Source organism: Dipodomys merriami, unplaced genomic scaffold, assembly GCF_024711535.1.
Source record: "Dipodomys merriami isolate MVZ:Mamm:240054 unplaced genomic scaffold, mDipMer1.0.p SCAF_45, whole genome shotgun sequence".
Lineage (NCBI taxonomy): Eukaryota > Metazoa > Chordata > Mammalia > Rodentia > Heteromyidae > Dipodomys > Dipodomys merriami.
The window spans coordinates 7,428,433-7,487,396 of NW_027206013.1; the positions used below are offsets into that span (position 1 = coordinate 7,428,433).

A 58,964-nucleotide genomic window follows, 5' to 3' on the forward strand; every position below is an offset into this window, starting at 1 on the left:
AGTATACTAATAGTGAATAGCCAAATAATAGGTAGGTAGTCACCAAAAAGCAGTTGACAGAGTCCAAATCATGCCAACAGTATGACTTGCTCAGATAAGGCAGGAAGTGCAGTGGAGGCAAGAACAAATTCCAGGCCAGCCTGGGCATTTTTAGCAAGATCCCATCTCAAAAGCAAAATTAAAGCTGGGTGCTGATGGCTCATGCCTGTAATCCTAGCTACTCAGGAGACCAAGGTTTGAGGATCACAGTTTGGAGCCAGCCTGGGCAGAAAAGTCCATGAGACTCTTACCTCCAATTAACTGCCAGAAAGCTGGAAGCAGAAGTATGACTCAATCACTGACGTACCAGCCTTAAGCAGAAAAGGCTCAGGGACGGTGCCTAGGTACTAAGTTCAAAATGCAGTACGTGTGCACACATGCATGCACGCGAGCGCATGCGTGCACACACACACACACACACACACACACACACACACACACACACACACACACACACACACACACACTCTATTTTGTTTCCTGAATAACATACCGCCACCTTGTGGTGATAACATAAACATATTTTCTAATTCTTTGCATGCCAACAGATTTGAAATGGTAAATTGACTCAATGCTTTAGAATTCCTTTCGGTATTTGCATTATTCTATCATTTATACAGGTAGTGGAACTTTGTTAATGTTTTTATGTGACAGTATGTCAAAGCCACATAATTCTTATCTGTATATAATGCCTGGAAAGGCTGAGTCTTAGTCTTGAGGCTCAGGTCCCAGTGGAGACATAAAAGCTTTCTTTCTTCTCCCTAACTTTCCAGTCTGGGGTCCCCTAGGAGCTGGAGAACATAGTTCTCAGAGAGCAGTTAGGCCTGGTCATAAAAGCCCATCAATAAAGAGCAGGTGACACTGCCACAGCTGGGTCATTTGTCTCTTTGCTTTTCTGCAGCCTATTCGGCGATGATCTATTTGTCCTGGGGAATGGATGATGGCAGGTTTGTCCATATTTTACACTTATGAACCTGCCTGTACCTCTGTACCCGGCAAGGCTCATCTGTCTCTGTCCCTGGCTCCTTTGATTCCATTTCACGAGTGGACAGTAGGCCTTGGCAAAGAGTTATGAAGGTGGCTGCTGGGAGGGCAATTTGGGAAAGGAGGGAGTTTGGAGAAGAGGCTGTCTGGGTCCATTCCTGGCAGAGAGGAAAGGATGGATAGATGAGGAGCCAGCTCAGGAGAAAGAGATGTTACCAATTCAGTGCTGGGCAGGAAAGCACCCCAGAGAGGGAAGAGATGAGGAACGGGAGGCTGAGGGAGAGGTCTTCAGACAGAGGGAAATGAGGCCTGCTTGTAGAAGACAGCTGGTAGGGGAGGGGCTGGAGATGTGCAGAGAGAGGCAGAATGCTTTTCTAGCCCTGGGTTTTAAGCACTGCAGTATTCAGGATTCCAGGTGTGAGCACTGCACACATGCAGCTTGAAGCGCTGAGTCCAATCCCAATGCATAAGATGGGCCCAGTGTAAGACCTAATCATAGGCTAGTGTTGGAGTAATTTAGACTTTGCCAGAAAACCATGCAGGGTAATTTAGACTTTGCCAGAAAACCATGCAGACATCCAGGTACAGAGAACAAAGAAAGGTTTATAGCTGGGAAAGAGGCCGGCAAGACCCCTTCTCACAAGGGAGAAGTGAGAAGAAGTGCTGGGTATTGTCTGAGGTGATCTATATAACCTAAGATGTCTAGGAGGGGCTAGAAGGGGGTAGGAGGCGGAGACCCTGGTGTGGACGTGAGGGCCAGGGGCTCTTCTATGGTGGTCTAGGATTTATGGCTGCTGCCCAAGTTAGTAGATAAGGGGCCCTGTAACTGCCCAGACCTGAAGGTCACTCTAAGGGGCTCTGGTTGCCTTATATGGTAATAGCTGCCCTGAAAAGTGCCATCCCAAGGTAAAGGGGATTGGAGGATGATTATTTACTGCCTTTACTACACGGACCTAGTGTTGGCTAGGAAGGGAGCATGCTAAGCTGTGGAGAGGGGAAGGAGCATGTTGAGCTATGGGAAGGGAGCTCATTGGGCTAACAGCTAGGGAGAAAAAGGAGTGATAAAGCGCTTGCCTAGCAGGCTTGAGGGCCAGGATTCAATTCTCATCATGACATACACAAGAACAGCAACTATATCAACAACAACAACAACAAGAACCACAACAAAATACCTTAATTCCAGTAACCAGCTTCCTAAATGTCCCAGGCATTCTCAAATGCTAATCCTTGGTCTTGTGTAACCACACCCACACCACGCAGGCCTAATGGAGGTAACCCGAGGGCTGTGCAGAATGGTAGGATATAGGGCTGGAGATGCAGTTCAGTGGGACAGCATCTGCTTAGCATATGCAAAGCCCTGGGTTTGATTACCAGCATGGGGGGGGGGGGAAGAAAAGACAGAAGGAAAGAAAGGAAGAAAGAAAGAAAGAGAGAGAGAGAGAGAAAGGAAGGAAGGAAGAAAGAAAGAGAGAGAAAGGAGAGAGAGGGAGGGAGGGAAGAAGGAAGGAAGGAAGGAAGGAAGGAAGGAAGGAAGGAAGGAAGGAAGGAAGGAAGGAAGGAAAAAGGGTAGCCAGTGCTGGTGGGTCACACCTGGAATCCTAACTACTCAGGAGGCTGAGATCTGAGAATCACAGCTCCAAGCCAGCCCAGGCGAAAAGTCTGTGAGACCCTTATCTTCCATTAAACAGCAAAAAGCTAGAAGTGGAGCTGTGGCTCAAGTGGTCAAGTGCTAGCCTTGAGCAAAAAAGCTCAGAGGCGGAGCCTAGGCCCTAGTTCCAGCCTCAGAACCACACAAAAGAGAGAGAAGACAGAGAGAGAGAGAGAGAGAGACAGAGACAGAGACAGAGAGACAGAGAGAGACAGAGACAGAGAGACAGAGACAGAGTGGGGGTGACTTTCTAGCCCAGGTCATGAAAGTCCTCGAAGGCATCACCTTACTCTGGCTAGGACTTTCTGCACTGGAGGAAGCCAGCCTGCATGGTGAGGATACTCAGGTAGTTACTGGAGGAGCCCACGTGACAAGAACAAAGACCTCCAGCCACCAACCAACATGAATTTGCCAGGTGTGTACCTGACTCCTTGGATGGAAGGGTACTCTTCAGCCCTAACCAGATGTTTAGATGATTATAGCCTGGGCCAACTACTTGCTGCTGGTGCTGCTCCTCTGCCTTCTCCTTCTCCCCCCCATCCCCCTCCCCCCTTCCTCCTCCTTCTCCTCCTCTCCCCCCCCACTTCTCCTCCTCCTCCTGTTCCTCCTCCTCAGGCTTCTCTCCCCTCTCCCCCCCATCCCTTCCCTCTTCTCCCGCTCCCTCTCCCTTTCCTCCCCATACTCCTCCTACCTCCTTCCTCCTCTTTCCTCCTCCTTTACCCTCCTCCTCCTCCTATTTCTTGTCAGTGAGCTTTTTTGGTTAAGGCTCTAGCACACTCCACCACTTTAAGCCACAACGTCACTTCTGGGGTTCTGGTGGTTCAATGGATATAAGTCTCACAGACTTTACTGCCTGCCCAGGCTAGCTTTGAACCTGGATCCTCAGATCTCAGCCTCCTAAGTAGCTAGGGTTACAGGCATAAGCCACTGATGCTCAGCTTGGGACAATAACAACAGCTTCTCCTCCTCCTCCTCCTCCTCCTCCTCCTCCTCCTCCTCCTCCTCCTCCTCCTCCTCCTCCTCCTCTTCCTCCTCCTCCTCCTCCTCCTCCTTCTCTTCCTTCTGTACTTCCTCTTCCTCCTCCTCCTCCTCCTCCTTCTTCTTTTCTTTTCTTTTCTTTTTTTTGGGTCCGGTCGTGGGGCCTGAACTCTGGGCCTGGGCACTGTCCCTCAGCTCTTCAGCTCAAGGCTAGTGCTCTACCACTTGAGCCACAACACCACTTCTGGCTTTTTTTCTTTTTGCTTATGTGGTGCTGAGGAATCGAACTCAGGGCCTCATGCATGCAAGGCAAGCGCTCTACCACTGAGCCACCTTCCCAGCCCCCTTCTTCTTTTTTTTTTTTTTTTTTTTGTCGGTCGTGGGGCTTGAACTCTGGGCCTGGGCGCTGTCCCTCAGCTCTTCAGCTCAAGGTGAGCACTCTACCACTTGAGCTACAGCGCCACTTCTGGTTTTCTGGTGGTTTATTGGAGATAGGAGTCTCACGGTTTTTCCTGCCCGGGCTGGCTTTGAACCGCGATCCTCAGATCTCAGCCTCCTGAGTAGCTAGGATTACAGGCGTGAGCCACCAGCGCCCGGCTCCTTCTTCTTCTTTTTTTTTTTGATCAGTCATGGGGCTTGAACTCTGGGCCTGGGCGCTGTCCCTCAGCTCTTCAGCTCAAGGCTAGCACTCTACCACTGAGCCACCTTCCCAGCCCTGGGCCAACTTCTTCACTATGTCCTTGTCAGCATCTTTGAGACAGAACCAGCCCAGCTAACTACCTGCTCCTGAATTCTTTGCTCACCGGAACTCATGGTGCTGAGATTCCAAATTCACTGGAAATAATGAATTTCTGAGAGTTTTGGGCCACTGATTTTCTGCCTAGAATGTGAAGTCAATGGGGAAGTGATACCAGCTACTCAGGAGGCTGAGATCTGAGGATCATGGTTCAAAGTCAGCCCAGGCAGGAAAGTCTATGAGACTCTGATCCCCAATTAACCAGCAAAAAGACAGAACTGGAGGTGTGGCTCAAGTGGTAGAGTACTAGTCTTGAGTGGAAAAAGTTAAAGGACATTGTCCATGCCCTGAGTTCAAACTCTAGTACTGGCAAGCATGCGTGTACACACACACACCAGAGTGGAGCTCTGGTTTAAGTGGTAGAGCACCAGCCTTGAGCACTAAAGGAGAGCATGAAGCCTTGAGTTCAAGCTCCAGTCCTGGAATATCCACACAGAAAGATTCTGTAATGAAGTGGTATGTGTCCTAGGAGAAGAACAAAGCCACAATTAAGATGGTCAAGCCTTTTATTTCCCATAATTGGGATAATTGATCCCTCCATTTTCCTGACACTAAGGACTTTCAGTGCTCAAAGAAAGAAAAATCCAAGATAAACGGGGATGAACTGGAGTGAGGGTGTGTAGACTTTGAAGCTGCCCTTCCAGCTATATGCCACCCTGTGGTTCACATGGCAACAGAGTCTATTTTTAGTTGCTATCTCAGGATACCTGAGGACAGGGTAATTGGAAAAGAAAAGGTATTTATTTTGGAAAAGACCATTTTGAAGACTGGGAGGTCCAGGGTGGAGGGGCTACATCCAGTGAGGTACTTCTTACCTGTGGAAATTCTACACAATTCTGAGGTAGCACCGTGCATCACACAGTGAGAAAGCACATGAAAGAAAGCCAAGAGAGCCAATGAGCTTTTTATTTGGGGGGGGGGCGGTAGAGAGGGATGCTAGGTTTTGATCCCTCCCTCCCTCCTTTATTTTGTGGGGAACTTGAGCATCACCACACCTACTAAGCAAGTGCTCTACCACCTAAGCCACATCCTCATTCTCTGTATGGAATTTCTTGCTTTGCCAGCTTTTGGTGTGTGTGTGTGTGTTTGTTTTTTGTTATGGGTCTTGAACTCTGGCCCTGAGTACTGCAGCTCTTCAGCTCAAAGCAGGTGCTCTACCACTTGAGCCACAGCACCACTTCCAGTTTTCTAGTGGTTTACTGGAGATAAGAGTTTCATGGCTTTTCCTGCCTGACCTGGCTCTGAACCACAATCCTCAGATCTCAGCCTCCTGAGTAGCTAGGATTATAGGCGTGAGCCACTGGTGCCTGCCCATAGCTTTTGGTGTTTGAAGAGCTTAGCACTGATGCACTGATGCAATTGCTGAAAGAGTCTACCCTCCACAGCCCCAAGCATACAAGGTCATTTGGGGGTTATGACACTGTCCTTGGATCCCTACCATGAAGGCTCTCCAGGCTGTCTGTCATATATACCTGTGAATGATCTTGGGACTGGGCGTAGAGATGGAATGAATTTGGAGGACAGGTAAAAGAAGTGGGCATGGGAGGAAGGCAACCTGAACATGGACAACAGAGTCAGTATTGGAAAGGCAGGAGGTGGTGGAAAGAAAGCCATTCTAGTAGTCAGGAACCTTTTCCACCCAGCTGGAATCTTTAAGAAAGGTGTTTTCTGGTTTTTTGTTTGTTTGTTTTTGTTTTTGCCAGTCCTGGGGCTTGAACTCAGGGCCTGGACATTGTCCTGGTGCCTCTTTCTGCTCAAGGCACTACCACTTGAGCCACAGCACTACTTCCAGCCTTTTCTGAGTAATTTATTGGATGTAAGAGTCTCACTGGGAAGGTGGCTCAGTGATAGAGTGCTTACCTTGCATGCATGAGGCCCTAGATTCAATTCCTCAGCACCACATAAACAGAAAAAGCCGGAAGTAGCGCTGTGGCTAAAGTGGTAGAGCGCTAGCCTTGAGCTGAAGAGCTGAGGGACAGTGCTCAGGCCCAGAGTTCAGGCCCCACAACAACAACAAAAAAAAGAGTCTCATAGGCCTGGTGCTGGTGGCTCAGGCCTATAATCCTAGCTACTCAGGCAGCTGAGACCTGAGGATTATGGTCCAAAGCCAGCCTGGACAGGAAAGTCCATGAGACTCATCTCTAATTAACCACCAGAAAACCTGAAGTGAACCTCTGACTCAAGGAGTAGCCTGCTGGCCTTGAGCAAAAAAATTCAGGGACAGTGCTCAGACTGAGTTCAAGCCCCACATCTGACCAAAAAAAAAAAGGCTCACGAACTTCATTCCCTGGGCTGGCTTCTAACTGAGAACCTGAGATCTCAGCCTCCTAAGTAGCTAGGATTACAGGCTTGACACTTGGCTTTTTATTTTCCTTTTCTTTTCTTCTCTCTCTCTCTCTCTCTCTCTCTCTCTCTCTCTCTCTCTCTCTCTCTCTCTCTCTGTGTATGTGTGTTGGTTCTGGCACTTGAACTCAGGGCATGGGTGCTGACCCTGAGCTCTTCTGCTCAAGGCTAGAGCTCTACCACTTTGACCACAGCTCCACTTCCTGCTTTCTGGTGGGTTAATTGGAAATAAGAGTCTCAGGGACGTTCCTACCTGGACTGGCTTTGAACTGGGGTCCTCGGATCTCAGCCTCCTGAGTAGTTAGGATTACAGCCATAAGCCAGTAATGCCCAGCAGAAAGTTTGTTCTTTTTATAGCGTGGTAATTACTGCCTGTGGAGGCCCTGTACCACAAAAACACACAGTCAGGGGAGCAGGGGTGGGACAGGGTGCAGCTTAGTAGTATGAGAGGCTCTGGGTTGGATCCCCAGCACCAAATAAGGGGCTGAAAACCCACAGGGGCGCACAGAATTTGTATGCGGTTTCAGGGGTTCACACGCCCAAGGCTGGGGCTCAGTCTCAGAATCCCAGGCAATAATTGTTGGCCATCCTCATTTTTTAGCCACGTGAACTGTGAGGCTCAGAATGGGGGGGACGGAGGGGCTCAAAGTAACAGCGCTGCAGGAGCTTGAGGTCTGGCCCAGGTTCCCGCCAATCTTGGTGTGTGTAGGGTGGAGGGGTGGGGGGCGGAGGGAGGCACAGAGGCGCAAAGCCCACCTGGGAGCACGTAGAGAAGGGCGGGGCGAGCCAGGGGGCGTGGCCTGCCCCTGCCCCGCCCCTCCGCCGAGATCGGGGGCGGGGCCTCCCTCCAACCTGCGCCGCTCCAACATGGCTCCGCGGTTGTGCAGCATCTCCGTGAGCGCGCGGCGGCTGCTGCGGAGCCCTGGGCCCCGCACCGCGGACGGCGCGGCTGCAGCTGCGGCGCGGTGAGAGTCAGTCGGGTTGGGGTGACCACGCACGCTGGCGCAGGGATCGGGGCGCGGGGAGGGGTCCGGGGCCCAGGGCAGGGGGTGGGGAGGAGGGGGGGCGGGGAGGAGCGGAGACTCCTTGGCTTGCCATCTTAGGGGTAGAGGCGGAGTCAGGAGCCAGGCCTGGGAAAGAATGGGGGAGAGTTCGAAAGGCAGGGGTAGGGCCCTTTGTTGTTTTGAGATACCGTTTCGCAGTGTAGCCCTAGCTGGTCTTGAACTTGCAGTTCTGCCTCACCCTCTCAAGCGTTGGGGTTACAGGCGTGAACCACCATGCAGTGCTAGGCAGGGCTTTTATCCTATTGGGTATCTGGGTCTGGGTTGAGAAAGATGGGGTGAGTTGGAGAGCCAGGTGTTGGTTCCTGGAGAGTGGGAGGTGGCAGGGATATGATTAGCCAGCAACCCTTTCCTTGGGCCTTTCCCTAGCACTGTGATTATTTAGCACACACTGGAGGGGGGGGGAAGGGGTGGTGAGGGGACGACCTCTGGGCCTGGCAGCTCCTACCTGGAGAAGTTCTAGGGCGGAGAGAGATGGTGGCCAGAGGGTACAGTGGAGGACCCCCAAAGGTCTGTACATTTTCAGCTTCCCCATCCTGAATGGTACAGGTGGGTTAACAGAGACCTCTGAGGGGATGGGATTTGCCCAAGGTCACTGCCCCTGCTGTGTCCTGGCTGTACTGATTCCGGGCAGTGTCTCCAGATGCACCATGCACTTTGTACCACAACTTGGAGCCTCCTGAGAGGAGACTGCTAGGCCATGTGCTCAGCCCTGCCTGTTGTTTGGCCCTGCTCTGGTGCTCAGGCAGGGCTTGGCTTCTCCTGACTGGCCCTGGACGGCTCCTCCCTCCTCCTCCATGCCTATCACCCTGTGTGCCAACCTGTCTCTCTTACTAGGTCATTTGCTTATTTTTCTATATCCCCATTACCTCTCCCTCCCACAGTGCCCATAACAGGCCTCCCACTTGGGAGGAAGCAGGGTTCTTCCTACAGAATTGCCCCAGAGCCAAGCTGAAGAGCTCTGTTAGACCCTAGCATGAGTTGTTAGAGCAGTGGGAGCTGTGGCTATGTTGGGGGAAGGCAGCCAGCCCAGCCATGTGCCCTGGACTACCAAATAATGAAGGAGAAAGCATCATGAAATGAGCTCAGAGTTTGCCTGGCACTAGTAAATCTAACTCAGCTTTTTTTTTTTTTTTTTTTTTTTTGGTGAGGTGACCTTGGGTATGTCAGATTCCTCATCAGTGTGTAAAAAAGGAAATAATACATATCTCATAGGCTTGTTTGTGCTTTTTTTTTTTTAGTGTGTGTGTGTGGTTCTGGGGATTGAAACCAGGGTTTCACACTTGCCACTGAACTAGACTCCCAGTCCTCCTGGGATTGTTGAGGATTAAAGAGTTCTATGGTTAGTCATTTGCTGGTGGCTCACACCTGTAATCTCAAATTCTAAGGAAGCTCAGATCTAAGGATCAAACTTTGAAGCTAGTCAGAAAAAAGCCCAACACTTTATTTCCAATTAATCAGCACAAAATTTGGACTGGAGTCATGGTTCAAGTGGCAGAGTGTCAGCCATGCGTGAAAAAGCAGAGTGAGAGCACAAACCCCTGAGTTCAAACGCTGGTACTGGCACCCATACACACATGAACAGTCTGCGCTGGTTCATGCCTGTAATCCCAGCTGTCCAGGAGGTGGATTGCAGGAGGATCAAAGTTCAAATCCAGCCCTAGCAAAAATTTGGCAAGATCCCATTTCAACCAATAGCTGAGTGTGGTGGTACCTGCTTGTCACTCTTGCCCAGGTTGGCTTCAAACCATGTTTCTCAGATCTCTACTGCCTGAGTAGCTGCAATTACAGAAGTACATCACCATACTTGTCCTTTAACTTGTGTGTGTGTATGTGCATGTGCGTGCGTGTGCCAGTCATGGAGCTTGAACTCAGGGCCTGGGTGCTGAGTTTGGCTCAAGGCTGGTGCTCTACGACATGAACCACAGTGCCATTTCTGGCCTTTTCTGACTAGTTCATTGGAGAGAAGAGTCTCAGGGACTTTCCTGCCCAGGTTGGCTTTGAACCTCAGTCTTCAGATCTCAGACGTCTAAGTAGCTAGGATTATAGGCATGAGCCACCAGCACCCAGCTAACTTATTTTTTTTGGCAATTCTGGGTTTGAACTCAGAGTCTTGTGCTTGCTAGGTAGGCACTCTATCAATTGATCCATGTCCCCAACCTTGGCCTTTCATTTTTATTTTTTTTTGGGGGGGCAGTATTAGGGATGGCATCCAGGGTCTGTTGCATGCTAGACAAATGATCTACCACTAAGGTACAGACCCCCCCCCAAAAAAAATTTTTTTTTGAACTTGTGCAAATGTGTGCTTGAGGATGGTGGCTTGGAGTTCAGATCTACTCCAGCATCTTGCTTAGTCTCTGGGGGATTTTACCTGCAGAAATTTCCTTCTTGGGGTGGGGGAGTTGGGGGGAGGGAAAATAGGAGAAAAAGGAGGGAGAGGGTAACAGTGTTGGACAAGAAATGTCTTCATTATGTATGTAACTATCACCCCTCTGTACATCACCTTGACAATAAAATTACAAAAAGAAAAAATCTCCTTCAGATTAGGCTGCTCCACCTCATTCACTTAATAGATGGGAAAGCTGAAGCTCACAGGCAAGGAGCTTCTTTGCCTCTCCAGTGTCCTAGCCCCCCAGGCTCTCTTCCCCAGGGCTGGCCTCTGGCTATTTATTCTGGTCACTACCTATGTTAATAGATTACTAGAAGCCTACCTGGGGAGCAAAGGTCTTGGTCCACAAATTGTGGAGCCACCTCTCTAGCGGTGAGGCAGCCCCTCTATAGTGAGACCAAAAGTCCCACCCCAGGTGGGGGCTAGCCCTGCTCCCTGACTTGCTGTATGACCTTGGGAAGTTCCTTCAACTTTCCAAGCATAAACTATTTTATCTTGCCGAAAGTGGGAACAGGAAGAGTCACAACATTATAAAGATCGTGGCATTGATCCTGTGAGAAATTGAGTCAGCATAGATTCCTGATTCAGACCCACTATACTACCCAGCTCATTCTAAGTTTTGTTTTGTTTTGTTTTTTAATTTGGTAAAGCTAAAATATATTGGCTTAAGCCAGGACCTGGTGGCTCACACTTGTAATCCTTGCTACTCAGGAGGCTGAGATCTGAGGATCACAGTTCCAAGCAAGCCTGGGTAGAAAAGTTCTGAGACTCTTACCTCCAGTTAACCACCAGAAAACCGGAAGTGGTGCTGTGGCTTAAAGTGGTAGAGCACTAGTCTTGAGTAAAAGGAGCTCAGGAACAGTGCCCAGGCCTAGAGTTCAAGCCCTAGGACCAGCCAAAAAAAAAGACTAGACTGGAGTTGTGGCTCAAATGCTAGAGGACTAGCTGAAGCAAGCAAGCTGAGCAAGCAGGCAGCTCTACTTCCACCCTGGGTATCAGTAAAAAAAAAATAAAAAAACCAGCATATAAAGAATGAAGAAATTGGGCTGGGATTGTGGCTTAGTGGTAGAGTGCTTGCCTAGCATGCATGAAGCTCTGGGTTCGATCACTCAGTACCACATAAACAAAAAACAACAAAAAAAGCTGGAAGTAGCGCTGTGGCTCAAGTGGTAGAGTGCTAGCCTTGAGCAAAAGAAGTTCAGGGATAGTGCTGAGGCCCTGCGTTCAAGCCCCTGGACTGACAAAAAGAAAAAAAGAAAAATGTAACCACCTACCTCCCCTCTGTCTTAGCTAAACAGAATAGTAGCATCCTTTAACCCTGGTTTCATTTTCTTTTTTCTTTTTTTGTCAGTCATGGGGCTTGAACTCTGGGCCTGGGAGCTGTTCCTCAGCTCTTCAGTTCAAGGCTAGCACTCTACCACTTGAGCCACAGTGCCACTTGCGACTTTTTCTGTTTATGTGATGCTGAAGAATCGAACACAGGACCTTATGCATGCAAGGCAAGCACTCTACCACTTAGCCACCTTCCAACCTCTCAGTTTCATTTTCTATGACCCGAGTTGCCAGAGTTCAAATTCAGCCCTAGCTGGGGGTGAGCGTGGGGAATATAAACTGGGAACGTCCAAAAAATGAACCAGACCACATGGAAGATGAACTGGAAAATCCTAGAAAATAAACAAGACCATATTCACATATATTTTCTACATATTACAGTTCTAGTTTATTATGATAGTTCCTAACATAAATTAAACTTTATGATAAGTATGTACATATAGAACACATCTACAGTTGGACACTATCCTCAGTTTCTAATATCCACAGGGACTTAGAGCATATCCCTCATCCATAAGGGCAGACTTCTATTAACATTTCAGAACAAATCACTTTTCATCTTCCTCTGTGACCAAACAAATCTATCACCATTATAAGATGATTGCTTTGTCATTTTGGTAATGGGGATTGAACCAGCACATTCTATATCATTGAGGCTCACATACCACCACCCCCATCAGATAATTCATTCCCTCCCTCCCTCCCTCCCTCCCTCCCTCCCTCCTTCCCTCCCTCCCCCTCTCTTTCTCTTTCTCTCTTTCTTTGTGTGTATGCCAGTCCTGGGGCTTGAACTCAGGGCCTGGGCACTGACCCTGAATTTTAGTGCTCAAGGCTAGCACTCTGTCTCTGAGCCACAGCTTTACTTCCAGCTTTTGGTGGTTAATTAGAGATAAGGGTCTCACAGACTTTCCTACCTAGGCTGGCTTCAAACCTCCATCCTCAGGTCTGTCTCCCAAGTAGCTAGGATTACAGGTGTGAGCGACCACCATCAGACAGTCTCAGTTTTAAAGAAAGTAATATCTTTAATTGTCAGACATTTGTTCTATCCTTATAAAAGACTTGCAAGAAGAGAAGGCTTGCGCACACTGCCAGGAATTCTCTCTCAGCAGACTTACTTTTCAGACCTCTCCAAAAGCTTCATTGAAGGCTGTAGGGTAAAAAGATAGCCTAAAAGAAGCTGTGTACTGGGGCCTTGGATGTGGGGTGGAGGGGCCAGGACTCAATGCCAGCTTTCCCCGTTCATGGCACCACTGTCTGTAGAGGAAACCTTTGTTCTCACAGCACCCTGTCCAGGTGGACAGGACAAATGAGTGAATAAATGAATGCATGCATCATGCTTTGTGATACCTTTTACCCCTCTCGGCCCCAGTTCCCCTCCTCTCTGCCCCAGAGGCCTGAGGCAGAGTTGGGGCTCTGTTGACTGTGTCCAGTCATTCTTCCCAAGGGCTGGAACCTCCTCCGGACAAGGCTTGTCTTTGGCTGTTGGTGGGGTGTGGGAGGTGGGGCGCAGGCCAGGTGCAGGATGGGCTCTGGGGAGGGCTGAGTGTAGCTTTCTTAAAGCACAATACAAAAGAGCCTGTTGTGAGGCAGCAGGTCCGCCTCAAGTGGTATAGCACCTTGTTAGCAAGCACATGGCCCTGAGTTCCATCCCTAGTACTGTGAAATAAAGCAAACAAGGAAACCTTAAAAGGTGCACAGAAGTCAGTTACAGTGGCTGGTATCTCAACTCCTCAGGGCATGGAGGCAGAAACTAGGAGGACCCCCATCTGAGGCTGGACTGGGCAAAACCGTAAGACTATCAGAAAAAGAAAATAACTAGAGCAAAAATGGTTCGAGGCAGCTGGGAGCTGGTGGCCCATGCCTGTAATCCTAGATCCTCAGAGATCTGAGGATCGCTGTTTGAAGGCAGCTGGGCAGGAAAGTCTATGAGACTCTTCAATCCCAAAGATAAGTAGTGCTGTGATGCCAAGGGGTAAAATGCTAGTCTTGAACACAACATTTAGGGACAGTACTCAAGACCTGAGTTCAAGCCCAGAACTGACCAAAAAGAAAAGAAAATCCAGAAGTGGTGCTGTAGCTCAGTGGTAGAGTGCTATTCTTGAGCAAAATAATCTCAGAGACAGCACCCAGGCCCTGAGTTCAAGCCCCAGGACTGGCAAAAATGGCTAGAAGCATGGTTCAACTGATAAAACACCTGCCTAGCAAGGGTGAGGCCCTGAGTTCAGACCCCAAAACCATGTTTGCGTGTACACACACACACACACACACACACACACACACACACACACACACACACACACACACACACACACACACACACACACACACACACACACACACACACACACACACACACACAGAGCTTGGAGCGTTGAGGTTAGCGCACACCTGGGGAATGGGGTACCCTGGGAAGGCAGGGAGTATCAGGAGCAGAGACTGGTGAGATTGGTTGGGTTGGTCAGGCAGGTTTGGGGGTTGATCCATTTGACAGGAGGCTACCATCGTGGGAAGCAGATAATGTGGAGGCACCGAGGCTGGAATGAAGTGGTGAGAGGTGAAGCTCCCTCTTCTGGCTTCCTAGTCCCTGCAGAGTTTCAAGCCACAGACTGGGCAGCTGGGATCTCTGTAGAAGGGACTCCTTTGGCTCTATTGCCAGAATGTGGGTCACCAGCCTGGGATGCAGGATAGCTGGGCAGACGGAACTGTGTGTGTTCCTGTGGCCTACCCCCCCCCATAAGTCCCCCGACCTCTTCTGTGTCCTCCAGTTTCTACTCCAAGGACAATGAAAGCAGCTGGTTCCGCTCCCTCTTCGTCCACAAGGTGGACCCCCGGAAGGACGCCCACTCTACCCTGCTGTCCAAGAAGGAGACCAGCAACCTCTACAAGATCCAGTGTGAGTGGCTGCCAGCCCAGTCCTCTCAGGGCAGCGTGGAGACCATGTCCCGTGCCTGCCACCCTGACCCCACCCACCGCGCATGCCCGTGCCTGCTCTGCTTCACCCACCCCCCCTGACTGTCCTCTGTTGCAGTTCACAATGTGAAGCCTGAGTGTCTGGATGCCTACAACAGCCTCACGTGAGCATCCTCCTCCCTCAGCCTCCCATCCTGCCCGTACCCACCCATCCTCAGAACATTCCCCCCACCTCTTTCTCCTCCTTGCGGGAATCAAGGGAAGGGGATGAGCTCAGAATTGGAAGGTTTAAGGACATCTTGTCTGGTATTACGTTCATCCTGGGGCCTGGAGGGCCCAGCCCTTCACCATGCTCCTCCCACAGAGAGGCCGTGCTGCCCCAGCTGCACCTGGATGAGGACTACCCCTGCTCGCTCGTGGGCAACTGGAACACGTGGTATGGGGAGCAGGACCAGGCAGGTGAGATGCCTGCCTCCCTGGGAGCTCTTGGCACCCACTCCACTCCCTCCACAGCAGCTCCTGCAGTGGGCTGTGCTCTCGGGCAGCCCAGGAAGCCTTCCATACTCAGCCATGGCTAGTCCCATCCCGCTTAGGCCTCCCCAGTTCCATTCCCCAGAAGGAACATTTCCTGTTCAAGTTCCAGGCTGCCACTCACTGGTCTTTCCTCCACTGGGAGGATTCTCCCTTGGCTTGCTTTATTGGTTCACCTGTCTTTCATCTAGTTTTATTTAACACGGACATCACTTCCTGCTGGAACCCCTCCCTGAATTTTCTCCACTCAAGTTGGGCTAGGAGCCTCCCCTGGCTCTCCAGGCCCCAGTTCACGCCTCTTCATGTTCTCTTCTTATGCCTGTAGCTGTCTCTTCCTGTATGTTCTGAGTCCTGGAGGCCACGGTGAACCCCCAGTATGTAGCACATTAGCACAGCTTTGTAGGGTACCCTCAGACCCTATCTACAAATAGCTATCTTAGATTTAGTTAAAATTAAATGCTAAAAATCTATTTCCTCAGTCACTCACTATAGCCACGTCGAGTGCCTACGTGACCTGCAACTGCTACCTTGGACAGCTACAGAACAGTTTTATTATAGCATAAGGTCCTTTTTTGCTGATTGATTGGAGATAAGAGTCTCCTTGACTTTCTTGTCCAGGTTGGTTTCAAGCCACGGTCCTCAGGTCTCAGCCTCCTGAGTAGCTAGGATGACAGGCGTGAGCCACCGGCGCCTGATTGCCCTTGTCACACTTAACCCATGTTGGAACCACTCAGTGTCCTGGCAGCCCCCTGACCTGTGCCCTCCCCCAACAGTGCACCTGTGGCGATTCTCAGGCGGCTACCCAGCCCTCATGGACTGCATGAACAAGCTCAAAAACAACAAGGTATGTGTACGTCACATCCCTTCTGCCCCCAAAGGCTCTACCTCCCCACGGGACCCACTGCTGGTGGGGATCACTTCCTGATCAACATGCCCACATTGCCTGGTCCCCAGGAATACCTGGAATTCCGGAAGGAGCGGAGCCGGATGCTGCTGTCCAGGAGGAACCAGCTGCTTCTGGAGTTCAGCTTCTGGAACGAGCCTCAGCCCAGAGCCGGCGGGAACATCTATGAGCTGAGGACCTACAAGCTCAAGGTGTGACCCTCTCTAACCCCCCCCCCTCCCGGCAGCCATGCTGCTTGGCAGCTGGCCCCAGGCGGGCTGGCCCTGGACCCCAGCCTCTGGACTGGGCTCTTCCTCTGTCCCTTGGAGCACAGAACAGGTGTACTGACACGCATGTGCACACCTGGATCCCAGCCGAGAGGCCCTGGGGCGTTGGGGACAGCTGAGATGCTGGGAGTCAAAGGGGCTCATCGCTCTTCCTTCCGGTTCTTTTTCAGCCAGGAACCATGATCGAGTGGGGGAACAACTGGTGAGGAGCAGCCCCGGGGCTGAGGGTGTGGGGGAACCATGGGCCCCTGGGTAGCCACCTTGCCAAGGGCACATGGCAGAGACCCCAAAGGAGAAGCAGCCTAGAGATGCAGACCTAGAGGGGATGAGGCCAGTGGTGGCACCTACAAAGTCCCATGCCCCAAGCCGTCCATCCTGCCAGCCCCAGGCCCCAGACAGGCAAGGATTCAACCTGCATCCACCTCGCCCTGGCCTCTATCCCACACTCTGTGCCATTTCCAGGGCCCGGGCCATCAAATACCGGCAGGAGAACCAGGAGGCTGTGGGCGGCTTCTTCTCACAGATAGGGGAGCTGTACGTTGTGCATCACCTCTGGGGTAGGTTATGGGCTCCTGGGAGGCTTCTGCTGGTCCCCTCCCTCCCATTCCGTGTGCCTTTATGGAACTCACATTCTAGCAGAGGGACACTATGTCAGCCAAGAACTTGCCAAAAATGACTCATTTCAGATGACTGCCGAGACTGTAGAAAGAAGGCAGAAAGAAATGATAGAGGAAAACTTGAATAGGGAAAGAAATCCTTCCTGAAAGCTAAATGTAAATGCAGAGCCAGCTGTGATTTGCTGGAGGGAAACATGGCGAGTGGAGGCAACAGCATGTGCAAAGGTCCTGTGGTAGGGGGCCTCTGGAAGGGAGGTTGGTCTATAGGAGTGAGTGAGGAAGAGTGTATGGAGATGGAATAGGAAAGGAGGACAGATAGCCAGATCGTTATATGCCTCACCGGCTGTGGATGAGCCGGGATTCACCGGAAATAAACTGGGAGCTGTAGGAGTAGTAAACAATTCTGGTTGTTAAGTGCCTAGGGACAGTAGAGAAGAACTTAACATGAGTTCAAGCAGGTGAGGATGGGGCCTGGTCTCAGGTAGTAATACGGGTGCTGAGCCTAGAGACTGTGAACAAATGCTATCCGAGATTGAGTTATCGCTGGGGGGTGAGGAAGGAGGATGCCAGCAGAGTTCCCAGGCCCTGTCCTAAAATAGCTGTCATTTTGCCAAGACTGGAAGATCTTGGGGAGGAGCAGGGTGAAGGCCTAAGGAAGGTAATTTAAGATCCTGGCACATCCAAATACAGATGGCATGCAGACACAGCATATTGGAGAATCTTGAGGACAGTTTGGGGCTGAAAGTAGAAGTTTAAGAGTTGTCAAGCCGGGCAACAATGAGATGTACAAGATGCTATGTCGAAAAACGAACTTTACAATTTAGGTGTGGGGGGGGGTGTAGTTGTGGAGATGGGGGAAAGGAATGGTAAGGGAAAAACAAAGGAGGAGGCTACAACGCTTGATAAGAAATGTACTCATTACCTTGCTCATGTAATTGTAACCCCTCTGTACAGTACTTTCACAATAAAAAAAACTTCCTTAAAAAGTTGTCAAGCCGGTGCCAATGGCTCACACCTGTATGTAATCCTAGTTACTCAGGAGGCTGAGATCTGAGGATCATGGTTCAGGAACATCCGTGAGACTCATCTCCAGTTAACCACCAGAAAAGCAAAATGGTGCTGTGGCTCAAGTGGTAGAGTGCTTGCCTTGAGCCGAAGAGCTGAGGGATGGCACCAGGCCCAGAGTTCAAGCTCCACAACCACCACCACCACCAACCAAAAAAGAGTCATCAACACATGTACACTTCCTAAAATCCCAAAAGCAAAAAAAATAAAAATAAAAAATAAAATCCCAAAGGCCTTTTTCTACCTCAGGGCCTTTGCACATGCTGTACCTCTTTCTTGAAGCACTTTTCTCCAGCAGTTCACAGCTGGCTCCTTTTCATCCTTTAGCTCTGACGTTACATTTACTCCCTGGGAGTAACCTTTTTTGTCTTGTCACCTGAGTTTTCTCTTTCATGTCTTCTTGTCCTTTTTTCATAAATATTTTGTTTTTTTTGGACAAGTACCTGGGTGAGACTGACAAAGGCAATGTCTGCTGACAGTCTGAGGGAGGCAGCTGGGGAGGAAGAGGTAGCAGGCCAGACTTGGGGTGGTAGGAAGGGCCCTGTGCTCTGGGAGATCATCTGTGTGTGATGAATGAGCTTGTGCCTTTTCCACAGCCTATAAGGACCTGCAGTCTCGAGAAGAGACTCGAAACGCTGCCTGGAGGAAGCGGGGCTGGGATGAAAATGTTTACTATACAGGTAAGTGCTTCCTCAGGGTGGGTCAGTGGGGCCTTCAGAGGACATTTGAGGGGAGCCCCATGTGGGCATGAGTCTCCCTGCACAGACAGCCTCATTTGATCACCTCTAGTGATGAGGAGCTGTTTTGCAGTTCTACCACTTGAGCTACACCCCCATCCCTTTTTGCATTCGTTGTTTATTTTTTGTCAGTTGTGGGGTTTGAACTCAGGGCCTAGGCGCTGTCCCTGAGCTCTTTTGCTCAAGGCTAATGCTCTGCCACTTTGAGCCACAGCTCCACTTCTGGTTTTCTGGTGGTTCATTGGAGATGAGTCTCATGACTTTCTTACCTGGGCTGGCTTTGAATCTCCATCCTCAGGTTTCAGCCTCCTTGAGTAGCTAGGATTACAGACATGAGCCACCAATGTCTGGCTGCATTTGTTATTTTTATGGCCAGAGTCATCCTGAGCAGCCTCAGCCCATGATCTTTCTACAGATAGCCTCTTGTTTGAGGAGTATTGCTTTTGTCCCTCAGGCTGGCCTCACACAATGATACTCCCATATCTGTCTCCAGAGTGGTTGGGATTACAGGGATGAACTACCCTGCTGGGCCCTAATTTATGAGCAAGTTTTTTTTTCCCTTTTTTTTTTTTTTTGCTGGTCCTGGGGCTTGAACTCAGGGCCTAGGCACTGTCCTTGACCCTCTCTGTGCTCAAGGCAAGTGCTCTACCACTTGAGCCACAGCACCACTTACGGCTTTTTTTTCTATTTATGTGGTACTGAGGAATTGAACCCAGGGCTTCATGCATGTTAGGCAAGCGCTCTACCACTAAGCCACATTCCCAGCCCAATGAGCAAATTTTTGCTCAGTGTGTTACCAGTTTGCTAGAAGCCAAGAGAATCACCTGGAGTCAGTCAGTGGGACAGACCCCCATCATGGGGGCAGGACTCTGTGGTGACTGACTGGTTGTTGGCAAATAGGTAAATAAGAGCCTGTCTTGGTCCTTGACAAGGAGTCTACAGTGATGCTTCCTCACTTCCAGCTGGTGTGAGGAGATGTGTTGGCGACAGGTAGCCCAGGCTGGCCTCAATCCCTCAATCTTCCTGCCTCAGCCTGTCAGTTACAGGTGTGCACTACCACACTCAGTTAGAAACTGTACTTTTAACTAGAAGGTGATTTCTCTTAAATCACAGTCCAAAAAGTTCCAAGCAGGAAGCAGAAATTTCACCTTCAGGGTGACCTTCAGCTCCTAGCTGGGTTGCAGATTCCTCTGCAGATCTGAAAAAAAGGAGTTAGTTGGACCAAACAAATGTTTCTTTTGGCTAGTCCTGGGGTTTGAACTTAGGGCCTGGGCACTGTCCCTGAGCTTTTTCACTCAAAGTGAGCACTCTACCACTTAGAGCCACAGTGCCACATGTGATTATCTGGTGGTTAGTAAGAGTCTCATGGATTTTCCTGCCTGGGCTGGCTTTGAATTGTGATCAGGTGTGAGCCCCTAGCACCCAGCCAGCCCCTCACAGCTTTTCTGCCAGTAAATAACCACCAAGGTTATCTTGTTTTCCCCCATTTTGGTGCTTTGAACCCTGTACCTTGCATAAGCTAATAAACATGTACTCTGCTACTGAATTCCACTCCCAGCCTTATAAATACCTTCTTGATATTTTTTTTCCAACTATCCTACTTTATCCTTAACCTGTCTTTGTCCTTAACAGTATCTGTGAAATCATTATTTGTGTGTGTGCCAGTCCTATATTGCTTAAGGCTAGCTAGCACTCTACCATTTGAGCCATAGCTCTACTTCTGGCTTTTTTGGTGGTTACTTGGAGATAAGTTTCTCAGGGACTTTCCTGCACAGGCTGGTTTCAAACTGTGATCCTCAGATCTCAGCCTCCTGAACAGCTAGCATTATGGGCATGAGGCACTAGTGCCCAGCTACAAAATTAACTTTTACTTTTTTTTTTTTTGTCTGGTCGTGGGGCCTGAACTCTGGGTCTGGGAGCTGTCCCTTAGCTCTTCAGCTCAAGGCTAGCACTCTGCCACTTGAGCCACAGCGCCACTTCCAGCTTTTTTCTTTTTGCTTATGTGGTGCTGAGGAATCGAACCCAGGGCCTCGAGCATGCAAGGCAAGCACTCTACCACTGAGCCACCTTCCCAGCCCCAAAATTAACTTTTACTTAACCAGTTTGTTTCTGTGGTACTTTGGATGGAACCCAGACCGTCATTCAAGCTATTCAAGTGCTCTACCCCTCAGTTACATCCCCTCCCAAGCTATTTGGTTCACATACATAGGAAAACAAATGTAAAAAAATCTTTATCTCATCTCAACCAAAGTCCTCTTATAATGTATTCTCCATTGGCGCTTCTAGAAGGGCAACAGGACCTCCTTTCCTTTCACATGGGTGTGTGTGTGGCTGTGGCCTCAGTCCTCTTTGTGACCTCTTCTCTCTCCACAGTCCCCTTGGTGCGACACATGGAGTCTCGGATCATGATCCCTTTGAAGATTTCTCCTCTCCAGTGATCCTGCATCTGCCTCCTTCCCCTTCTCCCTCAGGGCAGCCTGGGACAGCAACACTCTTGGTCCTGATTTTTTCTCTCTGCTTTGGAAGGACTCTAAAGAGTAGTGCTTAACTCAAAGCTGACAATTGTTCTGAGCATGACAGCATTTTCCAGAAAACACCTTCTTCCACGCCCATCAATCTCCTTCCCCCTGCTGGAAGTAGTTTTTTATTTCCTTGAATGAAGCATTAACAACCTTTTAGGTTTTCTCCCATTTCCTCCTCCCCCCCAAGATTCTTTTTCTCAAGGCCACCAGACCTTAATTATCATGATGGATATGATTTAGTTGCACAAAAGATAGCATGACCCATAGTTGGAGGTGGAGTAGTGGGAGGCTAGAGGTTAGACTAGGCCTGATCCTTGGAATTCGCTGGTCACCACTGGACTGTCCACTTGGACAAGCAAGTTCCAGCCAAATCCTTTCTGAGAGGCAAAAGCCTGGAACTGCCATAAACCCTCCACTCAGCAAGAGCAGGAGATCCAGGAGACACACACGGAACACATATCCATGTGAGAACTTAGCGTTCAGAACGTGGGTTTGAATTACAGAATTTGGAATACAGGATTGTTAAGAAAGAGTTGATATAAGCCCTGTGGTGGGGGAGGAGAGGGTTTCATCCTAATATTAGATGGAGAGAAGCTTGTCTGCTTCTTCCTGCTAGTTGTAACCTCTTGCCCTCCTTCTGACAGGCAAAGATAGGGACCAGGACCTGTATCTTCCTCACCTTTCATTCCCTCTCCCATACTTGGGACATTTTGTTAAAGAGACTTAATAGAGCCCAGCAGGTCTAAGGAGTGGAGCCGATGGCTGGGGGAGGGAGTCATGTCTGCTCAGTGATCCTCATGCCTCTACTCAAGCTTGATTGTGCCTCCTGTCTGGACAAACGTGTGGAGTTGCTGACGGAACCAATTAAAAGATTTCTATAAATATTGACGTCTCCTTCTTCAGGGAACCTCAGCAGATGGCCAAGGCAGGGCGCAGAGCACTGCTCCCGGGGTAAGGTAGTGAAGTCCTGAGCTATTCCCTGGAGGGTTCCTTCACCCTCATCGCAGGGCAAGAGAAAGGCACCGTCTGCACACGTGCAGAGTCAGAACGCGGGTGTTTCTAGCTCCCGATGAGTTTCCTGCCGGAAATGCTGGCGCGAGGGGTAGGAAACGCCTGGGAGTTTCCAACTACACTACAGTTGTGGCTTCTGTCCTTGGCGTGGAGAAGCGGGTGTGCAATGGGGAAGTTATGCCCTTCCCGATCTGCGCCCTCCCGGGTGGCGGGGCGCGGACGGAAGCGCAGGCAAGCCCGCCGTGCCCAGGTTCCGCGCTGCGGCCTGAGCTGCGGGCAACCGAGCCGCTCCAACCTCGGTCCGGACGGCGGAGGCCACGCCCGCTCGCTGCTGGCACGCTTCACGCGACGGGGCGGGCACGAGGCACGCGAGTCCGCACAGCCTCAGTTTCCCGGTTTTAGAGCAGCGGATCACGAAGTGGAAGCGCGGCTCAGCTGGGACGCACGGCGCTTCCGACTCGGCCAGCCGCTCTCCCGGCCCGCCGCGCTTCACTTTCGGGCCGCACTTCCGGACTCCGAGCCGCACTTCCGGCGCGCCGCTCCTTCCTTCAGCTTCTCTCTATGGTTGGCGGAAGTGAGTCGCCCCGCTGCCGGAAGTCGCGCGCGCGCGCGCGCCGGGAAATCGGATTCTGTGGTGAGGAGCGGGTCGGTGTGGCGGGGTGGTGCCGGGAATTTCGGGCCCGAAAAGTGCCTCTGGTCTGAGGCCCTGTCCAGCTCCTCCGCCCTCACTCGCATGTCCCATCGCTGGGCTTGGGGCCGTTTCCATATCTCCCCTAGCCCACGATGTGGCCCGGTGGTGGTGGTGGTGGTGGTGATGATGGTGGTGATGATGGTGATGATGATGGTGGTCGTGGTGTTAACCATTCCGTTAATTGTGCCTTGTTGTGTGCCGGGGACTTAGGTGTGACGCCAGAAGTTGGGGTTTCCTACACTGAAGCCTTTCGGGTTCCACCTTGGTGGGTTGTGCCAGATCAGTTTGTCTCAGAACAACTTTTTGCAAAGGATTTTTAATCCAGTGTCTTTTTTTTGGCGGGGGGGGAGGTTGGAGTGCGAGTGTTGGGGGTCAGCCAGTGGCTTCGCGCCTACAGGACAAGCGCTCTCTCACGGAGTTCAAGTCCCTTTTTAAACTTAAATTCAGTCCCTTTTTAGGTTAAATTTACTTTGTGAGAAAGGTTCTGATCTCTTCACTATATATAGAAAACGGCCATCGCTTATGCAGAAGATACTGATAGAAAATTAATATTTCTGGCAGATGGAGGTGACTCAAAATCTGTAATCTTAGCTACCCTGGAGGCTGAGTTCGCTGTTGGACAAACATTTGGCGGGGGTGGGGACACAACCTTCTTAGCTAGTAAAAAAGCTGGGCTGTGGCTGGCGCTTGTCATCTCAGCTAGGAAGCCTAAATAGGAACAGGATAAGTCCAGGCTCAGATCCAGACATAAATGCTAGCTCATGTTCCCAAAACTAAAGCAAAGTGGATTGAAGGTATATATTTCAAGGGCTAGAGTTCCTGCCTTACAGAACTCTAAATTCAATCTTCAGTTGGCATAGTAATGTAATAAAAACAGACCATTGCTAACTTTTGCTTATTGTCAGAGAGGTAGTCTTTTTGTTACAAAGTGACACTGGTATTTGTTGAAGTTCAGGAGAAACTAGGCAACCAGACTCTGGTGTCTCAAACCTATAATCCTAGTTACTTAGAAGGCTGAGCTCTGAGGATCAAGATTCAAAGCCAGCCTCCAGCAGAAAAAGTCAGACTCTAATCTCCAGTTAACTGGCAAAAAGCCACAAGTGGAAGTGTGGCTCAAGTGGCCTTGAGTGAAAATCTAAGCAAGAGTGTTAAACCCTGAGTTCAAGCCCCAGTACTCACACAAAGCAACTAGGCAATTAAATCCTACACTGTACCCTCCTCCAATTAGGGACTGAACTTCAGGGCTTCATATTTGCTAGGTAAGAACTTCAGCTATGTCCTCAGCAATCAGAAGTTTCAAAAAAAAAAAAAAAGAAAATGGATGAGTGGACATAGTAGTTCTTGTAATCCTAGAACTCAGGAGACTGAGGCAAGAAGGTCTCAAGTTTGAAGCCAACTTGGGCAGTTCAGTCAGACCCTGTATCAAAAAGGGAGGAGGTGGGGATTACTGTCTCCATGGGTGCTTAGCACTACCTAACATCACTCATGTACTTTCTACAGCCCCATTCCTCATTGTGTTCATCTTTCCCAGCACAGTTCCTTGTTGTTAATTTATTTTGAAATGACACTATTGCTAGGTGGATCTCCTTCCAATTCAGCCCTTCCCTCCACCCTAACCCCCTTTTTTTTGGCTTTGGGGCTTGAACTCTGGGCCTTGGCCCTGTCCATAAGCTCTTCAGCTCAAGGCCTGCACTCTACCACTTGAGTCATAACACCATTTCCACAGTGCTTTGTATTAATGGCTCCTAACAGCCCCCTAGTTAGAGAATGTTATTCTTATTTGATTTGAAGAAGCAAATCTAAAGGAGCCAACACAGAATGCCATAATATTGGTGCATGGAGATTCCAATCCAGGAACCTCCAAATGCATCACAACTTATTTGGTGCTCTCCAGAAGTATTGGTGAGATTGATTGGGCATATACCTGGAGGTGATGACAGAGGGGTGGCCAGGGAGGATGTTTTGTGGTCATAGAGCTCCATGAAATGCATTCTTTTTTAATTTCATGGTTAAGCACCAATGAGTGGCCTTGACATAGGGATGCGGCTGGAGTAGGTAGTACAGTACAAGGACACTAGTGGACATCACGTGTACTTATGCTTTAGCACGCTAGTTTGAACCACTAATGCATCCACATTTCCAGGCCTCAGTGAAATGGTAGTGGTTCTTGCCTGAAAAGTTTGTTATAAGACTCAAATGAGGACATACCCATAAAGTGCTTACAAGACTCAACACACAGGACCAACCAGTAGTACTGGGACCAACCTTGTTCACCACACAGGAATTTGGGGGTAAATTTATGGAGCTCCGAGGGAAGAATCTAGGCAGGAAGACAAGCACAGATAAATTTCCTAATAGTTTACGCAAAGTACCCAAAAGAGTTCATTAGTGAGACCTCAGAGGCTTCCCAGAGCAGAGCAGCTTTGCTTAGTCTAGAAGTGGAGAGGATGAAGAGAATTTCAAGGCAGGGAAAGCCTGTGTGCTATTGTGGGAGCTGTGAGTGCTGTGAGTAGTTGCAGCTAGGGGTAGAGGTCAGAGGCAAGGGAGGATTAATAGGAATGGGAGAAGTGTGGTTGGGAAGGTGGGTTGGGGAAAAACAAGGAAGGGACTGTATGTAGGGCCAGGAAATATAAAGATTTCGTTCTATACATTATGAAGAGGCAGCAAAGATTTTGAAACAGGCTGGTGTTATTTTTTTGTGCCGATCCTGAGGCTTGAACTCAGGGCACTGTCCCTTAGCTTTTTTGCTCAAGGCTAGTGCTCTACCACTTCAGAGACAGTGCCACTTCCAGCTTTGTGGTGGTTCCTTGGAGATAAGAGTCTCACAAGCTTTCCTGCCCAGGCTGGCTTTGAACTGTGATCCTCAGATCTCAGCCTCCTGAGTAGCTAGGGTTACAGGCATGAGCTACACAGCCAGATTGGTCTTTTTAAAGAAAGGATTTAGATAGTAGTGTTAGGCAATACTGAGAGAAGCATGGAGGCCTGACCTGTAGGGTGTTTATAGGGACAGTGTGTCACCTAGGGCTGCAGGACACTCTGGGTAATGAGCTGGGTCTGAGGGGGTAGAGGAGGGAGAGGTTGAAGGTGATTCTGAGATGAATGGAGCATGTAATGAAGCTTATTTTGAAAAGGGAGAAAGGACCAGAGATGTGGATCAAAGGTAGAGCACTGGCCTAGCCTTACCAAAGCCTACAGTCTGACCCATAGCACCTGGAGAAGGGAGAGGAGATGGAGCAGACAAATTCATTTTGGAGAAGCTGAAGGATAATTCTCTGTGGAAAGGATTCAACCCTATGGAAGGTTAAGTGATTTTTTTTTTCCTGGTTCTTGGGCCTGAACTCAGAGTCTTTTTACTTGCTTTTATGTTGGTACTCTACCACCTAGGAGATGCCTCTAGCCCAGCAAAAAGCTAGTTATTTGGAGATAGAGTCTCTGACTTTTCTGCCTCCATTGGCTTCAAACCATGATCCTCCTATCTCAGTTTCCTGAGTAGCTGCTGCACCCAGCTGTATATTTTCTTCAGTTACTAAGACTGTAGAATACCAAATCTGCTAGTCAGACTCTGGAAGAATCTCAAAAACTTTCTTCTTTTAAGAGCTCTTTGCTTTTTGCCTTCTGACTTCTAGGGACAGCCATGTCATCAGAATCCAGCAAAAAACGGAAACCCAAAGTGATTCGAAGCGATGGAGCTCCAACTGAAGGAAAAAGAAGTCGATCTGACATTGAGCAGGTGAGACTAGCCAGTTGTTACCACGCACCTGAGAAATTGCAGCTGTGGCCCATGGTGAGACCCGCAGAGCCTCAGGTTCTATTCACTTCAGGGCTAACAGCAACATCCCAAGAATTACCAGACCTGTAGAAGACATGATTAATACCACACAGAGCATGTTCCAATGTGATACAAGGCTCCAGTTTTCCTGATGGTCCAAAAAAGGCAGTGCCTCAGCAACACAGTGCTGGAGCTCTGGAAATATTGTATCCCTGGATCTGCCATTAACAGGGTACCAGAACCACATGCCCCTGAATCGAAGTACCGCTCAGCAGGATTTTGGTACATGGAATCTGGTACATCTTCTTCATAGGAAGCTATCATGCAGTTATTTTGTTATTTGAAGAGAATCTACTGCAAACAGCCTGGACAATAGGATCCTATCTTGCTTAAAGTAAAATGTGTACTTACAATATTCACAAATGAATTGTTTGGTGCGGGGAAGAGATGTGCGGAAGAGATATTGTGGGCAATTTTCCATTTTCTTTTTGATATTTCTCTGTTCAGAATTATTTTCACCAAACGTGGTGATTACTTTGTAATCAAAAAGAGAAAAGGAGGGGCTGAGGGGTGTGGCTCAGTGGTAGAATGCTTGCCTATCTTGCCAAAGGCCCTGGGCTTGATCCCTAACACTGCAAAATGGAGAGAGAGAGAGAGAGAGAGAGAGAGAGAGAGAGAGAGAGTTAGAGTTCTACTTCGAAAAACAAGCTACCTGACTTGGAGCTAATCTTATGTAATGAGAGAGTTCAGCCCAGTTCCCTCCTTCCAATAGGAAGGCTTTCACTCCCTACCTGGAGCCTCTCTTCTTGCCTCCACAGGAAGGTAAATACTATAGTGAGGAGGCTGAGGTGGACCTGCGGGACCCTGGGAGAGACTATGAGCTGTACAAGTACACGTGTCAGGAGCTGCAAAGGCTGATGGCTGAGATCCAGGACCTGAAAAGCAGGGGCGGCAAGGATGTGGTAAGGAGCAAGGCCAGGGAGCCATGGGCCTGCTAAGTCTGTGTAGATGGTGCTTTTTTTGCCCCTAATAGGGCCTTTCCTGATCTTGGCCTTCTGTCCTAGCCATGATCAGGTGATTGGAACCTAAAGGCTCTCAAGCCTATTCATTAATTGGAACTTATCATCACCACTCAGTCACCCATTACAGTAATAAAAGAACAGGACAGGCATAAGCTGTACACCTGTAATTACACCTTTAATCCTAGCTACTCAGGAGACTGAGATTTGAGGTTCTCGATCCAAAGCCAGCCTGGGCAGGTAGGTCTGTGAGATTCTTTTCTCTTGCTGAGGCTCAAGTGGTAGAGCGCTAGCCTTGAGCTGAAAAGCTCAGGGACAGTGCCCAGGCCCTTAGTTTAAGCTCCAGGATGGCACGTGCGTGTGCGCATGTGCACGCACGCAGACACACAGACACACACACACACAGACACACACACACACACACACACACACACACACACGAATAGGACAGTTAACTTTTTTATAAAGCACCCAGCAGTTTTGCTAGGCATTAGGAAATAATAGTACATGTTGATTTTCTTGATGGTAAGGACCAAAAAAGACATTATTACAATGTTAAATGAATAAACTGGACTTTAGGGACCAAAAAAAAATCTAAACAGTGTGAAACCTTACAGTGTGTTTGTGTCTAACAACTAGGGGGATACAATTTTTTTTAATGCATTTTCTCCCTTAGGAATTTTTTCTGCATATGTTGGCCAATATCCATAAGATTATTATTGTTATGCTGTCTGTGATAGTCAAACGTTATGGCTGTACTTTAGTTATTTGCATTTAAATTACTTGGTAACACTATTTACAGAGGCATGATGTTGCTTTTGCAAGGGTCTGTATCTGTTCGTGCAAATGTTAATTGTGTATTGACTATACTTGCTCCTTTTCAATTCCTGTCACTCCAGTAAAAGTAGAAATGGCTTTTTCTGTTTTCTTTTCCAGTAACAGGACTTGCACTCAGGGCCTCATGCTTGCTCATCTTGCTTGCCTAGATGATGTTAACCACTTGAGGCATACTTCCAGTCCTGCTTTTTGCTGGTTATTTTGGAGATAGAGTCTAGTGGATTTCTCTGCCTGGCTGGCTTCAAACTGCAATCTTCCAGATCTCAGCCTACTAAATAGCTAACATTATGTGAAGCTACCAGTGCTTGGCTCTGAAATTGCTTAAAAAAATTTTTTTTTGTGGGAACCTTAAACACTTCATTTCTTCAGTCATCGGTCCATTTCATTCATGATATTTCTCTTGGCCCCAAGCCCCTTCCAGGTTTTTGGCCTTGTATGGAAATAGGTCAGCACTGGGTCTCAAGGAAGCCATGCCAGCACCTGTTTTTAGTGGTCTAAATGTCTTCTTTGTTTGCAGGCAATTGAAATTGAAGAACGGAAAATCCAGAGCTGTGTGCATTTCATGACTCTAAAGAAGCTTAACCGATTGGCCCACATCAGGTTGAAGAAAGGAAGAGATCAGACCCACGAGGTAAGAGTTGAGAGTTTAGCCCTCGTTCTCTCTACTCTTCCCCACCCCTTCTTTGACCCCCGATGCTCTTTTTGTGGCTTTGCTGGCCTTGCTCACCATCTCCAACCTTATCTTCCCTTTCAGGCTAAGCAGAAGGTAGATGCCTACCACCTGCAGCTACAGAACTTGCTGTATGAGGTGATGCACCTACAGAAGGAGATCACCAAATGTTTGGAGTTCAAGTGAGTTTGAGAGGACAGGGCTTTGGCACAGCTGGTTTGTGGAAACTGCTTAGTGAGAGCCAGTCTCTTTCAAAGAAATCTAGTGAGCTTGGAAGACTGGGATCCAGGAGGAGGGTCAGTAGATCACTTTGAGTGGTAGAATTACAATTAGTAGTTTCAGGCTGCTCAGAGAGCCACACAAGTCTCTCTGGCCCTTTAGTGTTTTGAACTCTGAACTTGGTAAAAAGCAGTTCTCAATCCTCAGCAGGGGCCTCTGTGTTACCAGTTTGATTCCTACTCACTAAATATGGGAGCTGCTGTCTGTCTGTCTGTGGTCGTTGTCGTGTCATCATTCCCCACCCCCCGCCCCCCCTCCTGCTTCCTTTCCTTTCCTTACCTTTCTTTTCTTTTTTGTGTTTTTTTGTTTGTTTGTTTGTTTTTAATTGGTGTGGGGCTTAAAATCAGGGCCTGGGTGCTCTTCCTAGGCTTTCTTGCTCAAGGCTAGCACTCTACCACTTTGAGCCACAGTGTCACTTCTGGTTTTCTGGTGGAGATAAGAGTCTCATAGACTTTCTTGCCTGGGCTGCTGGCTTTGAACCCTGATCCTCAGATCTCAGAGTAGCTACAATTATAGTTTTTTCACATCTAGTTCTCTTAAGCTTATATAGGTGAAAGTTTTCAATTTTGATAGAGCTCTTTTTTTTTCTTCTTTTAATCATACAGGGGTTTGAACTCAGGACCTCACACTTAATGGGCAGGCATTCTACCACTTGAGCCTGGTGCAGGCTCTTACATTTACTCCTGTTCAGTGACATATCGTGGTTTCAACTTGACAGTTTAGACCTAGGCTGTAGCTACGGCTTTTTTGTCAGTTGCTGAGCTTGAACTCAGGGCCTGGGTGCTGTCCCTGAGCTCTTTTGCTCAAGGCTAGTATTCTACCACTTGAGCCACAGTACCACTTTTAGCTTTTTCTGAGTAGTTTATTGGAGCTAAGAGTCTCATGGACTTTTCTGCCCAGGCTGGCTTTAAACTGCAATCCTCAGATCTCAGCCTCCTGAGTAGCTAGGATTATAGGCATGAGCCACCAGTACCCGACTAGTTCTAGTCTTTTATTTGTATATTGTAGCTGTTGATGCCCAGGTTTGGCTGAGAGACATTTGTAAGTTTAGTAAGCATCCTTCCCAGTCTTCAGCTAATTTATGGATTTGAAAGGTTGGAGAGCACAGACAGGGATCTGTCTGTGGCATATCACTGACAGCTGCTCATCACACAGGATCATCTGCCCATGGACACAGCTGAGATTGGATTTGGGGGTTTTGAAAAGTTGTAGGCCAAGACTGAGTGGACAGAGATGGGCAACTGTATAACTGTGAGCCAGATTGGAGAGCAGCAGCTTAACGTCCAATTTTTACTAGGTCTAAGCATGAAGAAATCGATCTGGTTACTTTAGAGGAATTTTATGAAGAGGCTCCACCAGACATCAGCAAGGTTGAAGTCACCACAGGAGACCCTCACCAGCAGACCCTGGCACGTCTGGACTGGGAGTTGGAGCAGCGGAAAAGGTAGTGCTTCCTCCTTCATGACCTCATTCACTATACAATGGCAGCCTCACATGACCCTGACCAGGGCAGATACTTGATCACGGACCCAGCAGAATAGTCTATAAGACGAGTCCTGTTTCTGATTAGTTCACACTGCATAGTTTACTTTACTAACCTCACCCTAGATAGGCTTGTCATTGCTTAAAGCTATTTTTAAAAGTTGGAGTAATTTTTGTGTGTGTGTGCCTTTTCTAGAGCTTGAACTCAGGGCCAGGGTATTTTCTCTTAGATTTCTTCAATCAAGGCTGGCACTCTACTGCTTGAGGCACAACTCCACTTCTGGCTTTTTTTTTTTTTTTTTTTTGTCGGTCATGGGGCTTAAACTCTGGGCCTGGTCACTGTCCCTCAGCTCTTCAGCTCAAGAAGAGTGCTCTACCTCTTGAGTTACAGCGCCACTTCCAGTTTTCTAGTGTTCATTGGAGATAAGTGTCTCACAGATTTTCCTGCCCGGGCTGGCTTTGAACCGTGATTCTCAGATCTCAGCCTCCTGAGTAGCTAGGATTACAGGCATGAGCCACCGGTGCCCGGCTGCTTCTGGCTTTTTGATGGTTAGTTGGAGATTAGAGTCTCATGAACTTTCCTGCCAGAGCTGACTTTGAACCACACACTTCAGATTTCAGCCTTCTGAGTAGCTAGGATTATAGGTATAAACTACCAGTACCAGGTATTATTCTTTTTTCTATTACTGAAAATATCTGTGCCTCAGGCCCATTTGGCTTTAGTGATCATTGAGTCTGTTTCTTAGGACTCTATGCTCGTGTTTTTGAGGCTGGGGCTAGTCTGTCATTCCCCATCTGGTGGACTGTTTGAGTTGCACTCAGGCAGAGCCGTGAGTGCTGCATTCCTATGGTACAGATCTAGAATCCATTCCTGTCTTCTCCACTCAAGTAGTCTGTGGGCCTCTTTTGGGTTAAGGAGCTGTCTCTCAGGCAAGGAATGGAGCAGAAGATGATACAGCACTGTTCTCTAGTGGGCATGTACACAGAGAAATGGGCATGCATTCATAACTCTGTATGGCCTTGGGCAGGTCACATATCTTTGAGCCTTAGTTTTCTTCTCCAGGGATAAGGAAAGTCCCTGTCTTCCAGAGTTTTATAATTACTGTGTTAATGCTTACATTAAGCTCCTTAAAGGGTCATATAAGTACTGGCAGGCATTAGAATTAATCATAATTGAACTGTAAGATGAGTCTGACAGTGAGCAGGTATGTTGAGGTGTTGCATGAGTGACTATGCTCTGTCTGCCCCCTTCAGGCTGGCAGAGAAGTACCGAGAGTGCCTGTCCAGCAAAGAGAAGATCCTGAAGGAGATAGAGGTGAAGAAGGAGTACCTGAGCAGCCTCCAGCCTCGCCTCAATAGCATCATGCAGGTAGGTAGATGAGCTCAGCCTGTCGGCCCTTTGCTTTGCCTCTGCCAACCAAAGGTGGCTGAAGCCACATCCCTTAGGCCTTGCTGATCAGAGTACTACAAGCTACACTGTAAAATTGTGTTCTAGGGTAAAGAGGGAATGACCAGACAGGTGTCAGTGGCTCGCACCTGTAATCCTAGCTACCCGGGAGGCTGAGATTTGAGAATTAAGATTTGGAGTCAACTCAGGCAGACAAATCCAAGGAACTTATCTCCAGAAGGTTGGAACTGGAGCATGGCTCAAGTGTTAGAGCACTAACAACTATGAACTAACAGAGTGGAATAAAAATGTAAGACCCTGACTTCAAACTCCAGTACTAGCACAAAAAAGTGTTGGCCAGATGGGTTTAGGAGCACAGACACACATGCCCCTATGCACTTTGCTTTTAAAAATCCAAAGCCTCCTCTGCATAAAATAGTTTCTTGGATTGGAAAGGTTCCATTTTCCCCTCATGGTTCACACCTGTCGCCTACACATGCTTCCTGTGGATGTTTCCTAGGTCCTCCAAACCTTAGGGGCCAGACAGCTCAGCAGCCTAAATTCCAAAAAGAACTTGACTCATTTGAGAGCCTCTGTAGGAAAAGCTCTAACTTTACCCATAAATTGGAATGTAAACTGGTCACCTGATTTTGTTTTCCTTTCCAAAGCCAGATTTGGGTTAAATCATTACAGTTTTATAAAGCAGTGTACGTGGCTAATACGGAGGAACCTTGTAAAAGGAGCCTGGAGAAATTCTAAACTCATTTTTATAGGACTTGGCAAGGTCTGCACTTTCTCCTTTTGACTCTTAAGCATAGAATTAGTTGTTGTTAAAAATAATCTTTTGTGTCTGATGCCAGTTACTCATGTCTGTGATCCTAGCTACTCTGGAGGCTGAGATCTGAGGATTGCAGTTTGAAGCCAGGCAGTGAGCCTGTCTGTGAGACTTATCTCCAGTTAACCACCATAAAAGCCAGAAGTAGACTGGTGGCTCAAGCCTTGAGTAAAAAAAGCTCAAGGAGGCTGGGAAGGTGGCTTAGTGGTAGAGCGCTTGCTTTGCATGCATGAGGCCCTGGGTTCGATTCCTCAGCACCACATAAGCAAAAAGAAAAAAGCTGGAAGTGGCTCTGTGGCTCAAGTGGTAGAGCGCTAGCCTTGAGCTGAAGAGCTGAGGGACAGCACCCAGGCCCAGAGTTCAGGCCCCTCGACCAGACCCCCTCCCAAAAAAAGCTCAAGGACAGTGCCTAGACCCTGTGTTTAAGCCCCATGAGTGGTATACACAAAAACTTCTGTGATATTTCATAATGGGAGAAAAAGAAGAATGCAAACAAGCAATTTTTGTTGTACTTAATTTTTTTTTTTTTTTTTGGTCGGTTGTGGGGCTTGAATTCTGGGCTTGGGTGCTATCCCTCAGCTCTTCAGCTCAAGGCAAGTGCTCTACCGCTTGAGCCACAACGCCACTTCCAGTTTTCTAGTAGTTTATTGGAGATAAGAGTCTCACAGACTTTCCTGCCCGGGCTGGCTTTGAACCTCGATCCTCAGATCTCAGCCTCCTGAGTAGCTAGGATTACAGGCATGAGCCACCAGCGCCTGGCTGTACTTAACCTTCTTAAGTCCTCTACATGGTTAAATTCTCTGCTGTTAACTAGAACTCTGTAAATATGCCTAAATAGAATATAGATGTTTGTATAGTGCAGCTTTACAGCGATTCATGTATAAAGTAGCATACCACTAATAGAATGCTGGCCAGAAAAAAGTCTATTGCAGTATTAAATTTAAAATGCAAGTTGTAGAACATATAGCATGAGGGGCTGGGAAGTTGGCTCAGTGGCAGAGTACTTGCCTCTCATGCATGAGGCCCTGGGTTTGATTCCTCAGCATAACATAAGCAGAATAAAGAAGTGGCACTGTGGCTCTAGTGGTAGAGCTCTAGCCTTGAGCTGAAGAGCTGAGGGATGGTGCCCAGACTCAGAGTTCAGCTCCCACAACTGATCAAAAAAAAGATCATATAGCATGATCTCATTTATATAATGTAGTCTGTAAAATATGTGTATCGGTATATGTGTGTACTTAACTATATGTAGCAAATCATTAACAATTATCTTTGAGTGCTGTAAGCTGGTAGGTTTAGCCTTATAAATGCAAGTATAACTCTGATACAGAATACATATATGACTTTAAAATAGACAGATGTGGGAGTGCATGCCTGTAGTTTCAACTATAAGAAGCCAACATAGGGAGGAATTTCTTTCTTTCTGTTTTTTTTTGGGGGTCCGCTCATGGGGCCTGAACGCTGGGCCTGGGCACTGTCCCTCAGCTCTTCAGCTCAAGGCTAGTGCTCTACCACTTGAGCCACAGCGCCACTTCGACTTTTTTCTTTTTGCTTATGTGGAACCCAGGGCCCCATGCAAGGCAAGCACCTACCACTGAGCCACCTTCCCAGCCCTGGGAGGAATTTCTTAAGTCAGGGTTTCCAGACCAGCCTGGACAACATATAGCAAGAGCCCCATCTGAATGAATGAACACATGAATAATTTGAACCAAAAGACAAACAAACATGGCTAAGTGTGCAACTCAATGGTAGAGTGTATGCTTAGAATGAATTAGGCACCAAAATTAATAATAATTTTATATACAGAAAAGTCTACATCTCATAAGTATACAGGTGAATTCAATAAGTAACCACACTTGCGTAACCACCCAAGAGAAAGAACATTGCCCGCTAGGCACTGGTGGTTTACACCTGTAATCTTAGCTCTTCAGGAGTCTGAGATCAAAGCTAGCCTGGGCAGGAAAGGCTATGAGAGTCTTTTTATTTCCAATTAACCACCAGAAAAGTGGAAGTGGTACTGTGGCTCAAAGTGGTAGAGCACTGGCCTTGAGCAAAAAGAGTTCAGGAACAGTGCCCAGGCCCTGAGTTCAAGCCCCACAACCAACAAAAGGAAGGAAGGAAGGAAGGAAGGAAGGAAGGAAGGAAGGAAGGAAGGAAGGAAGGAAAGAAAGAACATTGTCTTTTTTTTTTTTTTTTTTTGCCAGTAAAAAGAGTTCAGGGACAGTGCCCGGGCCCTGAGTTCAAGCCCCACAACTGATGACAGGAAAGAAGAAAGGAAGGTTGCCTTTTTTTTTTTTCCAATCCTGGGGCTTGAACTCAGGGCCTGAGCACTATTCAAGCCCCATAACCGATGAAAGACATAACCGATGAAAGAGAGGGGGTGGGGGGAGAGAGGGAGGAGAGAGAAAGGAGAGGGGGAAGGAGAGAGAGAGAGAGAGAGAGAGAGAGAGAGAGAGAGAGAGAGAGAGAGAGAGAGAGAGAGAGAGAGAGAGAGAGAGAGAGAAACGAAAGGAACATTGCTTTTTTTTTTTTTTTTTGGCCAGTCCTGGGACTTGAACTCGGGGCCTGAGCACTTCCCTGAGCTGCTTTTTCCTCAAGTCTAGCACTTTACCATTTGAGCTACAGCGCCACTTCTGGCTTTTTCTGTTTATGTGGTGCTGAGGAATCGAACTCAGTTCTTCTTGCTTGCTTAGCACTACCACTAAACCACATACCTAGCCCCCATTCCCAGTTTTTCTAGAAAAAATTTCTACTCCTGTGTACTATCTCCCTAATCCCTCAGTAACCATTATCTTAGCTCTGAATCTTAGGTTACTTTTTTTTTTTTGTCAGTCATGGGGCCTAGGCGTTGTCCCTCAGCTCAAGGCTAGCATTCTACCACTTCAACAGCTCCACTTCCAGCTTTTTCTGCTTATGTGGTGCTGAGGAATGAAACCCAGGCCTCATGCATGCAAGGCAAGCACTCTACCACTGAACCACCTTCCTAGCCCAGTTTTGTCTGTTTTGAACAGACAAAATCCTATCTATTTAAAAGAAACTTACCTACTCTTTTGTGTCTGGCTTTTGCAACATGGTATACTTGTGGAATTTACTTGCACTACTGTGAGACCTAGTTCATCATTTTCCTTGATTTCAGTTGTTTCCAGTTTGGAGCTCTTATAAGCAATAGTGCTGTGAGCATTCCCCCACATTCTCTTGTATATACCAGGTCAGGGGTAAAGCTGTGGCATACAGAGTATGCCAATATAGAAATTCCCAAAGGATCTTAGGAAAGGTCTTTGTTCTACATCCTTGCCAGTGCTTGCCATTGCTTCCTATAATTTTAGTTCTTCTGGGACATATTTCATTCTGCTTGTCATTTTGTAATTTTCATTTCCCTGAACACTAATGATGTTGAGCATACCTTTTTTTTTTTCTTACTTGTGCTGGGGATAGAACCTAGGGCATTATGCATGCTAGGCAAATGTTCTACCACTGAGCCACAACCCAGTCCCTTAATGTTTTCTTAATAGTATTAGAAATATGGTATCTTTTTATAATTTCATATTATTATTATTATTATTATTTTGGTTGGTCATAGGACTTAAACTCAGGACCTGGGTGCTGTCTCTGAGTTGTGTTGCTCAAGGCTAGCACTCTGCCACTTTGAGCCACACTTCCACTTCATTTTTGGTGGTTACTTGGAGATAAGAGTCCAGAGCCAGGCACTGGAGGCTCATACCTGCAATCCTATCTACTCAGGAGGCTGAGATCTGAGGATCTTGGTTCCAAGCCAGCTCAAACAGGAAAGTCTGTAAGACTAAACCAGAAGTGGCACTGTGTCTCAGAGTAGTAGATCACTAGCCTTGAGTTGAAGAGGTTGGGAACAGTGCCCATGCCCAGTGTTCAAGCTCTAAGACTGACAAAAAAAATAGAGTCTCATAGACTTTCCTGCCCATGCCGGAATTACTCAGCCTCCTGAGTAGTTAGGATTGCAGACAAGAGCCCCCATCATCTTGCTTCATATTTTTATTCTTTGTCGCTAGTAAGTAGAAGAAATACAGTTTGTTTTTTTGGTGTTTTGTTTTTTTTTAAATTTCTTGAGACAGGGTCTTACTATACAGCCCAAGCTGGATTTGAACTTGAGATCCTCCTGCCTCACCTCCAAAATATTTGTATGACAAGCATGACCCACCTGTCTAACTACAATTTTTCTATTGACCTCTTGTCTACTGATATATTCTATTAGTTTATCATGCATCTTTTTTTTTTGGTAAATAAAACTATATAGTTACAAAGCAGCCACATGTTCCTTTGTAACTGGACTAAAAAAAATCCTTTTTTTGCCCATAGGCTTCCCTCCCAGTGCAGGAGTACCTATTTATGCCTTTTGACCAAGCTCACAAGCAGTATGAGACCGCCAGGCATCTGCCGCCACCCCTCTATGTGCTCTTTGTCCAGGCCACTGCATATGGGCAGGCCTGTGGTGAGTATGGACCTGGACAGGGTGGGGGGGCTGTGAGAGCAGCAGTCATGGCCACTAGCCTAGTGGAAGCTCTGCTTGCCCCAGGAGATTTCCCAGGCCCTGCCCAGAAGCCTGCTGGAGACAGGTGTTGCCTCCCCCTCTGCCACACCCCGCATGACTGCTTCCTCCTGGCTTGCCTAAGGCTAGACTAACCTGATAGCCATTTCAGTATGGACAGCTTTGAATTCTTTATGAGTCTGTCCAGGCTCCTGGGTACTAGCTTATGTAGATTGCTATCTGTCTGCTGTTCTGCTGTGGGGCATGTCTGCTGTAGTGAGGGGCAGGGAGCATAGGTCCCAGCCAGATCTCCAAGCCTTTAAGGACATATTTCAGGACATGAAACAGGTCTCATTTTGTAAGAAGCTGTGTCCTCAGGCTTAAGGCCACAGCCTGGGACTCTGCTAAGGGTTGGACAAAGCTTTTGCTCTTGTCCTAATGCAGCTTTCCCTGGCTGCTAGACTTTTCTTCTTCCCTTCTACCCATCGCATCAGATTGACATAGATTGCACCAGCGTATGCCCCTCCTCCCAGCCATGGCACCAATACATTACTATCTCTCTTCTTGTATTTTCCTGGCCTGTCTCGTCGTCTCCCACTCCTTTGTTCTCCCTTCTGTTTCCATCATCAGCTCATATGAAATCCTCCTCCCAGCCCCATAGACAGGGTGAGTAATTTTCTTTTTTGTGTGTCTGCTTAAAATTCAGCTGTTTCCCCTTCCATTTTCCTGTAGAATTCAAGATTAAATAACAGAAAGGAATGCTTTAGGGCTAGAAATGGGACTTAGGGCTGGAGCACTTGCCTGGAAAGCTCAAGACCCTAGCTTCAATCTCCAACTGCAAAGAGACAATCCAGGCATCTTCCACTGATGGTTTGGAGGTGGTATCGATGGTTTGTGTATGGTTGGTGGACATAAGGCAGTAGTCTGCTATTGCCCTCTCTTCTTAGTGCAGCTGGGCAAGTAGGGTCAGGCTTCTGTGGCTCTTTGTACCCTTGAGAATTAAGTAGGGGCTTGGAGCATAGTTCAGGCCCTGGATTTGGTCTTTAGCACCACAATTTTTAAAAGATGAATGAAAAGAAATGCAAAACCTGGATGCCTACTAGACCCCACAGTCCTGGACCCTGAGTTCCACAAAGGGGAATCAGTGAGAGTCAGTCCAAAAAGGCAGGCCAGGTCCATGGAACAGGCTGTTAGTTACCTGTGCTAGAGAGGCCAAGCTCATCTTGAACAGATGTGATCTTGATTCCTGGTTTATCTGTTTTCTGGCTATGGTTTTTAGTTTCTATGAGCCTTAAGTTTCTCATCACTAATGACTATAATGATAGTATCAACTGTATAAGGTTGTTTGTAAGTTTCAAGTCACTTTTTTTTTTTTTTTGGTCCTTCTTGGGGCTTGAACTCAGGTCCTGGGCACTGGCCCTGAACCTCTTTGTGCTCAAGGATAGTGCCCTACCACTTGAACCATGGCACCACTTCCAGCTTTTTTGAGTATTTATTGGAGATGAAAGTCTCATGGGGACTTTTCTGCCTGGTTTGTCTTCAAACCACAATCCTCAGATCTCAACCTCCTGAGTAACTAGGATAACAGGCATGAACCACCAGCACTTGGCTTCAAGCCACTTCTTTCTGTCTGTCTACCTATCTACTATCTATCTTACTTAGTACCTACCTTTGTATCTACCTACCTACCTACTTACATACATACATACATACCTATCTATGCCAGAGATTAAACCCCAGGCCTCAAGCATGTAAGCTTATGTTCTACCTCTGAACAACATTCCTAGCCCCCAAAACTAATTTTTTTTTTCTTTTAGTCTGTTATGACGCTTGAACTCTGGCCCTGGGTGCTGTCTCTCAGCACTTCAGCTCAAGGCAAGCACTCTACCAATTGAGCCACAGAACCACTTCCAGTTTTCTAGTGGTCAACTGGAGATAAATATCTCACGGACTTTCTTTGCCCGGGCTGGCTTTGAACCACGATGCTCAGATCTCAGCTTCCTGAGTAGCTAAGATTACAGGCATGAGCCACCAGCGCCCAGCAAAACTAATTTTTTTTAATAGCTATGATTAAAATTGCAAACATCAGTACCACCAGTCCCCACCACTCAGCATGGCAGCAATTTGCTGATTCCCATGTCATGGATGTGGTGACTGAAGCTAGAGTAGTAACCTCACTTTCTAGGTCATATTTCAGGAGTTGGTGAGGTAGGGCCTCAGGTCTTAGACTGGACTTCAATGTCCATGCTCCTACCTGTAGTCCTTTGCCACTTAGTTAAATGAGATGGTGCTAGCCAGGAGCTTGGTGTGATGTAGAACAGAGAATAGGCACCTAGGTGAGAACTGTCATCTCCAGGTATGGACAGATGTGGGCTTCTGGGTATGAACTTCTAAGAAGCTGTCCAAAGAATTCTGTAGGCCTGTGGGCCCAGGACTTGACTTTCTGTGATGTGTGCCTGAAAAGAGAGACATTCAGTACTGGGCACTGGTGTCTCAATGCCTGTAATCCCAGCTATTCAGGAAGCTGAGATCTGAGGATTGAAGTTTGAAGTCCACTTAGGCAGAAAAATGCCCAGGCAGAAAAATTCCCAAGACTCTTATTTCCAGTTAACTAGCAAAAAGCCAGAAGTAGAGTTATGGGTAAACTAGTAAACCACCAGCTTTGAGCAAAAAATGCAAATGAGAGTGTAAAGCCCTGAGTTCAAGCCTCAGTACTGATGCAGAGAAAGAAAAAAGGAGGGGGGGGGAGGGAGAGAGAGAGGGAGAGAACGAGAACATATTGGTCTCTGGGATGCAGGGATGCCTCTCTGGGAATCTGTGCTTTGGCTGTTTTTTCTCAGAAAATGATGGCAAAGAATTAAGCTTCCTACCAAAAGTTGGGGCAGAAGCAGAAGAAACTCAGCCCCTAGCTTGCTTTCCTGCATCTCTTAGCCCCTCCTTCACATTTTTTTATTGTTCCTAGATAAGACCTTGTCTGTGGCAATTGAAGGCAGTGTGGATGAAGCCAAGGCTCTATTCAAGTCCTCTGAGGACTCCCAAGGTAACATGGCGGTTGGGTTATCTCCCCAGGACCACCAGGTCACTACCAATGAGCTCCTTAGCTCATTAACTAGACTGCTTCAGTAGACCAGGAAGCCTGACAATCAGGTCAGTGTTTGGAACAGACAGGAGAAAGCTTAGATCCTGAAGTCAGAAAGTGCTTCCTTTGGATTGTAGTCCTGCCACCCACAGCTCACTGTAAGAAAGTGGATGGTAATTCTTTGTGTAGATAGCAACCCCTCTGGTTATACAAGTGGATATTACTGTTGTTATTTCTATTACTGTGACCACTGCACCAGCAATGGAGGAGTTTGTTGCCCATAGAAATGAGATCAGAGCCAGATACTAGTGACTCCACCTGTAATCTTAGCTACCCAGGAGTCTGAGATCTAAGGATTGTGGTTTGAAGCCAGCCCAGGTAAGACAGTCCATGAGACTCTTACCTCCAATTAACCACTAGAAAGCTGGAAGCAGAGCTGTGGCTCAAGTGAGAGTGCTAGCCTTGAGCAAAGAAAGCTAAGAGAAGAAAGGAAGAAGGGAAAGAAGGAAGGAAATAAAATATATATTTAAAAAACCAACAGTGGTAGAATTAGCAGTCACTTTATTCAATACCATGTTTTCACTGAGTAAGCATCACGAAAGTAAGTGATTTATTATAAAGACTACAAGTAAAAGCAGGCTAGGCTTCTCTGTCCCTGTGGGTATGGAGCTTCAGGAGCATGGGAGCCCTCCCTCTCTCTCTCCCTCTAACCACCTTCTCTGTGGCTACAGATGATGAGAGTGACTCAGATGCTGAGGAGGAACAGACCACGGTGAGCACTATTCCAGTGGGGGGCACTGTGCAGCTGTGCCAGGGCCTGCACATCTGCAGGTGCCAGTTCCCTAGAAGAAAGGGCTGCACTAAGGGGAGCCTGACCGCCTGAGTAGCTGAGACAGCCAGTGCCAGGCAGCATTAGGGAGGCCCTGGCCTGAGGGAGCAGGAAGGGCAATGTTCATCTAATGGGTCTGGCCCTCTCCTTTTTCCAGAAACGGCGGCGACCCACACTGGGGGTTCAGCTGGATGACAAGCGCAAGGAGATGCTGAAGAGACACCCGCTGTCTGTCGTGCTTGACCTAAAATGCAAAGGTCTGTCTGCGCTCCCTCCTATAAGCATCTGGGAGTTTGGCCAGCTGTGGGTACAGAGGGCCTTGCAAGCCAGAGGCATCTTTGCACCCCAGATTGTCTTGGTCTCCTAGTTCTCTAGTTTTTCTTCTTTGTTTAATAAAAAATGTTTGATTTTTTTTTTTTTTGGGGGGGGGGGTCGGTCGTGGGGCTTGAACTCTGGGCCTGAGCGCTGTTCCTCAGCTCTTCAGCTCAAGGCTAGCGCTCTACCACTTGAGCTACAGCACCACTTCCAGTTTTCTGGTGGTTTATTGGAGATAAGAGTCTTACCGACTTTCCTGCCCAGGCTGGCTTTGCACCACAGTCCTCAGATCTCAGCCTCCTGAGTAGCTAGGATTATAGGTGTGAGCCACTGGCACCCAGCTTTGATTTATTTTTTTAAGCCATAATAACCCTAACAACAAAGCAGCAAAAATCCATATACATAAAGGGAAGTGTAATAAAAGTACACTTCTTTCTGAATTTGATATATCAAATCCACAAACTAAGTTATATGAGTGTGTAGGTTTTGAGCAACTTCTTTAATAAATGAGTTTAGAACTCTATTCTGCAGAGGATAGGGTCGTATGCAAAAAGTAGCATATGCTCTTGTACAAGAGTTAACAGTGAAATTTCAACTTCCCTGTTACCAGGTTCTTGGATCCAGTCCTTGGTTTTCCTCCAAGGACAACCATTGTTACAGATTTCTAATGTAGTTTCTGAAACTACTCTTTGCATCTAGAAGCTTTTATTCAAGTGTCTATTTTTCTCCTTCCTTTTAATGGAAATATGCTGTACCCTCTGGTCTCTGTTTTTTTCATCTTAAATTTTTTATCTTAAGGTAATTTTAGACTCAGAAGTTTAGAACTCAACAGTTCTAAAGATAGTAAAGAGTGTTCTCATATATTCTTTTTTCTTTTGTTCCGTGTGTGTGTGTGTGTGTGTGTGTGTGTGTGTGTGTGTGTGCAAGATCTCTACCCTTCTATTACATCCAGAATCCCCTATTTCTCCTCCTCCACCTCTTCTTCTTCCTCTTCTTCTTCCTCCTTCTTCTCTTCCTCCTCTTCTTCCTTTTCCTCCTCCTCCTTTTTGTGCTGGTTTTGAGGCTTGAACTGAGGACTTGGGCACTGTCCCTGAGCTTCTTCTGATCAAGGCTAGTGCTCTACCACTTGAGCCACAGCTCCACTTCTGGATTATTTGGTAATTTATTGGAGACAAGAGTCTCATGGACTCAACCCTGCCTGGGCTGGTTTCAAACCTGGATCCTCAGATCTCAGCCTCCTGAATAACTAGGATTACAGGTGTGAGGAGCATCAGGAAAGTCCTTCTATTTCCTCATCTAGCTTCCTCATGTTAATTTCACTGGCCCAAATTTATTACCTAAACTACAGTATTATTCAGAGTTCCCCCATTCTTCTAATGTCTTTTCCTCCTCCTCCTCCTCCTCCTTTTCCCTTTCCTCCCTTCCCCCCATCCCCCCATTCTCCTTTCTTGGTGCCAGTCCTGGGGTTTGAACTCAGGTCCTAGGTGCTATCATTGAGCTCTTTTTTGCTCAAGTCTAGGACTGTACTACTTGAACCTCAGCTCCACTTCCAGCTTTTTAGTGATTAATTGGAGATAAGAATCTCACAAACTTCCCTGCTGGGACTGGCCTAGAACCATGATCCTCAGATCTCAGCCTCCTGAGCAGCTAGCGTTACAGACATGAGCCACCATATCGTGCAAGGAAAAGTAGCAAAGACTTTGCAGATGCTTCTTTTTTTCTCCTTCAGTGTTACTGCTGTTGCATTTTTGTATAGTACAAGACATAAAGGCAACTTTGAGTTTCATTTCTTTAGTAGTACTGACTTCTCAAAGATAGGAGTGGCTCACAAGTGACAATTTTCCTCCTTCCTCTCCAGATGACAGCGTGCTCCACCTGACCTTCTACTATCTTATGAACCTCAACATTGTGACAGTGAAAGCCAAAGTGACAACTGCCACAGAGCTGATCACGCCCATCAGTGCAGGGTATGGGGCAGTTTGGGACATGGGAGGGGCACAGTGGGAGGCTGGGGCTGTTCTGTTCTGCCCTTGGAGAACATCTGCCGCCATGCCTACTGTGTTGCCTTGCCCTCCCAGCCTTGGAGTCTCAGCACATCCCTGGGATTTTGAAAGCCCCCTCTCACTTACACTTGTAAAGCTTTCTTACTATACAACAGATGACAGAGTAAAAACAGTGGGTTGTCAGATTGAGTGGGTAGGGCACAGCCACCAGATTCCAAAGCCACTGGAAAGCTTGTGAATGCAGAGAGGAGACTTGGCAGATAGGACTAAGTTGACAAATTTAGGCCACTCTTGTCTTTTTCTATTCCTAGGTGCTAGTAATGAGTAGTGGTAGGAGGACTGTTGGGCAAACTCTGTGGGGGTGGGGGGGAGGGTTGTTGGTCTGTTGGTTTGTTTTTGTGGAGATTGCACCAGGACCTCCAGTGCAAGACAAGTACTCTACAACTCGAGACCTGCCCTTACCCTTTTGTCCTTACTTTGTTTTTGAGATAGGCTCTCACTGACTGGACTGGCCTCAAACTTCATGCCTCTATTTCTTGAGTAGCTGAGGTTATAGGCATGTGCCACCGTACCTGGCTTGGGGGTTTTGAGGAAGATAAACATCAGTATAGTAATGATAGTCACAGTCTCTCCCAGAAGGCCCTGAGCAGAGCCGTAATTGTTCTGAAACCAGGGGTAGGAGGAAGCAAGAATAGACAGGGAGTGGGGGGTGAACTAACCTCCTCTTAATAGAGTCCCACCCCTCCCCAGGTGTCTGTTGGACTAGTGTTCTTCTTACTCCTTCCCATTCTGCCTGATGGGAAGGTGTCTTCTGGTCTTAGACCCTGCATTTCAGGTCCACTGCCACTTGAAGCCTCTACAGCCTGTGCCTGGGAGCTAACCAACTACCCAATGGCATGCTGGATGAAATTGACTGTGTTCCCAGCAGAGGGAGCCCAGGGCTTCTGAGTAGCCCATACATTGCTCAGCTAGAGCTTTCTGTTCATGTTGGGTAAGGTTAAGAGCATGTTGTCCTGATCCTTCTGCTGCTCATTGCTCAAGTGCCCAACTGGTTGGTCTGTATAAGGGCTGCTGGCTGGCTTTGTGACATACTGCTCACATGCACTGTAATCACCTCTCCCAGAACACTTGTGAAGAGGCAAGCTTAGCATAGAAGAGGTAAATGACAGTTGGTTTATCATCGGCCATGTTTGTTTGTTTGTTTTGCCAGTCCTGGGGCTTGAACTCAGAGCCTGCACACTATCCCTGAGCTTGTTTTTGCTCAAGAATAGCATCTACCACTTAAGCCACAGTGCCACTTCTGGCTTTTTCTGTTTATATGTTTGGAGGAATTGAACCCAGGTCTTCATGTATGCTAGGCAAGCACTCTACCACTAAGCCACTTTCCCAGCCCTCGTGCTTTATTTTATTTATTTATTTTATTTTTGGCACTGGGAATGAAGCCCAGGACCTTGTGTATGCTAGGCAGGGGCTCTACCACTCCTTGTAATTTTTTTTCCCAACCTGGGGGGCTTGAACTCAGGGTTAGGGCCCTGCCCCTGAGCTGCTTTTGCTCAAAGCTAGCACTCTACCACTTGAGCCACATCTCCACATCTAGGATTTTGGTATTTTGTTGTAGGTAAGAGTCTTATAGACTTTCTTGCCCATGCTGTTTTCAAACCACAATCCTCAGATCTGTCTCCAGAGTGGCCAGTGCCCAGCCTATTTTATTTTTGTTAATTCAGTAGGCAAAGACACTGAATAAAAAGCTGGTAATCTATGTTTTCACTGCCTCTCCAGTTCGTGAGAGGCAGTGAAGTGGGCAGAGCCCCGTGGGTTCAAGGAGTCTCAGTGAGACAGAACAGGGAGAAGCCACAGCTGCAATTGTCCTTGTGTCAAGTTCCTGAAGGCATGCTGAGACGAGAGTGCTCTGTGACTTAGAGCAGATGCTTCAGATGCCATCCTTGGAGAACCTCTAATAACAAAATTACCGCACTAACTCCTACCCCATCTCATCTCTGTCACATTTAATCGTAAGCTATGTAATTGCCATCCTAGATGGCTCTAATGGCCATCCTCTATATCTTCTCATAGCCCTGGGCCACCTTGTCTCCAGTGCATGTGATAATATCTCTTTCTGAGCATTTGAAGAGGGCCTTTTTGTTATCAGGAGATGTGGTCAAAGTAAGATAGAGCACCAAAGCTTCCCCCATGTTCTCTCTAGATGGAAGGAGGCTGGGGGAAGGAAAGGCAGTGGGGAATGGGTAACAGGTACCAAAATACAAAGGAGGAATCAGAACTGATGTTCTAGGGCACAGGAGGATGACCGAGATTCAAAACAGTTTATTATATTTTATGTGTAGAACCGTAGGAGTCCAAAGTTTCCCCATACAAAGAAATGAGAAATGTTTAAGGAGATAGAAATGCTCAGTACATGGGCTGAGAATGTGGCTCAGTGGTAGAGTGCTTGGCCTAGCATGAATGAAGCCCTGGGTTCTATTCCTCAGTACCACATAAACACAAAAAGCTAGAAGTGGTGCTGTGGCTCAAGTGGTAGCCTTGAAGAAGAGAAGCTCAGGGACAGTGCCCAGGCTCTGAGTTCAAGCCCTAGGACTGGCCAAAAGAAATGCTCAGTACAGGGCTGGGAAGGTGGCTAAACGGTAGAGTGCTTACCTTGCATGCACCACATAAACAGAAAAAAAAGCTAGAAGTGGCGCTGTGGCTCAAGTGGTAGAGCGCTAGCCTTGAGCTGAAGAGCTGAGGGACAGCGCCCAGGCCCAGAGGTCAAGCACCATGACCAAAAAAAAAAAAAAAAAATGCTCAGCACAGTACTTGGTTAGATTAGTTATTTCTGGCACTGTTTCTATTTGCTTATGTCATGACACTTTTCTCCTACAAAGTAACCCATGGGTTTTTGGAAGCTGGTGAAACTAAGGGGTTTCGGGGTAGCCTATTAGCAGCTGGACCTCCTCTTAAGCACAAAAAGAGCATTCTAAGCACACAGCAGTTCCAGCCACAAGAAGCATCCATAAAGGATGATATCACTCATCAGTATGGGGTGACATTGCTACCCTCTGATATCCACCTTGAGACATGAGCTTGGCAGGTATTCTCATTGCAGTCTCTTCTCTCTGTCAGGGATTTGCTGTCGCCTGACTTGGTGCTGAGCTGTTTGTATCCTGGGGATCATGGAAAGAAAACTCCAAATCCAGCCAATCAGTATCAGTTTGATAAAGTTGGGTGAGTCAGCAGCCTCTGTTTCTCAGTATTTCTGGGGGACCAGAAGCTAGGGACCAGAGGCAGGAAGACCCTGGGGCTGGAAGTCATACATGACCTTTCTTGCTCAGAAGGCAAAGGGATGACATGGAAGGGGGAGGAATCAGAGCTTGGGAACATGAACATGGGATAAGTCCTGGAGAGCTGGCTCGATGGAACTCAGAACTAAGAAAAAAATTGTTTTAAAAAGGAGGACGAAAAACATGTGATACAATACAAATATATAGCATTTAATTCCCTGAAGATGAATTTTTGAGGGTTTGTTTCTATTTTGAGGCAGGGTATGTATCCCAGGCCAGCTTTGAACTCATCATTTTCCTGCCTCTGCCTCCAGATTGCTGCGATTACAGGTGTACAATACCACATCTGAGTCACTTTTTCTTTCTTTCTTTCTTTCTTTCTTTCTTTCTTTCTTTCTTTCTTTCTTTCTTTCTTTCTTTCTTTCTTTCTTTCTTTCTTTCTTTGTGCTAGTACTAGGCATTGTCCCTGAGCTTTTTCACTGAAGGCTAGCACTCTACCACTCAAGCCATAGCTCCACTTCCCTTACTAAAATTTAAAAATTATAAGTGTTTTATAAAATTTTTTAGTTGAGGTTTGTATGTGAGTTAAAGATTGCCAGGGGAAAAGAAAGGAATGAATATGGGAGATTCCAGTGGGAGCTCATGAAGTGGAGGGGCTTCTCAGGAAGCCTGGCTATCAGCAAGCCACACCTATCTGCACAGGATGGGAGGAGGGCTATATCTGGGAGCCAAAACAAAAATGATTCATCAAATCACTTTTGTCTTTTCACAGCATCCTGACTTTAAGAGACTATGTACTTGACTTAGGTCACCCCTACTTGTGGGTACAGAAGCTTGGTGGCCTCCACTTCCCTAAAGAGCAGCCCCAGGTTTGTACTAACCCTGTCTCCTTGGTTGAGTGGCTCCTCCTTCTCCTGAATTAGATTCCAGAATGGTCTCTGGTCGAGGCCTTGATCTAGCAGAATGTCTGCCCTTGGGACTGTGCCCTGTCTTCCTTCTGTCTACACAGGACACTGAACTATACTCAGCCTATGTGTGTTTAGGTACCTTTTTCTTTCCCTCTGAATGTAGTAGTCTCCTAGACCAAGGTAATTTGGTCATTGCTGTAGTGCTACACTCTTCCATGAGCTCTGCTTCCCTCTGTCCTTTGTGTAAGGATGCCAAAAATGAGGCCACTGGCAGAATCTGGCAGGGCAGGTACTTTAGCAAAAGCCTGTCTTTTCTCTTGAGAACCTAGTAGTTTGACTCAGTAGTTTATCTATTGTTGTGGATAAATCCTGCCATTCCTAAATTGCACCTATCTTGGGGTGTGAGTGGTCCAGGTGGTACAGGCTGGCAAAGGAGAGGAGAAAGAAGGTACTAGAGGAAGGGAAGTAAGGGTGAGCTCTCAGGTGTGTCTCTCTTCCTGTCATTTGCAGCATACGGTGATCGCTGACCACTGGCAGAGCGCCAGCCACATGGAGACCACCATGAAACTGCTGAAGACCAGAGTGCAGTCCCGCCTGGCCCTGCACAAGCAATTTGCATCCCTGGGTAAGCTAGTAGTTATACAGCAAGGGACAAAAGCAACAGCCTTGTACACTCAGGACTCTTTAATCAAAAAGCCTGGGATTCCTGGCTTTACTGAGCAGGGGAGTTGCCAGTGTCACTGGGAAGAGCTATGGGCCCATGCGGGCAGAGGTCTGAGCTCCCCCTAGAGCCATCAGGACTGTCCTCTCCTCCCAGAGAGGCCCCACAGCCTTGGGTGCCACAGGTTCACTGACTGGGCAGCTCATTGTAGATTTGATGTTTACCCAACAAGAATTTAGCCTCATTCGTGCCAGGCCCCTAGCACAGCATGGGGGAAAGAGCAATGGGATGGGATTGCACATTCAGCCCCAGGAATAGTGCTATATAAGGATCTATTTCCTCATCCCTCTCCTAAGAGCTACAGAGGTAAAGTTCTTGGTAGCTGAGCCTTTTTCACTCCTTTGCACCTAGGATTGTGATGAGTCACTAGCCTAGGTGGTAGATATATGGGGCTTCTTTTAGTTTATCATGTGCAAGGTACTTGCAGGGTGGGGATAGGTATGTGAGGGGTGTCAGGTCTCTCTGAGTCCCTCTCAGGAAACATTTCCAGGACTCATCTGGAGACCCTCAACCTGCACATGGACATTGGTCTCTATGGGGCAACCTTGCTTGTCTGTCAGGCTTTGAACCTAATACCATTACTGAAATTTGTTTTGTCCCAAGATTGGAGGATTGTCATCTAAGATAGCTGACTGTGTCGGCATGTTTGTTTATTTAAATGCCAGCAGAAATTGACCCTAGAGCAGTTCTCCTCTTCTTCCCTAGAGGAACTGACACAGAACACCGGTCAGTTCCTTAGTCAAGGTCAGCTATGCCAACTCAGCTCAGCTATTTGATCTAATTAACAGTCCCTGCCCCAGAGGCACTGGCACTGGTTCTGGCTGCAGGGCTTATGTTTTGCTGCCTGTCATTTGCTTTAAGGATAAAGCACCATAAATGCTGGTGCTCTGTCTGGCCATAGACACATAGCTCTGGGTGTAGATCAGGTTGATTGCCTGTTTTCCTGGCATGTGTTGACCTGGCTATGTCTTGACTGCTAGGTGTTCCTGGACAGATGGCAGGGCCACCGTAGCCCCTCCAGAAAGCCCCAGGCAGATGCTCATTGCACAGCTGTGGCACTTGATTGCTACCTGTGACACCACCTGTTTGGCTCTCTTTTAGAACACGGCATTGTGCCTGTTACCAGCGATTGCCAGTACCTCTTTCCTGCCAAGGTTGTCTCTCGTCTAGTTAAGTGGATGACGATGGCCCATGAGGATTACACGGTAGGTAGAAGAGTGACAGACCACCTTGCTGTCCGGAGGACCACATCACCTATCTGCTTCTTTCACCCACCCAACCAAAAGCACCAGGATTTGACTAGAGAAGTCTATAGCTTACTCTTCATCTACATGCCTATTCTAGGAGCTGCATTTTACCAAGAACATTGTGGAGGCAGGCCTGGCTGGGGACACCAATCTCTACTACATGGCACTTATTGAGAGGGGCACAGGTAGGTCATTTCTGTGCTGGTCACAGTGATCCTATTCAACAGGAACCACCAAAAATCATACATCAGGGTTTCCTAGAGAAAGTAAAAGGTCCTGGAATCCTGCTGCAGGGACTTAGCACACTATAGTGGTGAGAGCCACTGAACATCAAGGACTTGAACAATCACACATTTAATCCTCAGCAGTCTTAGGGATAGGGGTACCATTCCATTTTTATACCTGAGGAAATTCTGCCTTAATCACAGACCTGGGCTGAGCTTGCTTTATTACTGTCAAACCTTAGACCTCTCTTCCTCCTCCTCACTGAAGGCTGGGGTGTTCTCTCAGACTATAAAAGACAGGGTTGCAAGACCTGCCTCCTTAGTCCTGGCACTTCATTTCCTTAAGAGAAATCAGAAGCGGTTGATTCGTCCAAGCTCCCCTGGAATCCAACTCTGCCAGGGCTCCTACTGAAGCCACCTGGATACTATGCCTGAGCTGTTATGCTGTTATCCTACCCTAGCCTCAGCAAGCCTGGCTCTGCCTTCTAAGATCTTAACACACAGCCCCATCCCCAGGCTTGCTATTATGGCCACTGAACCAAGGAGGTTATACATGTTTCTATATTAGTCCATTTCTAGTACTATAGCACAATTCCTGAGGGTTCCTTATAAGGAAGACTTCATTTAGCCTGAACTTTAGGAGGTTGAAAGTTGTTGGAAGTAGCCTGATCCGTCTCTGTGAGTCTTTCCTGGCAGATGGTATCACAATAGCAGGAATGTGTGTGGACGAGATCGGATGGTGAGACAGGAAGCCAGAGAGAGTCAGGAGCCAGGCTTGCTAGTATTTTTCTGTTAGGTTTTGTTTTGTTGTTTTTTTGGTCATGTGGCCTGAACTCTGGGCCTCTGTGCTGTCCCTCAGCTCTTCAGCTCAAGGCTAGCACTCTGTCACTTCCGGCCCCTTCCAGCTGGTGCTAAGGAATCGAACCCAGGGCCTCATGCATACAAGGCAAGCATTCTACCACTGAGCCACCTTCCCAGCCCCAGGCTTGCTAGTGTTATAACAAGTTTCTCTTGTGGCAAATAACCAGAGTCCCTTCAAAGGATAGTGACATTGTCTCCCCTAAGATCTATCTATCTCTCTCCAAATCTCACCTCTAAAAGGGTCTATAACATGAGGGTCTAAGTTTCCAGCACATGAACTTTTGGGGGAAGGGGCCTCAAACCATGTCCAAACCACAAGTTCTAGAGAATCTGTTGAAATAGGCAAAGGCTGTTACCATAATCAAAAACCAAATATGAACACAGCTCTGCCATCAGGTAAACTCAGATGGCTGCTTTGTAGCTGTCCAATGGGGAAATTCTGTCAGTTTCTTCAAAATTGATGTGAGGATAATTGTACTCATATCAGAATCATTATGATCAAACACAGTGCCTAGAATGCAGAAAAACTCAATAAATGTTAGTTTTTTTAGAAGGATTTCACAAAACAAAATATATTAAAATTAAAGAAATTAGAGAAGACATATCTGATGTAACTAATACACTGATGTTATAATAATATTGAAAAGAGGAAAACAGGAAGCATGTTTGACATTAAAAAAAACAATTCTTAGCCTAGTGGCAAACAAATAACAAGCTGGGCATGGTGGTGTAGGCCTTTAAACCTTGCACTCAGGGAGCTGAGGCAGCAGGACCAAGAGCTTTAAGGCCAGCCTCGGCCATATAGCAAGACACTATCCCCAAAATCCTTTTTAAAAAAATAGGTAGGGGGCTGGGAAGGTGGCTCAGTGGTAGAGCGCTTGCCTTGCAATGCATGAGGCTCTGGGTTCGATTCCTCAGCACCACATAAGCAAAAAGAAAGAAGCCGGAAGTGGCGCTGTGGCTCAAGTGGTAGAGCGCTAGCCTTGAGCTGAAGAGCTGAGGGACAACGCCCAGGCCCAGAGTTCAGGCCCCACAACCGGACCCAAAAACAAAAAAACAAACGAAAAATAGGTAGGGCACGGTGGCTTGTATCTATAATTTCAGCTACTCAGTTCAAGGACAGCCCTGGCAAAAAAAGTTAGTGAGGGCCTCCCCCATCTCAACCAATGAAGCCAAGTATGGTCATCCCAGCTCTGTGGGAAGTATAAATAGGATCAAGGTCCAACCCAGCTTTGGCAAAAATGTGAGACCCTATTTGAAAAATGAAGCAAAAAGGCCTGGAAAACAGTTTTATTTGTAGAGCAAGTACTAGAAAAATAAAAATAAAAAAATCTTCAAAAAGTCAGGTGCTAGTGGCTTACACCTATAATCCTAGCTATTCAGGAGGCTGAGAACTGAGGATCATGGTTCAAAGCCATCCCAGGCAGGAAAGTCCCTGAGAAGTAGATCTGTGGCTCAAGTGGTAGAGTGCTAATCTTGAACAAAAGAAGTTTAGGGGCCTGGTACCAGTGACTCACACCTGTAATCCTAGCTACTCAGGAGGCTGAGCTCTGAGGATCATTGTTCAAAGCCAACCTGGGCAGAAAAGATCAAAAAAGCTGGAAGTGGGTCTGTGGCTCAAGTGATAGAACACTAGCCTTGAGCAAAAAGCCTCAGGGTCAGCGCCCAGTCCCCAAGTTAAAGCCCTAAGACTAGCACCAAAGAAAAAAGAAAAAATAGAAATGACAAACTTCTTTCAAGGTTTGAAATTGAAATTGTGGACAAACCTAAGATGGACTGGATATAGGGAAGCCAGCAAGTAGAACTAGCAAATAGAACGTGGCAAGCTGGGTAACTGTTTTTCATTTTTTCCCTCTTCTCAGCCAAACTCCAGGCCGCTGTGGTGCTGAACCCGGGATACTCTTCCATCCCACCCATTTTCCAGCTCTGTCTGAACTGGAAAGGAGAGAAGACTAACAGCAACGATGACAACATCCGGGTAAGGTGCACGGAGAGGTGATGGGTGCAGAGAGCCACCCAGAGAGGTGGGTATTACTGCAGCTGAGGGCGTGGACATGGCAGCAGTTCCCAGCCAGGACTTTGGGAAGTGCTGCCTGTGTTGTATAGTGGAGGAAAGGCCTGGACCCATGTCACCCACTTGCCTACTTCGGGGGCCACAGCCATCCTTAGTTATAAAACAGGAAACTGTGGTCATGGACTTCTGGGAGAACATGAATTAACTCAGAAGCATTAAGTGAATGCAGGGATGGGATGACGGTGAGGTCCCTGCATGGTTATTTGCAATCTAAGACTTCATAACAGCCTTATGGCCATGAGAATTTTTTTTTTTTGGTCATGGGGCTTGAACTCTGGGCCTGAGCGCTGTCCCTCAGCTCTTCAGCTCAAGGAGAGCACTCTACCACTTGAGCTACAGCGCCACTTCCCACTTGAGCTACAGCGCCACTTTCAGTTTTCTCAGTGTTTATTGGAGATAAGAGTTTCTCAGACTTTTCCTGCCTGGGCTGGCTTTGAACCGAGATCCTCAGATCTCAGCCTCCTGAGTAGCTAGGATTACAGGCATGAGCCACTGATGCACAGCTTGGATTTTTCTGAGTAGTTTATTGGAGATGAGTCTCATGGCCTTTCCTGCCCAGGCTAGATTCGAACCACAATCCTCAGATCTTAGCCTCCTGAGTAGCTAGTATTATAGGCATGGGCCACCAGTGCCCTGCTTCCTAAGCTCTTTTGTTCGAGGCCAGTGCTCTGCCACTTTGAGCCACAGCTTCACTTCTGGTTTTTGGATGGTTAATTAGAGATAAGAATCTCACAGACTTCACTGCATAGGCTGACTTTGAACTTCCATCCTCAGATCTCAGCCTTCTGAGTAGATATGATTATAGGTGGGAACCACCAGCACCTGGCTTGATAAGCACATGTTTGACCCTAGTGCCTCCTGATTTGGGTCCTGTGTTGAGATCCATTCTTTACATACTTATCTTCCGGGCTGTGGGCATTTGAAGCAGGGAAAGTTATGGTGAGAATCAGGAAGACCCCGTCCTTTTAAGGAAAGACTTTTAGATGATCAAGTCAGTCTGGCTTCATCACAGGCCCAATTCCTATTAGGCTCTAGTGCAGTTCTTGTGGCTTCAGGGCCAACTAGTGACAGAGGCCCAGCCAGTGTGGCTAGCCATGGAGATAAGGAGTGCTGAAGGCACTGGCTTTCCCACTGTACAGGCCATGGAGAGCGAGGTCAACGTGTGTTACAAGGAGCTGTGTGGCCCCCGGCCTAGCCACCAGCTCTTGACCAACCAGCTGCAGCGGCTGTGTGTGCTACTGGATGTCTACCTGGAGACTGAGAGCCACGATGACAGTGTGGAGGGACCCAAGGAATTTCCCCAGGAGAAGATGTGTCTACGGCTCTTCAGGTAGGACAAGTGAAGGGATTCTGGTGATACTCTGGAAAGACTTGAAGTGGAGTTGTGGCTCAAGTGGTAGAGCACTAGCCTTAAGCACAAGAGCTCAGGGACAGTGCTCAGGCCCTGAGTTCAAGCCCCAGGATGGGTGTGCACACACACACACATGCACACACACAAAATGTATATAAAGCTCTGGGGTGATTGCTGGCACAAGTCAGGGAACCAGAATATGCCCACAGGTGCTGACAACTGGATTTAGAATAACTAGGCTCACAGCACCTCTGGCTACTTTCCCTCTCTTTGGTCTTAGGTCCTTTCTTTTCCTTTTACCTCTCTTTGTTCTCTGTCAGTATAAAGGGGGCCTCAACTCCCCCCAACACTCCCCTGGTTCCAGCCCTTCTCCCTATAGGGCACCTCCACTGGCCTGGTTCATCATATTTCCCAATATCCAGCTGGCTGCAGGCAGCTGCTGCTCTCCCCTGTGGGTCTGTGTGAGACCTCAGCCCACTGTGGCATGTTTCCAGGGTGAGATTCTTTGCACAGCCTCTGATCATTTTCTCTTCACAAATGGTTCAGAGGCCGTCAGCACTCTGGGAAGATGCTTCTTTGGTGACTCACATGCAATCATTGCCTCAGCTGGTGGATGGGAGGTTCATCACCAGCTGACCCACAGGGTGAGGCAAAAGTGACCTGAGGCACAGGTCAGTCCCTGTGGAAGACTGTTGAGCTGAGGCTCCCCATCAGCACTGTTCCTACCTGTGTCCAGGGGACTCTGCTTTTCTGGCGTTGGGTGGCCTATGAGGTCATAGATATGAGTCAGGGCTTTAGGCCCAGAAAGAGAACTCAACAGGTTCAGATTCTTCCCTGTAAGCTGGGCGCTGGCGGCTCACACCTGTAATCCTAACTACTCAGGAGGCTGAGATCTGAGGAGCAAGGTTCAAAGCCAGAAACAGGCAGCAAAGTCTATGAGACTCTTAACTCCAATTAACCACCAGAAAACTGGAAGTGGTTCTGTGGCTCAAGAGGTAGAACTCTCACCTTGATCTGAAGAGCTCAGGGACAGTGCCCAGGCCCAGAGTTCAAGCTCCATGACCAACAACAACAAAAAAAATCCTGTCTGTGTAATAAGGGTCTCCACTGTAACCTCTGTAAAACCCCACCTATCACAGGTGTTCCTGGGAGGATGGAATTAGGTGAGATAGAAATGGCTGGTGTAGAGACTGGGAAGGTGGCTCAGTGGTAGAGCACTTGCCTTCCATGCATGAGGCCCTGGGTTCAATTCCTCAGCACCACATAAGCAAAAAGAAAAAAAGCCAGAAGTGGCGCTGTGGCTCAAGTGGTAGAGCACTAGCCTTGAGCTGAAGAGCTGAGGGAAATTGCCCAGGCCCAGAGTTCAGGCCCCACGACTGGACCCCCAAAAAAAAGAAATGGCTGGTGTAAAGTGCCTAGCACAGTGCAGGTAGAGAAGCCCTCAGCCATTGGTGGGTAATCAAAACCTTCCCTCTCCCCATTTTACAATCCCCCCCCCCCCAAACCCCAGACACACACATACACACCCTTTACTAAAAACCATATGTTAACTTTGTTACCATTAAATGTATATCATACAGAGAAATGGGGAAGGAGCACACACACACTTTTCACTCTTTTTTTTTTTTTTTGCTAGCCATCTGTTCCGTGTGCTGTGTGTTCTATGAGGTTTTGCTTATACCTGAGTGCCACAGGTTCAGACCTTCAGACTCAGGTCTTCCCCAACCTGGCCATGAGTCAACCTTCCTATGGCACAAGGGCCTTGGTATCAGACCAAATTTCAAATTTGCCACTGTTCTTTCCTGGTCATACAGTGTTGGGCAGAAACCTGATGGTCCTGGGTTATGTCTTCCCCAGTAAAGTGGATACTAAGATAGAAATGGCACTGAGAGGTAAAGTGTAAACCCACAGCTCTTGGAAGATGGTGAGGTTCTTGTCAGGCCCAGGCTACTGCCTCCTTCAAAGTGAACTTGAAAGAATTTTTTTGCCAGGCTTACAGCTGTAATCTAGCTACTAAGGAGGCTGAGATCTGAGGATTGCAGTTCAAAAGTAGCCTGGGCAGGAAAATCCATGAAACTCTTATCTCCATTTAACTACCAAAAAGCAGAACTAGAACTGTGGCTCAAGTGGTAGAGCACCAGCATTGAGCAAAAAACCTAAGGGACAGCACCCAGGCCCTGAATTCAAGCCCAAGTACTAGCACAGAGAGAGAAAGAGAAGGAGAGAGAGTATTTTTCCTTTATACTTTTAAAATAACAAAGTGATGTTAAATATGTGAACAATATCTAAAACTTGCCCTATCTCCCAAATGTCCACTGCAGTGAGGCCCTTCCAGGTTTGTGTTCACACATTTACAAACACATAGAGATATTTTTACAGAAATACTGTCACACCTTCCTGTACCACGGTCTGATTTTCTCACAGTTGTCCTGAACTCTGCCTTTTTTTTCTCCTAACAACTACATACTATTCCCTGTGTGAATGAGCTGTAATTTATTTTATGGTCTGGAAGGTACGGTATCAGCTGCTAACTCTCTTCTTGTTTCTCTAGGGGTCCAAGCAGGATGAAGCCGTTTAAATATAACCATCCTCAGGGATTCTTCAGCCATTGCTGACCTCCTATCCAGCCTGCTCTCCCTCAACATCCTGCCCTGAGCCCTGGGCCTCTGCTCTCGTCTCTGGCCGTGTGGATCCTGGAGATTCTCCAAAAACACTAGCTAATTAAACTGGCACCAAATGGCCTTTGTCTGAGGCAGTTTTATAATCTGGAAGGGCACATGGGAGCCAGGGTGAAAGAACATTTGTGGGTAGGCTTTTTAAAGGTGTCCAAAAAAAGCAAAATGCAAAGGAATTTGGATTCTGCAGAGACATGCCACCCACTTTTCCACATATGCCTTGCTTTTACTTTGGTGGGGTAGGGTGAGGGGGTCCCATTATCTTGGTATTTCTTCTCCTAAGTCACTGCTAGTAGGAGGTTGCAGGAAAAAATCAGTCAGCAGAGCCAAAAAACCTATATCCTTCCACCTATCCAGTTATTGTCTCTAATGGCCAGAGTTTCTGATCATTGGATGGTTTTATGGTAATAGTGGTTGTGTTTTGCTTTTGATGAACTGAAGGCCTTGTGTTGGCTAAGCAGGTGATCTCAAACCATACCTCTAGTATCCATGTTTTAAAAGCCTATCTGTGGGCTGGGAAAGTGGCTTAGTGGTAGAGTGCTTGCCTAGCATGCATGAAGCCCCAGGCTCAATTCCTCAGTACCACATAAACAGAAAAGGCTGGAAGTGGCGCTGTGGCTCAAGTGGTAGAGCTCTAGCCTTGAGCAAAAGCACAGGGACAGTGCCCAAGCTCTGAGTTCAAGCCCCAGGACTGGCCAAAAAAAAAGTAATGTAAATAAAAGACAAATACATCATGAAAATCATTTTAAATCTTGTCATTTCATGGTCAATGAGAGCAGTGTTCGCGAGTTCCATGCAGAACTTCTGGCCATGAATAATAACAACAGTGCTATAGCTTGAGAGGGAGAACGTGCGATGTTTTGAGGACAGGCTTCCAGATAAAGGCATAAGTGCCTCAAAAAAAAAAAAAAAATGGTTTTAAGCCAGGCACCGGTGGCTCACCCCTGTAATCCTAGCTACTCAGGAGGCTGAGATCTGAGGATTGCAGTTCAAAGCCAGGCCAGGCAGGAAAGTTCATGAGAATCTTATCTCCAATAAATCATCAGAAAACTAGAAGTGGTGCTGTGGCTCAAGTGGTAGAGCACTCGCCTTGAGCTGAAGAGCTGAGGAGCAGCACCCAGGCCCAGAGTTCAAGCCCCATGACTGACAAAAAAACAAAAACAAAAAAACAATTTATGGGCTATAAGGCATCATAATATTCATTGCTGGGTGCTGGTGGCTCATTCCTGTAATCCTAGCTACTAAGGAGGCAGAGATCTGAGGATCACAGTTCAAAGCCAGCCCAGGCAGGAAAGTGTGAGACTCTAATAAACCACCAGAAACACATGCCTTGAGCTGAAGAGCTCAGGAACAGCACCCAGGCCCAGACTACAAGCCCCATGACCAATGAAAAAAAAAAAGTTTGAAGCTGGACACTAGTGGCTCATGTCTATAATTCTAGCCATTCAAGAGGCTGAAATCTGAGAAGCCCTGACAAAGCCAAGAGGCTTCCCCCACCCGCCTCTCAAGTTTAGTTAACCAGCAAAAATCCAGCATGGCCCAAGTGATAGAGCTCCAGCCATGAGCAAGAGCCCCAGTACTGAAAATAATAATAGTGATGATGATTATTATTTGAATGAAGGAATATTTAGAAAAATTCTGAGGGAAATATTTGCAAAATTATCTGGGGCTGTAACAGTGGTAGAGTGCTTTCCTAAAGCCCAACACTGGAAAAAAAAAAAAAAAGTTACCTTTGTAATCCTACAACACAAGTCAGTAAATGGTGACAGTATTTTGGGACACTTGTCAGAAAAATTATAGTC

General features: G+C 47.5%; 2 protein-coding genes across 5 annotated transcripts; both read left to right on the top strand.

Moving 5' to 3' along the window:
- Nucleotides 1-7,633: 7,633 nt before the first annotated feature.
- Nucleotides 7,634-22,006, top strand: Nipsnap1 (nipsnap homolog 1). Of its 2 annotated transcripts, none has more exons than XM_069994574.1 (10): nt 7,634-7,753; nt 14,336-14,463; nt 14,599-14,644; nt 14,845-14,939; nt 15,785-15,855; nt 15,966-16,106; nt 16,352-16,383; nt 16,644-16,738; nt 18,460-18,543; nt 20,974-22,006. In XM_069994574.1, exons 1-10 carry the CDS (start codon nt 7,656-7,658, stop codon nt 21,036-21,038), a joined length of 855 nt encoding a protein of 284 aa, XP_069850675.1. In that variant the 5' UTR covers nt 7,634-7,655; the 3' UTR covers nt 21,039-22,006. The 2 variants fall into 2 exon arrangements, with proteins under 2 accessions (XP_069850675.1, XP_069850676.1); XM_069994575.1 differs by lacking the exon at nt 7,634-7,753 and adding an exon at nt 11,637-11,737.
- Nucleotides 22,007-22,707: 701 nt separating this feature from the next.
- Thoc5 (THO complex subunit 5) lies at nt 22,708-57,228 on the top strand. 3 transcript variants are annotated; one of them, XM_069994577.1, is made up of 21 exons: nt 22,708-22,767; nt 26,451-26,554; nt 27,412-27,555; nt 28,967-29,080; nt 29,204-29,301; nt 30,696-30,842; nt 32,135-32,249; nt 37,432-37,564; nt 38,231-38,266; nt 40,563-40,640; nt 41,411-41,451; nt 41,666-41,765; nt 43,682-43,790; nt 46,944-47,045; nt 47,874-47,970; nt 48,520-48,634; nt 49,832-49,935; nt 50,075-50,162; nt 52,925-53,040; nt 54,276-54,466; nt 57,039-57,228. In XM_069994577.1, the coding sequence occupies exons 2-21, from the start codon at nt 26,459-26,461 to the stop codon at nt 57,100-57,102; spliced, it is 2,088 nt and encodes a 695-aa protein (XP_069850678.1). In that variant the 5' UTR covers nt 22,708-22,767; nt 26,451-26,458; the 3' UTR covers nt 57,103-57,228. The 3 variants fall into 3 exon arrangements, with proteins under 3 accessions (XP_069850678.1, XP_069850677.1, XP_069850679.1); XM_069994576.1 differs by lacking the exon at nt 22,708-22,767 and adding an exon at nt 25,984-26,124; XM_069994578.1 differs by lacking the exons at nt 22,708-22,767; nt 38,231-38,266 and adding an exon at nt 25,985-26,124.
- Nucleotides 57,229-58,964: the final 1,736 nt, after the last annotated feature.

Coding starts and splice junctions, on each gene's coding strand:
- Thoc5 (XM_069994576.1), top strand. Junction 30,843..32,134: donor GAGTTGGAGCAGCGGAAAAG/GTAGTGCTTCCT, acceptor TGCCCCCTTCAG/GCTGGCAGAGAAGTACCGAG. Junction 32,250..37,431: donor GCCTCAATAGCATCATGCAG/GTAGGTAGATGA, acceptor TTTTGCCCATAG/GCTTCCCTCCCAGTGCAGGA.
- Nipsnap1 (XM_069994574.1), top strand. CDS start 7,656: ATGGCTCCGCGGTTGTGCAGCATCTCCGTGAGCGCGCGGCGGCTGCTG. Junction 16,107..16,351: donor TGAGGACCTACAAGCTCAAG/GTGTGACCCTCT, acceptor GTTCTTTTTCAG/CCAGGAACCATGATCGAGTG. Junction 16,384..16,643: donor ATCGAGTGGGGGAACAACTG/GTGAGGAGCAGC, acceptor TGCCATTTCCAG/GGCCCGGGCCATCAAATACC.